Source organism: Eptatretus burgeri, chromosome 7 (assembly GCF_056783735.1).
Source record: "Eptatretus burgeri isolate ZD-2024b chromosome 7, Ebu_testis_v1, whole genome shotgun sequence".
NCBI lineage: Eukaryota > Metazoa > Chordata > Myxini > Myxiniformes > Myxinidae > Eptatretus > Eptatretus burgeri.
In genome coordinates, this window is record NC_140967.1 from 28,272,543 (window position 1) to 28,344,631 (window position 72,089).

The 72,089-nt window shown below is 45.4% G+C and overlaps 2 protein-coding genes across 6 annotated transcripts in view; both read right to left on the reverse strand.

The window, feature by feature from the left end:
* Positions 1-15,631: 15,631 nt before the first annotated feature.
* Positions 15,632-59,929, reverse strand: BPNT1 (3'(2'), 5'-bisphosphate nucleotidase 1). 5 transcript variants are annotated; one of them, XR_015059951.1, is made up of 9 exons: positions 59,536-59,835; positions 36,358-36,462; positions 35,711-35,815; positions 35,382-35,430; positions 33,063-33,154; positions 32,677-32,874; positions 27,434-27,584; positions 22,997-23,102; positions 15,632-16,392 (listed from the first exon to the last, which is right to left on the reverse strand). XR_015059951.1 is itself a non-coding variant. In XM_085887816.1 (8 exons), the coding sequence occupies exons 1-8, from the start codon at positions 59,653-59,655 to the stop codon at positions 16,301-16,303; spliced, it is 867 nt and encodes a 288-aa protein (XP_085743942.1). In that variant the 5' UTR covers positions 59,656-59,835; the 3' UTR covers positions 15,632-16,300. The 5 variants fall into 5 exon arrangements, 3 of the variants coding, with proteins under 3 accessions (XP_085743942.1, XP_085743941.1, XP_085743940.1); XR_015059950.1 differs by having other exon boundaries at positions 15,632-16,397; XM_085887816.1 differs by lacking the exon at positions 27,434-27,584.
* A 6,162-nt stretch (positions 59,930-66,091) lies between these two features.
* Positions 66,092-72,089, reverse strand: part of MRPL49 (mitochondrial ribosomal protein L49) — a 7,503-nt gene continuing 1,505 nt past the window's right edge. The window contains exons 2-4 of the mRNA XM_085887817.1: positions 70,737-70,947; positions 69,462-69,586; positions 66,092-69,147 (exon numbers count right to left, since the gene is read on the reverse strand). Coding sequence (XP_085743943.1) covers positions 69,001-69,147; positions 69,462-69,586; positions 70,737-70,947 — 483 coding nt within the window. The 3' untranslated portion in view covers positions 66,092-69,000. The remainder of the gene's footprint in view (positions 69,148-69,461; positions 69,587-70,736; positions 70,948-72,089) is intronic.

Genomic DNA, 72,089 nt, shown 5'->3' on the forward strand with positions numbered 1-72,089 from the left:
AGGTAGGTGTGCGTGTGTGTATGGGCGTCGATTGGTGGGGGACGGGGGGGACATGTCCCTCCCCCACTTTTTATCAAGGGGGGGGGACAACATATCGATTGCCCCCCCCCACTTTTTTCCTTGAACGTAAGTTACATAACACAAAACGAGCTGCTCTTGTACAACCAGGCCAAGATGCTCCTCAAATACAAGAATAAATGTTTTAATCTCTATTAAAGTTTTATTGGTCTATTATAGTTCTATTAAAGATGATAGGTTAACAATTCAACATTGAGAATCCGTGCTTCCCAAGCCATGGTCTCCCACCGGCCAAGCGTCCAGAGCGACGTCGCTTTTTGATCCTTCGATGTCGGCTCTTCCTATCATTGCAAAGCAGAATTTGCCAGGCGTTGGATTGTTCACCCACTAACAGGGAACGTGACCTGGACATTTTGAGGTATGTTGGGACGTTTTCGGACTGTGTATCGTCATTTTATGAGTGTTTCGAGAAATCGCGGCTTCATGGCCCGGAGCGCCCCGCCTCGGAAGTGTTAGGCCGCAACGGCTCGGGGCCCCTTTCGCGACCAAAATAGTTTATTTCACCTTTCTAACTTAAATCGCTGGATGCTTGATATTATTACCTGCATGATGATGTGTGTGTTTAATTTTTGTGGCTTTGCACCGTCGAGTTATAAGCCAATAAAAGATTTTGCGGCCTAGTCTGCTGATTGAGATGGTGGAGCCTGTGCAGGATGACGCGGTTCCACTCTACCGGCTCGCACGAACCAACGGAAAGATATTTTGTAATTCTGTTTTCATATTTCGCAGTCGATAACAGTGGCCTAAATCCCAACGTTGAAAACCGGGTGAAAAATCGAAGGAAAGTGGGTATTTTGGCGACTAAATTAGCTTTGAATACTTGGGGAACATAAAATAAAATGCGCTGATTCACTCGCTTTTGCGGCGGTTAATGTAAATAATTTTTTCATCGGTACTTGGACTTAGGGGAGGTATAGACCGACAAAACGAGAGGTTTCATTCGGTCATCGGACTTATGAGGATTAAATGATAGATTTTAAAAGGTAGCTGTTGAAAAAATAATCAAAATTCACCTCAGCCGTTCGGACAAACGAACGGAAAATTATTTTTAAATTCTGTTCTCGGATTATACAGTATCTATAGGGTTGTAATGAGATTACCTGGAAAATCCGATTAAAAAAGGCTTAGGCTTTGTACCTTCGCCGCGGCTTGAAATTTTTACGAGGAAAAATAATGTTCCGGAAGGAATTTCTCTTCCGCCATCATCCGAATAATTTTCCGTTTGCACGAGGACAAAGACGAAGGATAGACCGACAGAATAAGGTGTCTCATTAAACTGTGTGATTTAGAATGATTAAATTAGAGATTTTAAACGCAGCGTTGAAAATAAAATAAAGGGGATGTCAGCTTCTTCTTCACCATGTCGACCCCGCAATGGTTCTGGGCCCCTTTAGCGACCAAAATGGTTCATTTAACCTTTCTAACTTATATCGCACTATACTTAAACAAAACGTACGGGCACGCACTATACTTAAACAAAACGTAGGGGCACGCACTATACTTAAACAAAACGTACGGGCACGCACTATACTTAAACAAAACGTACGGGCACGCACTATACTTAAACAAAACGTATGGGCATGCACTATACTTAAACAAAACGTACGGGCACGCACTATACTTAAACAAAACGTACGGGCACGCACTATACTTAAGCAAAACGTACGGGCACGCACTATACTTAAAACGTACGGGCACGCACTATACTTAAACAAAACGTACGGGCACGCACTATACTTAAACAAAACGTACGGGCACGCACTATACTTAAACAAAACGTACGGGCACGCACTATACTTAAACAAAACGTACGGGCACGCACTATACTTAAACAAAATGTACGGGCACGCACTATACTTAAACAAAACGTACGGGCACGCACTATACTTAAACAAAACGTACGGGCACACACTATACTTAAACAAAACGTACGGGCACGCACTATACTTAAACAAAACGTACGGGCACGCACTATACTGAAACAAAACGTACGGGCATGCACTATACTGAAACAAAACGTACGGGCACGCACTATACTTAAACACAACGTACGGGCACGCACTATACTTCAACAAAGGCACGCGGTTTCAAAGTTGGATTTTTTTTTTTGTTGTTTTTTTTTTGCATGTATGGGCACGCACTAGTGGAAATGATGAACATATTTACAAATCAACAAACTATGTACAATAATTGGAAAGAAGAGAGTGCACATCCGGATGGCAACAGATCTTAATCCCTCGTCTCCTGGTCTTGTGGTTTGTGAGAGGTAAAGAATTACATAAATGTTCACATTACAACTGATTTTTGCTCATTCCTTTGGTGAACCCTTTTGATGGCATGCAAATCAAGAACACAATCTTTAACGACGACGCCAACTATGAACCAATAATATCATAATCATCTCACTCAACTTTCGCTCATTGGTTAATTAAATGCAGATTAAATAAAATGATGAATTTTAATCATCCCAGGTAATAAAATACCAGGGTATCTGACCCTAACCAAAAGTAATAAGTGTGTAGCCAGGAACTAAGCGAGTAATGGAATGCTAAATTGGGAGCTCGGATGCTAAATTTAGAACTGAACTCATATCGGCGCTCTTTTAGTCATACATGTGCTACACAAAGCTTATCACATGTCAACATTGTGCCTGGAGGTATAGTGACCTAGCCAAAAGTATGTTGACCTTAAAAATGCCCTGTTACACAAAAATAACCCTTATAATTCACGTCAAAATTTATTCAACTGAAATGTAATTCCCTTCTCGTTTCATAGAGGATATGGATATCAGAAAGTTTTTCGCGACAGCATCAAGTAGCACATCCCCGACCACTCTCCTGGAGCAATCAAGTTCTCAGAAAGAGGTGGACGATTCAAAGGAGAAGATAGCAGAAAAGGGTGCATGTGCGGGTACTCGGCCTAATTTCCCAGATCATCCTTTTCAACCTCATGATGTCAGTTGTATCCCAGTCCAAATACTGCCAAACCGAAAGTTGAAGTTTCAACAACAGTGGTTCAAAGATTTTCCGTGGCTTCATTTTGATCAGAGCATCGGCGGTGCACTCTGTCACACCTGTACGGACGCTTCTCATGAAAAACTTACCGAACTTGCCCGCTGTGCAGAAGACGCATTTGTCTCAAAGGGCTTTCGGAACTGGAAAAAGGCTACACAAAAATTCAGACAACATGAACGATCAAACACACATAGGCTTGCCTCTGGAAATTTGAAATGTCGCAGAAGTCAACCTAGTGTCCATGTGCAGCTGAGCAGCAAACTGCTGGAAGAGCAAAGATCTGCACGGTCAACACTTCTGAAGATTATCACCTCACTGCAATATTTAGCCCGACAAGGTTTTGCAATTCGTGGGAAGGATGCCTCTGAAGGGAATTTCAAAATGCTCTTACAGTTGCGGGCCGAGGATGATGTAAACCTCAAGACGTGGCTGTCAAGGAAGACGACGTTCACAAGTGGAGAAATTCAGAACGAAATTCTACAGTTGATGAGTCATGCCATCCTCAGAAATATCTGCAGTAACGTGAATGAAATGTCCACTCAGTTCGGACTCGTAACTGATGGAACGCAAGATATTCAGGGTAATGAGCAGAAGTCGGTGTGTGTGCGCTATGTGACGGATTCCTTTGATGTTCAAGAAGATCTCATCGGCCTCTACCAAGTATCGTCAACAACAGGAGTATCACTTTGTAAGATGCTTCAGGATGCCCTAATTCGGTGTCAACTCCCTATTGAACACCTTAGAGCACAGACTTACGATGGGGCAAGCAACATGTTCGGAAAGTACAAGGGCTGTCAAGCACAGCTCAAAAAACTCCAACCGCTGGCCAATTATGTTCACTGTGGAGCTCATGTCACCCAACTCATTACATCCAAAGCCCTACAAACTGCACCGTTCATAAGAGACGCCCTTGATTATGTCCAGGTACTCGGCAACATCTACAACAACTCTGGAAAATTCAAGCATCTGTACTTGAATATTCATGCTGACGATGCTGACACTCCTTGCCCTACACGCCTGAGGCCAATTTGCCCGACGCGTTGGTTAACTCGTTCTCCTGTCGTGAAATCGATATTGGATAACTATGAAGCGGTACTGGATGCCCTTCAACAAGCAAGTGATGACTTTGGTACGAACACGGCATCGCGAGCCAACGGTATTCGAAGCTGTCTTTCATCAGGAAAGTGTGTTCTCAGTCTGTTTGCATCATTGCCCATTCTCCAATCCCTTGAATACCTCAATAAGGCACTTTAGGGTTCACAAGTTACCGTCTCTGGTATGCTTACTGCTGCAAAGGTAACTGCACAGAATCTCCAATCTCTCCGTACTGACCAGCCGTTTAAGGAGGTTTTCGAAGCAGCACAACAGAAGCTCCAGCAGTGCTAACTAGATCCAGTGACCCTCCCTCGTAAGCGCAAGCTTCCGAAGAGACTTGATGGAGGCACGCAGGAATACACTGCCAATTCTGCAGAGGAGGTATACAGAGTTGAATTTTTCAAAGTCATCGACAGCGCATCCGAGAACTTGAACGAGTACTTCACATCAACCGACCTCATGGCGTATAGGGACTTGGGTGAAATGCTCCTGTCTGGGTCATTCAAACCACAAATAGTCCGCAAATATCCCGAACTGTCGGATTCCCTAGAGCAAGAACTTGGCTTCTTTGGTAACCAGTTCAGTGGTTCATCTGTTGAGGATTACCGTAAGATATTTGTAGACATGGTGCCGGAAGTCCGTCGAATGTTCCCACAGGTAGAACGTTTGCTTCGGCTTCTACTGGTTTCCCCAGCAAGTTCATGCGAAGCTGAACGGTCATTCAGCACACTCAGACGTATGAAGACTTGGTTACGTTCCACAATGACCCAACAACGCCTCAACCATCTCATGATCTGTCATGTTCACCGAGATCGTCTGACTGCACATGACTCCCAAGACATTGCTACAAAGTTTTTAACTGGATCGGCAGACAAGAGGGTTCATATTTTTGGCAAGTTTTAAGGTAAGTTGACCGTACTCGTGTAATATCAATTTGTATGTGAGTCTAGTTTTCAGTTTCTGTTTAGTGAATCAGTTCAAGGGTCGTGAGGAGGAGGCTTGATAAACAATTCATTATATATATATATATATATTTTCTTTGATGACACTTGAAACTTTGAAATGTGTATGATTAATGTTTAATTAATTTCGCTCCGTCTGCTTACATTTGATAAAAAGATGGTCGATAGATGGTCAGATTAATCTAAGGGATTAGTGTGATCAGAAGGTAGCATGTCAACGAGCGTATAAAATCAAAAATTTGCAAGGGTAGACTTGCTGTGTCCATGCCGGCACGAAGTGGGCTTCGTGGTCTGGACATGCAATGTCCCCCCCACTTTTCAAAAGCAATCGACGCCCATGCGTGTGTGTATAAAAACTTCAGAATTGATCACTTGCCGTTTTACATCACAACTTTACAATGTGCCCAGCAAGGCAAAGTATGGTTGTAGTATTTCCCAAAAATAATTTTCAAGTGTACAGTGTGTCCCAGTAAACATATCACTTTGTGGAAATATCACCTCTTTAAAGCAGGGTGGGAGTGCTGATGCTAGCATTTTTAATTAACACCACAGGGAAAGAGTCGAGCTAAAACCAAGAGGGACCTCTGGATGAAAAGGCAAAGAAAGAAGATGGAAAAATGTAATCCTGTAATTGGATCTATCCGAATGATTTGTGACTTGAGTTGCAAGACGATAAAAATCTGCTTGGGAGGCTGTTCCGAAGAGAGGCAGTGTGGGGGAAGAAGAAGGATGCTTTGTGATTTTTTTTTTGTATACCTTGTCGAGGTTCATATGAGAGCTAACACACAATGCACAGCAAGGGGAGCTTGAGACAAGAGAGGCTGGAGTGGGAAGGACAAAACAGTGGGAAACAGAGACTGTTTACAAGATGGACATTACAGGGACTTTCAGGAAGGAAAGCAGGGAATTTGAAGGAGGTGGGTTTGGGGTGGATTAACGGGGGTAAAAACGATCGAGGAATTGGATCGAGATAAGAGGTGGTGGTGAACAGCTGTTTTCAAGGCTTGGAGGGAAGAATGACATTGAAGAGAATGTGGAAGTTGATTCCACAGATGGGAAAAGAGAGGAACAAATGATTGGAGGTGGGCAGTGATCCTCGATTTAGGTAGTTTTACCAGGAGGGGGTTGTTGGTGGACCTTGAGCACCCTGCGGAAATATGGTGAGGACAAATCGCAGACACAGCAGTGGGGGAGGGCACAGGAGAGGAAACAGTAGAAGACAGAAAGACCACCGACCTGTCTGTGGTGAGAGAGTGAGAGGTCCAAAGACTCAGCCTCATCGCGGGAGATGCCAATGATCCGAAATGCCTTGGTTTCCACAGCGTGAAGCTGAGAAAGGTGGGAGGCAGGAGCACCAGCCCAGAGGGGAGAGCAGTACTCTATCCAGCTAAGGACGAAAGCTTTGTATGTGGTCAAGAGCTCAGGTGGGCTGAGTAAGGAGTTTACACGATGGAGGATTCCCAGTTAGAGACTGGCTTTGGAGGCCAGGTTGGAAATGTGGCTTTCCCAGGAAAGATCAGGGCAGATATTGAGACCCAGAAAATTGAAAGAAAGGACTTCTTCCAGAGTATTGTTGAGAAAGTGGATGGGGGTGGGGGTTGGGGGCGAGGGGGGGTTCCAAACGGTCCTTTCGGCGAGACAGTGAGATTGTGAGATTTGTACGGATTGAAAGACATGTTTCACGTGTTGGACCAGTTTGTGATTTTACCCAGATCTGCAGTGAGCAAAGAAGCTGCTGCGTGCCAGTCTGAGGGATGATATATGGTACAGCAGAGGGTGGAGTCATCAGCAAAGAGATAAAGAGGATTTTCCAGAGAGTTGAAGAGATCATTTATGAAAACCAGAAAAAGAACAGGGCCCAGAATGCTGCCTTGAGGAACTCCAGCCTGGACAGGAAGAAGGGATGAAAGAACTCCATTTAGAGCCACATGTTGGCTGCGACAGGAGAGGAAGTCTGTGAGCCATGAGTGGAGATGGCCTTGGATACCATAGGAAGAGAGTTTGGTGAGCAGGCAGGGTGCCACCCCGTTTCAAAAGCACATGAAATGTTGAGGGATATGGCTCTGATTTCGTGTCCGGCATTGAGGACCCCCATTGTTGGGAGAGCAGAAGCAGCATATCCAGGGTAAAGTGACCTGGTCCGAAAACAAATTGATGATCGGAAATCAAGCCATTGGAGAAGAGGAAGGATTTTATGTCTGAAGCGATGATGGATTCCATCACCTTGCTGAAGATTGGGAGAAGGCTGATTGGTTTGTCGTTGCAGGGATCTGTTTTTCACCTTTTTTTATGCAAAGCGATGATGTTTGCTGATTTCCAAGCAGATGGCAGATGACCTTGAGCAAATGAGAGGGTGAATCGAACAGAGAGAGGGCGAGCAAGAGCAAAGGAGCAGGTTTTCAGGTCACATGGGCTGATGCCGGCTGGACCGGTTGCAGAATCTGAGTTGAGGTTTGACATCAACATCTCCACTTAGTCGGAAGAAAAGGACACAGAATCCAGGGACAGCTGGGTGCGACTGGGTAAGCTGGGTACAGAAAGCGATGGGTTTTGGACACAAGATTTTGATGCAAACACCGAGTTTAGGCATTCAACCTTTTCACGTGCGGTATCAGCAGTGCGGCCATTTGAGGTACGGGAGGGGATGGAGGGTGAACATACACCAGAAACAGATTGGATTAGACGCCACCAGAATTTGGAGGAGGGTGAGAGGTTTGAGAGTTCAGACTTGAACTTTGAAAGATGTTGTTTTCTGGCCCTCCTGAGGGTAGAAACACACCTGTTTCGAGCGTTTTGGAAAATTTGGTGATGTGGAAGAAATAAAATTAATTGTATTCATGTATTCTCAATTTTGCTACGACTGTTTTTAACAGTATAGCATAAGGTGTTACTTTTGTACTGGAATCAAATTGACTGTCTGTAAAATCTCTTTTTACAGTCTTTTGATCTCCATCGTGATGCAGATGATATGCAAGCAAGATAAAAATGCTGCCTTACTAAATCTTATTTGCTTTATCTCATTGAAATATACATTCAAATTTGTATTTCCAATGTTTAAATGAAACTGCTCTGCTGCTCAAGAGAAGGACGCTTTGCTGCTGGCACCTATTGTCTGGTGATAATTAAATAACTCCCAAAAGGAAACTGCAAGAAACGCCTCGTTATCCAAGGACAATTATATGACAGCCCAAAACGGAACGTCATATTTTGAGAATCTGGTTGCTCAATGGTGAACGGAAGGTATCAAAGTAATAGGCTTGTGTCTCCATTCACTCGGCCTCTTCATATTTTGTCTTAACTTTGTTGTCACCCTCTCCTCACGGCCGGCCTCGTATTCCCAAACTGCAATCATGGCCTGAGCGTGTCTATCCCCACTTCCCTCCCAAAGTGGCCATGTCTGCAGTTTTTTTTGTATACCTTGGTCGAGGCTCGTATGAGAGCTAACGCACAACTCACAGCAAGGGGGCATGAGACAAGAGGGGCGGGAGTGGGAGGGACAAAACAGTGGGGAACAGACACATAAGGTGAACTGTGGAAGGGAGAGGGATGGGGATGGGATGGGGAACATGGCGAAGAGAAGATGGACATTACAGGGATTTTCAGGAAGGAAAGCAGGGGAATTGAAGGAAGTGGGCTTGGGTGGATTATCGGGGGTAGAAAAGATCGAGGATTTGGATGGGGGAAGATAAGAGGTGGTGGTGAACAGCTGTTTTGAAAGCCTGGAGGGAAGAATGGGAAAGAATAGAGTGAGGAAGTTTATTCCAAAGGCGGGAAAAAAGAGGAATGAAAGAGTGAAGATGAGCAGTGATTCGTGATTTTGGTAGTTTTACCAGAAGGGGGTTGTTGGCGGACCTTGAGCGCCCTGTGGAAATGTGGTGGGGACAAATCGCAGAGAGAGCAGGGGGGGGCAAGGCTGGAGAGGAGTCGGTAGAAGACAGAAAGACCACCGACCAACCTGCGGTGATTGAGTGAGAGGCCCAAAGACTCAGCTTCATTGCGGGAGATGCCGATGAACTTAAATGCCCTGGTTTCGACAGCGTGAATCCGAGAAAGGTGGGAGGCAGGAGCACCAGCCCATAGGGGAGAGCAGTACTCCATCAGGCTACGGACAAAAGCTTTGTAAGTGGTCAGGAGCTCAAAAGGGCCGAGGAAGGACTTTGCACGACGGAGGATTCCCAGTCGGCGACTGGCTTTTGAGGCGAGGTTGGAAATGTGACTTTCCCAGGAAAGGTCATGGCAGATAGTGAGACCCAGAAGCTTGAAAGAAAAGACTTCTTCCAGAGGATTGTTGAGAAAGTGGATGGGGGGGGGGTTTCTAAACGGTCCTTTCGAAGAGACATAGTGAGAGTGTGAGATTTGTCTGGATTGAAAGACATGTTCCACGTGTTGGACCAGTTTGTATTTTATCCAGATCTGCAGTGAGCGAAGAAGCTTCTGCTTGCCGGTCTGAGGGATGACAGATGGTACGGCAGATGGAGGAGTCGTCGGCAAAGAGAAATAGAGGATTTTCCAGAGTCCGAGAGATCATTGATGAAAACCAGAAAAAGAACAGGGCCCAGAACGCTACCTTGAGGAACTCCAGCCAGCACAGGAAGAGGGGATGAAAGAACTCCATTTGGGGCCACACGTTGACTGCGACAGGAGAGGAAGTCTGCGAGCCATGAGTGGAGATGGCCTTGAATACCATGGGAAGAGAGTTTGGTGAGTAGTGCAGGGTGCCACACTGTGTCAAAAGCACGTGATATGTCCAGGGATACGGCTCGGATTTCCTGTCTGGCATTGAGGACCTCCATCCATTGATGGGATAGCAGAAGCAGCATATCCAGGGTAGAGTGACCTTGTCTGAAACCAAATTGATGATTGGAAATCAAGCCATTGGAGAAGAGGAAGGATTTCATGTCTGAAGCGATGATGGATTCCATAACCTTGCTGATGATTGGGAGAAGGCTGATTGGTCTGTAGTTACAGGGATCTGTTTTTGCACCTTTTTATGCAGGGCAGTGATGTTTGCAGATTTCCAAGCAGATGGCAGATGACCTTGGGCAAATGAGAGGGTGAATAGAACAGAGAGAGGGTGAGCAAGAGCAGAAGAGCAGGCTTTGAGGACACGTGGGCTGATGCCGTCTGGACCGGTTGCAGAATCTGACTCGAGGTTTGAAAGCAAGCTCTCCACCTTGTCAGGAGAAAAGGATACAGAGTCCAGGGACAGTTGGGTGCGACTGGGTAAAGTGGGTAGAGATAGTGATGGGTTTAGGACACAAGATTTAGCTGCAAACACCGAGTTTAGACATTCAGTTTTTTCACGTGTGGAATCAGCAATGCGGCCATTTGAGGTAAGGGAGGGGATGGAGGGGGAACATACACCAGAAACAGATTTGATTAAACGCCACCAGGATTTTGAGGAGGGAGAGAGGTTTGAGAGTTCAGACTTGAGATGAGAAAGATGTTGTTTTCTGGCTCTCCTGAGGGTAGATACACACTTGTTCCGAGCTATGTGGAAGGAACTGAGATTGCCCTCAGTTGGGTTTGCTTTCCATGAGGCAAAGGCAAGTTGTTTCAGGACAACTGCCTCGCCATAAGCTTCAGTCAACCAAGGGCGGGAGGAAGGGTAGGACAACTGAACACGAGAGGGGATTAATCTGTGCATGAGGGAGAGCAAGTTTCTTTGAAAGAATTCCCAGGATGAGTTGATGTTTGAGAAAGTAGTGATAGGAGACCAGTCTGTAAGTTTGATGGCTGCTCGGAGACCCTGCCAGTCGGCTTGAGTGAAATGCCAGACTCGACGGTGGTGAGGTGGTTCTCTGATAACAGCCAGAGAGATGTCCACTTTAACAAGGACGTGGTCAGAAGAACCAATTGGAGCGAAGGAAGAGCAGCAGATATTGTCAGGGAAATTTGTCAAAATCAGATCCAGAAGAGATGGAGTACCATTGGTTGAGATCCGGGTCGGGAAGTTGACCGATTGAGTCCGTCCCAATGAGTCGCAGAAAGCTTTTGCTGAGGTGCCATGGCAGGTGAGAGAGGTACCCACACCTAGCCAACTGGCGTGATGACAATTGAAGTCGCCACATAAGAGGAAGAGAGAGTTTGGATGAGAAGATAGAAGATGGTCCATGTTTTCGGATAGTGAGGTGTAGATGGAGTCATCACTGTTCGGTGGACGGTACAGTACACATATAAACATGAGGTGGGAGTGGAGGGGAAGCCGAAGCCAGAGGTATTCCTGGGGGTGTGGGGGAGTGAGAGCAGTGCATGGAGAGTGAGGAATAGAGTCTTTGATGAAGAGAGCAACACCTCCACCAGGATGAGGCTCAGGTCTGTCATACCGTAAGAGGAAGTAACCGGGGAGAGATACTTGGGAGTCAGACACATCTTGGGAGAGGAAAGTTTCTGTTAGGCAGATAATGTCTGGTTTGTCAGTAGCAACCTGTATGGAAAGATCTGAAAGGTTTGAGCGAAGGCCCCGGATATTTGAGGTCCACACTTTTAATGAAGAGGTAGGGGAGGAGGCTTTGGGTGCAGGAGGTGGAGGGGGAGGGGGAGGGTAGGACAAGGGACGAGGGGGAGGTAAGGAGGGTTGTTGAAAGAGTGTGGGGTATTGCAGAATAGCGAGGGGAGGGGGCCGAATGAGGAGGAGAAAAGGCTCTGTGGTGCTGGGGGAGAGGGGGACAAGAGACAAGGAAGAAGGCAGTTGAGGATTTGAGGAGGTGGAGTGAAGAGATGGAGGTGAGAGGGCAGTGGAGGGAGGCAGCTTGGTGGATGAGAGGGGGGCAACTTTGAGAAGGATGAGTGAGGGGGATGAAAGGTGGGAGAAAGGTGAGGGGGGAATTTTTGAGAGAGGTGAGAGGGAGGCTTGGAGGGAGAAGAGTGGGATGGTTGCTTTGATAGTGAGAGTGAGGGGTGAGGGGGGTGAGTTGGCACTGAAGTTGGAAAAAAAGAATGGTTGATGCAAAGCGAACATCCATGGCAAACTGTGGTTTTTAAAAGTTTTAGGTCGAAGATGCGATTTAACATAATTCTTGATGGATGCAACGAAGGCGAATTCAGAGAATGGAGAGAAGAAGCGCTGTAATAGTTGGATTTTTTTTCGGCAAGGAATGAACGATAGCTCGAAATGAGAGCAGTCTGTTAAAATAGCAGAAGAGTAGTGCATTTCCAGTTCCCTTTCTCATGCTTGCCGCCCCCCACCCATTCACCCTTGCTGGATGTTTAGCTCTCCAATATCTTTTGCAGTCCAGAAGAGTATAAAGGCAATTACTCTGTGCATTTTAAGAGGAAAGAGGATCGTGTTTGTTATTGCTTGTCTTGTTATCCTTTTTCCCATGCACATGTTTGTTATTTGTAATACCAGTACGTGCCCGTATGTGCGTGGCCGTACGTCAAAAAAAAAAAACTTTCAAACCGCGTGCCAGAAACAACAACCACACAGGCCGTTCCTTTGCTCTTGCGTGTCCAAATGTGCGTGGCCGTACGTGCAAAAAAAAAACTTTCAATCAATAACACAGGCCGTTCCTTCGCTCTCCTAAATGATGATTGGATTGGGGCATTGTGTTTATCTATGAATGCGCAGAAGAAATCGAGAAATTATTACAACTAGTGCGGGCCCGTAGGTGCGTGCCCATAGGTGCGTGCCAGTATGTGCAGCTTCGTTCCTTCGCTCTCGTAAACGACGACTGGATTGGGGCATTGTTTCAATTAGATCAGACCAACCATATCATAAATGGCCATAACTTGGGAAACACCTGGGAAACATACTCAGATCCTCAAGGTCAATTGTGACGTCATATCAAACGAAGAAGAATTGTCACGCCCCCCTCTCTCTCGCCTCCCCTCTCTTGCCCACCCCTCTCTCCCCCCCTAGTCTCGCCCCTCCTCTCTCCCCCCCTAGTCTCGCCCCTCCTCTCTCCCCCTCCTCTCTCGCCCCACTTTCAACCCCCTTTCCCGTCCACCTCCTCTCTCCCCCTCTCTTGAATTGTGACGCCCCTCTCCCTCCCCCTCTCTCCCTCCCCCCTCTCTCCCTCCCCTCTCTCTCGCCCCCCTCTCTTGAATTGGCCGTAACTTGGGAACCGCTTATCCGATTAATATCAAACCTTGAAAAGGCACATCCGCGGGTCCCCAGCAATATTCCTGGCAAGTTTCAATCAGATTGAACCGTCAATCGTGCAAAAAAAAATAAAAATAATACATAAATAAATAAACATTACTGGTGACGTCATTCATGATGTCATAGCACCGTGTCTTGTCATTGGTTGACAGATAAATGGCCGTAACTTCGGAACCGCTTATCCGATTAATATCAAACCTTGAAAAGGCACACCCGCGGGTCCCCAGCAATATTCCTGGCAAGTTTCAATCATATCGGACCGTCAATCATGCAAAAATAAATAAACATTAATTGTGACGTCATTCATGATGTCATAGCACCGTGTCTTGTCATTGGTTGACAGATAAATGGCCGTAACTTGGGAACCGCTCGTCTGATTGACATCAAACCTTGAAAAGCCACATCTGCGGGGCCCCGGCAATATTCCTGGCAAGTTTCAATCAGATCGGACCGGCGGTTGTCGAGAAACGGCGGTCGCAGACAGACAGACAGACAGACAGACACACACACAGATTGCTGGAATTATAGATAGATACAGTAAGTCCGTACGTCGTCACCTGTAATGGGGAACGCGCTCTTTCCCCATCGGTCACGCCTACGCAGCAACGTGTCCTGTCATTGGTAACTAAATGGTGCTCTTTCCCCATCGGCCACGCCTACGCGGCAACGTGTCCTGTCATTGGTTTGATAAATAAATGGCCATAACTTGGGAACCACTTGTCTGATTAATATCAAACCTTGAAAAGGCACATGCTCAGGGCCCCAGCAATAGACCTGGCAAGTTTCAATTAGATTGGACCAGTGGATGGCGAGAAACAGCGGTCACACACACACACACACACACACACACACACACACACACACACACACACACACACACACACACACACACACACACACACACACACACACACACTGCTGGAATTGTAGATAGATGATGTGTGCTGTTAATTAATGGTTTCAGACTCCGAAAGAGAAGAACTGAATTTCTTCCACAGCACGGAGGGAATGTAGGGTAATGCAAAAGGGTGATGAGTTGAAGCTGGACTGGTGTTACGAAAAGAGTGAAGAGGAGAGACAGAAACAGTTTCACAGAGCAATGACTGGTGGAAGCGGTACAGGGAAGAGAATGCTCAATGGTGGGCCAAAGGTTAGAGATGGCTAGACAAAGTAGGATCATTAATCAGTCAGACAGTCTTGGGTTGGACACAATCCAGAATACTGATGACTGAGGGAGAAGCACCACCCGAAATATGGGAGCAGTATTACATCACCGGTTTGATTTGGGATTTGTAGAGGGTGAGAAGCCGATGGGAGTTGAAGTATTTGCGAGCTCTGAAGAGGAAATTAAGTTTCTTGTAGGCAGATCTGATGATAGAGGATGCGAGGCTACTCGGAGAGATTTCTGGAGATGGTGAGACAGAGAATATTAATTGAGGACTGCTGGAGTTGAGAGTTGGACATGAGAGGAGGAGTTGCTGTGCTGATATTACTGGAGATAAGGACCTTTTGAGTCTTGGACTGATTGAAGGAAACAAGATTGTTGGAGCCTCATTGGAGGATGACATAGACAGCACAACTGATGGAGGCAACAGTTGAGAGGTGATTGACAGAAAGGGACTGGGAGGAGGTGTACTGGGATTTATAACTGGTGGAGGAGTGGAGGGTGGAGTTGTCAGCAATTGAACGGACAGGGTTGTTAGTCGCTGTGAGGAGGTCATTCATAAAACGAATAAAGAGGGAAGGCGAGATGACAGAATATTGAGAAACACCAGAATCAACATGGTGGGGTCAGAGAGGGCACCATCAACGCAGGTAGAGATAGATCGCCCAGCGAAGAAGCTGGAAAACTAGGAGATGAGCTGTGTTTAAATGCCATAGATTGGGAGCTTCGTAGGAGCCTTTGTGACAGACTCTATCAAGAACTTTGCTGATGTCCAGCGCAACAACTTGACTTTCTCCGAAGTGCTTGCAAGCTGAAATTGTGGGCAGATCATGCTGCTCACAGCTTGTTTGGGGGAGGGAGAGGGTATTATGCACATTGCATAATGGGGGGGGGGGGGTAAGATAGAGGAAAACACAAATAGGGGAGAAAATGCAAGGGAGTTCGAAACAAAATGAAAAGAGGTTGTGAGGAAGTGGGAAAGGTTATGGGATAAACTAAGGTCAAAGGTTTTTACTCACCTCGATTCCCTTCATCTCTTTACTCGTCAATATAGAAATACGAGGTTACCTCCCTCTATGCATGCCATCCTGCTCCTTCCTTAAACATTACTGTGAATCAATTTATCATGTTTGTGCATGCAAAAGGAAATGCTGATGGAGGAAAAATAAACAATTTGCACAGCACGGATAGAGAGGAGATTTTCAAATGGTAATACGGTTCGTGCCTTTAGTTGATTACAATCATTTAATATCAATTTATCAAAAATATTCAATGATCTCAGATTTGAGAAATTACTTTGCATATAATTCATTAATCATAAGATCTGCCTTTCAGTACTAATGCATCAAGCGGTGGGGAAGAATGAGAGGGACAATATAATATGGATACAATGAAGTAAAACCTGACTTCTGCAAAACAAAGGAAGTTGCCCACACACGTGATTGTGTAAGATAGTGATGGTGCGATCCAGATCTTACGGTATTTGTTTTTGGGTATGGATGTGAATGAAATACCATACATGACAAGCCCCACAGCAATCACAAGTCCTCATTCTTTTGTATGGGATGATAAGTAGGGAATGTGCACTTTGGTTTTGGGGGTTCGAGTTTAAATGATTCATCCTAATGTTTTGGTAGAAAGTACAAATGATCCATCAGTACTTGTATAATTGGAATAAATGTCCCACATATTAACGCAATCCTCATTACAGCAACGGAAAGTCATTTGACAAAATACAGAGATGAACAATAGAGTATTACAGTCAAATCCATACTTTTCAACTCTATACCCGCATCCTCCATGCACTCATTCTTTATCAGTGTTCCCGTTTCATGGATGCAAAGCTGCTTTCACATTGGGAGGCACACGGTTAAGGAATAAGTCAAAATCGTTGAGAGCTGCCAACACCCCAGCAGAATTCTGATGCTTCACTGTTGGATGGTACTCCAGCTTGTTTCCGTGCATGTCTGTCAGCTGTCCTGGAAAAAGGGGCATTGCAATCATAGACACATCGCACGGTAGCCTGAAAGTATTTTCAGTTGTGCAATATATGTTTGTTGCCCTTCGTATACAAAGAAAGCCGTTGCCATCAAAACATGCGAACTACCTGGTGAGTTTGGTTATAGTGCAGAAGCTGCTGCCCAGACAGTAACCATACTCTGATGTTAAAAAAAGTATAACTTCATGTTAAGGAACCTCCAAGAAGACCAGACCACTTGCTTCCGGGTAATTCCACGTAATAATGGACATGAAGCATAAAATTTGAAAATGTGTTTTTCAAAAGGATTTTTGTTCGACGGTGTTTTGTTAGGTCTGAATTTTCATAATTTATGCGATATTTAGTCCGTGGATGATGTCACGTGATTTGGTGGCCATCTTGAAAGAACTGCCTCAACGCCTTCCAACGGTAAGTCATTCTGTCTGTTATCATTTTGTCGAAAATATGGCTATTTGATGAATGTTTTAATCCGAAGTGGTATTCGCTGATGAATATTACTGATATAGGATCAGGCTGTAACTACTCATCAACATATTTGGTCCATTTCTCTCTGTGCCTATAGATCAACATCAACGAGGCATATGCAAGCAATGAGGCTTATACAAGCTGTTAGACAATCAAATGTTCGCTGATGTATGTAAGAGATTCTATAGATATCATAAAATGCGCCCGAGCATTGACTCTCCAATATGTGATCGCATGGGTTACGTCCGTTACATTGCTGAGTTACGTCCATTACATTGCTGAGTTACGTCCGTTACAGTGAACTTTTCAAAATATTTTAACAAACAACAGACAGATCGTATCGTTGGAATATAGAAACTATGCTACTAATGCTTAGTTTGCTTACCGTGAATGAAAGGTATACTACAAATTTGTTATTTCGCAGGATTTAAGAATTGTGCTATGGCCAGTTTGAGTTGTGTCCATTTCGATGTTATGTCTGTTACGCCTCTTAAATGTTGATTTTAGTTTTAGTAGTCGACTACACAGTGGGGTTTGCACCAATATCAGAAAGCCATAGAGACTAATTACGATATGTAATATGGCCAACCTTTTCAAAATTTCAACATTAGTGATGCAATTTTTGTCTCAATGTTACGTCCGTTATGCTGGAATTACCCTTCCCGCAGTCCAGGCAGAAATTTGTTTTGGGTGTTAGCAATAACTCACTTAGTCTTTATGATGAAATTTGTTTTGGGTGTTAGCAATAACTCACTTAGTCTTTATGAAGAACACTATGAGATCTTTAATCTCCACAAACTAATGCTAGAAGACAGGATACAAAGCTTAATGTCCATCCAAGGGACTGCAAACATTGATGAATCACCCTGCCTGTGAAACACCAGGATGGCAGTTTATAGCTGGGTCAATATTCCAACCTTGGTTTGAAAGCTCAAAGGCAAATGTGTGTACTTCTCGGGCTCTCGGCTACCCTCCCCCTCCCCCCAGCTCAAAATTTATGCGATATACAATTTCTATTTAAAAAACAAAAATAGGTTCACTGACAGCTTATGAGGCTGAGCCACAACTCTTTCCAGAACATCAGTGCTGCAGAAGCAGATTCACAGCAAGGAAGACACTGGGTTGTTTGCCATCGTCTTTCCCAGCATAATTAGGGTCGGAATTTAAAATTAGCCAGGGTGCCAGCACACAATGGCCTACTCTTGCGAAAGACAAGCTGGGATCTCTAATATCCACCAGCAGTTCCTCACAAATAGGTCCCAAGCTTAACGCCCCTCCAAAGGAATGGTGCACTGATTGATGCAACACCCTGCCTGTAAAGCACCAGAGTGACAGTTTATAGTCACTTCATGAATCAAACCCAGACAGCAGCTCAAAGGTGAGTATACTGTACTCCCTCTAAGCTAACCCTGTTAGCCCCATCACAGTTTATATTCACATCTAATCATGAACCATTGCTATTTAAACCTAATTGTCACCGAACATGCAGGATGTCCAAGTTAAACTTGAGAATTTCGTTTAGCAATTTTAAATGTTAAGTGACGAAGCCCTTATTTAGAAGGTGACATTCATAGTAAAAACAGTGTGTGTAACTTCTGCATTTGCTTTCATCTATGGATTCATGGCTCCTTGTGAAACATACAAAATTACATTTGAAATAAAAAGATGAACAAAGATACCCGAAGAAAGGAATATGCACAACAGTTAGCTGTATCACTGCAGATGCAAACATGAAAAGTAAAAATTATGTTCGAAAAGAAATAATATATGAGACGAGAGAATAGATTATTGAGATGAAACTGGCACTGTGAAATTTAATTTAAGCACTAACAGAAAAGCCCGTCAAAATGACAGGTGACCCTTCTGTATTTTCACATACTATGAAGCGTTGAAAACAGGGCTAAAACCGAAATTACGCACAAAAACCATAATTGCATATTGTTGCGGTTCTCGGAACCGTGTGCATACAACAGATAGGTGTCCCGAGACAGTTATGCCATTAATATACGTGTAGATAGACCCCTTCCTTTTGTTTAGTGGGAAGACAAGGGAGTGCATTGCGATGGTCTAATAGTTAGGTTATTAAATCATTTTTCCCTTTTTATTTCATCCCCACTCTTTTTCTTTTCTGAGGCAAAATCCGCAACATGCGCTTTGGGCTGGACTAGCGCTTCTTGAGCTTCCACCGTCCATCCAAAACCAGACGTGCGGCGAGTCACGTACGCTTTAGCACCCAGGTGGGTGGGCTGGACCGGCGTCTGCCCGAAACCCAGCCCAAGCTGGCGAACCACGTGAGGGGTCGGGGCCAGTCAGAACGCCGACTCAGTCGATGACGTTGGATTCGGCATGACCCCTCCCCCGAGCTCCGGGCTCTATAGAATACGGAGAAATCCTCTGTGTAAGAATTGATTTGAGAAGTGTTGTGTTCGGTGTGGGTGTTCTTCACGCGGAGTGCTCCTGCTTCTTGACTCCGCCCACGTCTCGCCTCGACGAACAGCCTCCTGCCTGGTCCCGCCTACTGCTCAACCCTCGCCCTCGACTCTGCCCTTCTCCACTCAAGCTCCTCCTTCAGAACACGATCTCCACACATGCGGCTGTGAACAGAACAACGCGACTATTGTCGGGTACCGCACCACGGAGCATCCCTCCCCCAAAACGCCCAGGTACCGAAAGCTATAAGCTCAACTTCCCTCCCTCCCTGGCTGCAAAAGTCCCTTTTCATTGGGGTTTCTTTTTCTGTGTGTCTGAGCGTGCTGGCACCTGTCTTAAGTAAGCCTGTAGAAGATCTTTTATTGTTGTTACTGTGAATAATCTCGCGTCAGGTCTGCACTGTGTCTGCTTGAGTAAGTTGCTTGTATTATTGCCGCACCCCACACCTCTCTCTTTCCCTGCGTTACATACCCAATAAGTCTTTGTTGTGCCACATGCTTTTCCTCGCTTGCTGTTAATAAATAATTGTCATTTGGAATGTTCCCAGCTCGCCTTTGTCTTTTCCCCCATTGGTCCAGCATGGTTCTAGTCTAAGTTTATCCGGGTCTTTATTCCCAATGATCCGTTCCTTCCAGCCGGTACGTCCTTGGCAGTGTCGCTCGGCTGCATCTGATCCGGAAAGGTGATCCGGTTCGGACAAGGCGTACTGAGGGTGTGGTTCTCCGGTAATTAAACCACGTGGTTAATTAGGTACACCGATTCCATAGACGGGAGGACCCGAGGTCACGCGGTTGAGTTATTGGCATCCACGGTCGGTTAAGCGACCCGCCGCGTCACGGAATTATCCATGAGCGACGACCTACAATTCCGGGGAGTCTGGTGGGAATCGACATAGCTTCCCCCACCTAGTGGTCTTCTTACCCGACCCCGCCGGCCCGCAACAATATATAATGCATTGTGGTTATATAGCTTGGTTAATTCCAATTGCACTGGGTGATACCAGAAGCTTGAAGCCTCAGGCCAATATCTTCCGTGGCATTCACAAAATGGTGGATGTATTATTGTTTTTTTTTCAAGTTACAATCGTGGGTGGAGTCGGGCCAGCTATCCAACCAATGTGGGGAAGGCAGTGCATGGTCCATACATACACACTGTAGATGCAATTTCTCTGAAATTAGCATAATGGGTTTGAGGGTGATAAAAACAATAATAAAATGTTGATAATTGAAACTTGACATAAAAATAAATGTATTAAACCTGAAATGGAAAATGTACTCAAATATGATATGATTTTATGTGCTTGAACATGTTGTTGTTGTTCGTCTTTCGGCTGCTCCCGTTAGGGGTCGCCACAGCGGATCATCCGTATGATCCGCATACTGATTTGGCACAGGTTTTACGCCGGATGCCCTTCCTGACGCAACCCTGGTCACCTCTTACGACACAGGGATCAGGATTTGGGTTTCGCCATGATTCCGGGCTGCTCCACACCCTGCCCAGTGCAGAGCCCCCGTCCTCAAGCGATCCTCCAACCCAAGCCTCCGAGTAGCCGGATTACAGGCGCACGCCACTACGCCCGGTATGTGCTTGAACATGTATCTATTTTAATTTTAATTAACATAATCATATCTTTCCTTTGTATGGAAAGATTGACCTGACTATTAAAATTGTGATGAGCAGGCCGACTTTTCAAGTAAGTTGAGTTCAGTAAAAATAATTGCCTATCATTTAAAAGCTCTTTAAAGGAATTTTTATCAAAGGCACCAACATGTTGGAATGTGGGTCTAAGAAAATGTCCAGATGTATTCACAAAGCTCTAATTGCTTCAAGATAATATATCTTCCCAGTTGAGGAGAAGCAGACTGACTTTTAAACCTACATACTATAGAAATTTATCAAAATTCTCAAAAGAGTTTAAGTTTGACATCATTCGAGCATTCTGTGCATTTTTCTGTGCCGGGAGAGGATTAACACATTTGGATTTGAAATGTATGTTACAACCATTCAACCAGGTCAAGCTGAGGTTGCACGAAAGCTTCACCTGGGGAACTCCAAGGGCTGGCAAAGTTGGCGACTGAACGAAGGCTGCAAATAAGCTCCAACTAAGGAATGTCAAGACGTGACAAATTGTGGTGCCAGCATTTTGGATATAAAACATACTGTCTCACTGAACACTATAGAGTAGACGCTGCTTTATAAATCCACCATGGGACCACGTGGTTTGGATTTATTAACCGGCTGGATTTATTAAGCGGAGAACCTATTTTCAGCCACCGACTGGATAGATAAGACAAAAAGCGAATGTCGTTAAACACTGCTTTATGCTACAAAAACATTAATTTATCAAACGGTGACAAGGGGATTGTTCCAAAGAATCTCAAAAGAATTCAAAAGATTGTTCAAAAGTTCAGAAATAAGATTCTGGAGCTGGCCACGAGAAATTTCCAACGCGATTGTAGCCTCGCGCTGACTTGTCTTCGCCATTTCAGTGAAAAGGTCTAATAAGGCCACCTTCTCCTCCATGGATAGATCACCGGGCGTAGTGGCGTGCGCCTGTAATCCGGCTACTCGGAGGCTTGGGTTAGAGGATCGCTTGAGGACGGGAGCTCTGCACTGGGCCACGCTATGAGAAGGTGTATGGCAGCCTGGAATCATGGCGAAACCCAATCCATATCCCTGTGTCGTAAGAGGCGACCAGGGTTGCGTCAGGAAGGGCATCCGGCGTGAAACTTGTGCTAAATCAGTATGCGGATCATAACGGATGATCCGCTGTGGCGACCCCTAACGGAAGCAGCCGAAAGACGAACAACAACTCCTCCATGGATAGATCCTTCCTCTTTTTGCTCGTGGTCACCATCTTGACTCTAAATCACAACCCAACTCGTGACTCTTAAAGTACAAAAATGCTGAGAGATAGAATTCAACCAACCGGCGCAAGCTATAAACGCATACACGCTTCACCCACTATGACGACCGAAAAGTGAAAGCGTAGAGTGAGCTGGAAATCATTGCACAAGGCTGTAGTCAATGGGATTTCCACTGTGACACTGCGCGTTAGGATTTTCCAGTTCTCCTATAGTTAAACACCCACCCCCACAGCAGCGCATACTACATCAAGCTTAGGTTGAGACCGCATACGTGCCAAGCAGGTGGATTTATTAAACGGTGGGTGGATTTATTATCTGGCGGATTTCTCTATGTAAAATTCCGTTCCAACTCATTTTGGTCGCAATAAGCGGCTGGATTTTATAACCGTGGATTTATAAAGCGGCGTCTACTGTATAAGGAACTAAAATTCTCCATGTATTTCAGAGATCTGAAACGAGTCTTGTATTCCTCCTCCTCCTCCTATGCGCATATGTATGTGTTTGTATGCATTTGTTTATGTTGTTTGTTAAAAAAATGTTCAATTGTACAGAAGGTTTAGAAATTTCTTCTACAACACAAACATACATAGTGCAAAAAGGAATCGGCTTTTCGATATTATAGAGCTCCTTGTTTCTTTATTCCTTTCACTGCAGTATTTTATTTTAATTTGTTCATTGATTTAGGACTCTCATTTCAGTATGAAAAATAATTAACAAATAAGAATGGTAATATATGAATTTTGAAATGGCCAACATTACAGTAATGGGATAATATATAATCAGATCGGATAAAGAGAGAAAGAGAGAGATTGCACACCTCCAAATGCATGAAGAATGGCTTCAGGAGCACACGTGTCCCACTTCTTTGTACCCGGACTGGCAAATACATAGGCTGAAGCTTGGCCTTCAATCAGCTGCAGTACCTGCACACAATTATACTCACCTGTAATATCGTAATCTCTTAAAGATGAATACCCAACAAGACAAATGACACATTGACATGACTAGTCTCATCAAGTTGAATGTAACAAGATAAATGCAATTAAAAATATTATTTCAACCTTGTGGAGGAACATGTATGTATCTAATATATATATATATATATATATATATATATATATATATATATATATATATATATATATATATATATATATATATATATATATATATATATATATATACATACATATGAGTGAGTGATGTTCCAAATGTTCTGCGAATGTGATACTCACAATCGTACTAAAATATGTAATTTGGTGTCTGTCTGGCTGAGGAATTCAGTCATTACTTATCCAATATTCATCAAACTCGCCAATGGGGACGAAGGGACATAAGTAGGGCAATTTTTTGCAACATTTTTTTCACGGCACTCCCATGTCGCAAAACGCGAAGATATTGCTTTCTTTCTAACTGAGGATGCTGTGGGAGGGAGTAATAAGGGCAAATTTTCCTCGTTCGTGCAACTTTTCCATTATCAGCGCAACTTCCGGCGTTAATCACACTTGAGTGGCTAAATCTGCTCAATGCTCGGCCATGTGGCGTCATGCCTGCATGAAGCGGCGATAAAAACCAACATTTTGATAGAGTATCACCTGTGCATTGAATGAGCTGACTTCCTGTCATGTGTTGCTGTGGTGTTCCTGTTTGCTATCAAGATGTTACATCTTACCTCCTTTTACTTAAATATCGAGTTTAATCTCTTTTATAAGGATGTCAGCTTTACTAGTCAATTATGCCTAAGAAAGCTGCTTCTTCTATTGCAAAAGTACAAGCCTATGCAGCAGAATTTCCAACTGAGTTTGCAATAACTTCTGGGAACAGTTTGTTCTGCAAGCTATGTTCTACAGTTGTGTGCCACAAAAGACGGTCCAGTGTTCTGAAACATCACGACAGTACAAAACACACGAGAGCCAAGGATGCTGAAAATAAACCTCGACAGACATTGCTGCGAGCTGAGAAAGTGAGAAAGGGACAAGAATTTGTTGATTGGGTAGTTACAAACATTCTCTCATCAGATATACCTCCCGACAAACTCAATTATCCGGAGGTGAAGTTACTATTTCAATTCATGGGCTACAATGCACCTTCGGAGTCCTGTTGCCGATCGTGAGTGGCATCAATGGCAGAGAAAGAAACATTGCGGATCCAGAACCTGCTCAAGGGGAAGAACATATTTATCGTCATTGATGAAGCAGAGGTTGCAGGCGCAAAGTACATTGACACTCTCGTGGGCAATGTCAAATCACCAGAAAAGACTTTCCTGCTGCACTGCAAGCAGCTTCCAGCCTCAGTCATCTCACAGACAGTAATACTTTCAGTAGATGATGCCATGAAAACACTACAGTCTGATTGGCCTAATTTTGTTCTACTCTTGAGAGACGCTGTGCGCTACATGACTACTGCTGGACGCCACCTCAAACATATCTACCCGTGACTACTCCACGTCATGGGTACTGCACATCTACTTCATAACTGCACCGAAAAGGTTCGAGCCCACTTCTCCGACATCGATAATCTGATCGCCAGGGTCAAGAGTGCTGTCGTCAAGAACAAAGACTGAAGGAGTTGTTTGCCACAATAGGATACCCACCTCAACCCATCGTAACCTACTGGGCAAGGTGGTTAAATACGGCTTTCTACTATGCTGACAATTTGCCACAAATCAAGAGAACCGTTGGGGAATTTCAAGGTGATGGTTTGCTTGTTACCAGAGCGAAGGAAGCTATAGCATCAGAACACCTGATCAAGGACTTGCTCAGTATTGATCGTGTTTACAAGTACCTGATTGAGCTGGTTACTAAATGTGAAGGTTATACGTATACGATCTCTGATGCTTTCATCGATCTGAAATCGCTCAGCTTTGGCAGTGATCCATGTGGGATAGCATCTTATTTGGAGAGGCATTTTGAGTAGAACAAGGACATAAAGCAGATCATGGATCTGGCACGTGATGACATTCCACCAAGTTTGTACACAAAGTTGTGAAAGTGTCAAGTTACTTCGGTGAGCATTGAACGCTCTTTTTCAATGTAAAAAACTACTAGTGAAGGACCGTAACTTTTCACCCGAAAACATTGAGAAATTTACTTCTGTTTATTACAATCACAGCAATGAACCGTGAATTTGAGTGATTCGATTTCACGCCGACTTTAAAAACCTTGTAAAATGTCATATCATTGCTGAATTCATGAAAATGTTGCATCATTGCCGACTTGCTGGCGTTGAGAATTTAATAAATAAATGACTAACTCAAAATTGGTCATTGCAGTAGCCTCTGGGCATGGATTTGAAGTTACTTTTTAGCGCAACTTTTTAGTGTAACTTTTGGTAAAAATAAATGCAACTTTTCAAGTTTTTTTAGCAACAAAAAATTGCCCAAGTCATAAGACTAAGTTTGTAGCTACTTGGTTTGCTTTGCAGCCCACTTCCCACTCCCCGCCCCCACTCTGGGGGTTATGAAGGTGGGGCCGATACAAATTCTCGACATACATGTGTACCACATCGTGCTGCTACCTGTTGGAGTGGGAGAGGTTAATACAAGCGATGCTTAGAGACCTTGGTTGTACCACTTATTTTCACAGTTGCTTAGCCTATGTTGCTTTAGATACAATTGCAAAAAATCCAGAGGAATTCTCATATTTTATTGCCTTTTTACACCTTGGCCAAACATCATGTTAAGGTAGATAGAAAGCGGCTTGAGTGTCATTTCACATTATTGTGGCGTTTTTTTTTTTTTCCAAGGCCACTTCCAATTACAGAAGTAATAACAACATTAGTGATAATAGTATAATAATAATAAAAGCAAGACAACAATAATAATAATAGTAATAATAATTGGTAATGATAATAAAGATAATAACATGACTTCCTCCCCCCACCCCCTCCAAAGATATATTGGAGGTGGGAGGGGGGTGGGTCAAGTTATTATCACATAAAGATGTCTCTGGTATTCCAAAAGCTGACTACTTGACTTCCTATTTAGATATATTGCAGGATCGAGGTCCATTCTTTTCTGTTCTCTGCATTTCTGGGCCATTGTATTGTGCCGGATTTCATAATCGCAGTTGTAAGCAAGGGGTTTGTTCCATCGTCACCACATGGGAGACCTTTTGACATGTCCTCCCCTCGAGGACGTAGCATGTAGAACGGCTGTGCCCGAGCATGCGTCTCGCTTGTTGGGCCATTCCAAGCCACGTGGTCTGAATCTCTCCAAGTCCATCGCCAATCTCATCGTGGCATTATTGCGTTGGAACTGGGGTGACCCACGAGAATGGCGGAATCGAGTGTGGTCACGGAAGGAGGATGCTGGGTTGACGATCGAGATTGAAGAGGAAGGGCAACTGAGTGGGTGGAGCTCACGCATGCAGTGAGTTCGCCGTCCGGCCTAACGAAGTGCTCAGGGTGCTGGAGTGGGATGCACTCAGTCTGATATTGATGGGTGGGAGCGCACAATCCCTTAACCTTGATTTTGTTTGTTTCGGAGTGTTGAGAGCAGTTGAACGATGCAGTGTATGAGTTTGTCTCATGAAGCTTTGGAAGAACTTCCACCGAAAGATTGGATGATGGGAAGAACCCAGATTTGGGTGATTGGGCATTCAACACGTTTTCATGACACTACCCCCTTCCTGAGGAGATAAGATGAGCATGTTAAAGAAAGAGGATAAAAGAAAAACGCACTGAAGAGAAGGTTGGACAAGTCAAACCACAACAAGGCAAAGACTTAACGTTGCGTGATGCCTGCCTGGAAGAATGTCCCCAACCACACTCGCAAATTGCTGCTGTGCAGATACATCGTGAACTTGCCGTGGTCGCACAATGCACAACTAAGGCCCTGAAGGTCCACATGGCGAGTCATCTGCAACATGTGTTCAATGTTGTGGGTGTGGGGCTCATGCAGCCATCGTAGCTGCCTCCAACGTGCACAGCTCGCTTGGTAAATCAAACCTGTTTGCACAAACTGCTGCTACGAGGCCCCAAACTCTGCTGGGGCTGGATCTCTGGGTCGCATCTCGAGTCCTTTTCGTCTCCTTCAACGCAATGTCATCTTCAACCCAGTGTCGGGCCAAAGCTCGTACCTGCCAAGATCTACCTTCTCTGCAGCTCAAGGAGTGCCTCGACTGTGTTTCCCGTTGGGTGCTGCTCTATCTACATGCTGACCTGCTTATCTTCTGGCCTCGGGTAGCATGTCTTTTCCATTTGTGACACCTACTGATGACCAGGCCATGAATTAAATGGAAACACACTGACTAACCTGGCTGGGACATGATTGAAATGGTCGTCATCCAGCATTCTTCTCCTATGAGCGCTCGCTGCCATTGTTGATTGAACTTGTGTAACAGACATCTTTTCTCCTCTAGGAATGGGGTATGGTGATCATGTGTAATATAATGATTCAAACATTCCTGTTGTGGGGAAAAGGGGGGGGGGGATGTGGAAGAAAAATAATTATATTCATGTACTCAATTATAATTGTTGCTGGTACTTTATAAATTTAATTTTCGTGATATAGTCGCATTGGCTGTCAGTTAGGTTTCCCTTTACCCAAGAGTCTTTTGACCTACATATTGATAAAAGAAATGTCTTACTATGAAACAAGGTGACCTGGTTGATAACACTGCAACTTTTGCCACGATTGTGTCATTCTCTCTCTCACCCAGTGGACACGTATTGCAGTTTGAGTTATTTTGCCTAATGCTTATTAGCTAACCCTGTAGTTGAGTTGCCAAATGTCTCCCCTCCCATTCTTTGAAATGTCAAGTTGTGTATAAGAAGAATTGCTTTGGGCTTTTGTTTCAGTGAAGTCCATTCGAATGTTTCAGTCAAACATTCAATGTTCTTCCTCCGTATATACGAAATTAAAGATTCTCTTTTGGTATGCTGATCCAACTTGTGGAAATTGAGTTATTTTCCACCACAAGGTCAACATCTGTCTGGCCATTCACAGAGAACAGCCTGAGCACCGGCAAGGGAGTCTGGCAGTTCACTCAGGCAAACTGGCAGGGACTGCAAGCAGCGATCACACGTCAGGACTGTTCTCCTATATCGACCACCCCTGATATTAAATCTGTCCAGGAATTTTTCCACAGGAACTTGCTCTCCCTCATGCACATGGCAGATTCGTCCCATCTCGTCTTCTATTATCAGACTCATCCTCCCACCCATGGTACACTGAATCATGTGGTGAGGCAGTTGCCTTGGAACAACTTGCATTCTCCTCCTGGAAGGCAAATTCGACTCAAGGCAATATCAGACGAATCTCTCACTCTTATTCTGTCTCTCCGAAATGACCCTCTGGCAAAGCCTCCTATCAACTTTTCCTCTTGAAGAACTTCGGTCACTCAGACTGACCGAAGTCACTTCGACCGAAGTGACCAAGAACTTCGGTCACTGTTTGGACTTCACTATCAGCCATGATCTTTCTTGGGCAAACTTCAATTCTAAGTTGGCCTGCAAAGCCAGTCACTGACTGGACATCCTCCGTCATGCAAAATCCTTCCTTGGAAAAACCTGAACTCTTATACTTATCCATCGACAAGGCCTTCAACCACATTTTGATGGAGTACTGCTCTCCCCCTCTATGTTGCTCAGCTTGACACTGTGGAAACCAAGGCCTTCAAGATCATTGGAATCTCCCACTATGAAGTGGAATTTATGGGCCGATCACTTACACATCACAGACATGTCGGTGGTCTCCGTCTTCTACCGTCTCCTTTTTGGTCTTGCCCCTCTACGTTTTCTGTACTCTCCCCCACCCCCCCCCCTCAGTTTCTGCTCTGTTGCATGCAGTTCTTACGATCCATGCGGTGAAACACGAAGTGGCTGTGTGATTGCATGGTACAAATATCAATAAGAAACTATGTCAATGAGAAAATTTATGAAGTTTGCTGTTTGCCATCCAGAAGAAGCAAAATCGTGGATGTCTGTCAGCACTCGCTCACACCCATGCTCTTTCCTATTAGTACTCATGCCGTGGCCATCGGCCGAGCATGTGAGTACTGCGATGATTCCATCTGTATGCGTGGTTGTTGGCCGATTAACCTATTAAAACGAGGGCAGGTAGAATCGACAAATTTGGCACAGAGCTTCATTTTGTGAATGTCTCAAATGAGTTAAACTTTGAACTCACAAGGAAAAATATAAAATGAAAATTAGTACAGTATTATATTTACTCACACCGCGGCCACGGAACAGTATAACTTGATGCCCGCTTCTGTAGTATTACACGAAGAGAAACCATCAGCGTGAATTAGCACCTCCCTCGAGTGCACTAGAGTTATTTTTTGCATCGAGTTTTTGTAACCATTTTTATACACAAAACGAGGTAAATGGAAAACGAAGAATTGGCAGAGTTCTTGCACTTAGGACTGTTACGATGGTTGCTGTTTTAGCAAACCGAAGTGTATGGATTGTTAAAGAGCCTATATTACCAACGACATTAGTAACATAGTCATCTAGTTCCATCAATTCGTTTCCAACTTCTGGTGACATTCATGATAATATTTTTCCAAACATCCCTATTCTGCACTGCTTCCCAACAGCTTGGTTGCAGCCTTTACCCCATCCATCCAGCACATGCAAGGTCTACCTCTTCCCATTCTACCCTCAACCATACCCAGCATGGATGATTCCTCCAGACTCGTTTTCTGCACGCATTGTGTGTTCAAAGTATAACAGTTTCTGTTTTGGAATCGGTGCTTCAAATGTGCATGGTGGTCGAATTTCTTCAATCACTGATTTGTTTGTTGTTCTTGCAGTCCGTGGGATTCTGAACATTCATCTCCAACAACACATTTCAAAACTGTCAATCTTCAAAAAAGTCAATCAATATTCCCCGATAAGGTGATCACGTGTTCCGAGGTGAACGGTTGTCAGACGGAGGACCCTGGGTCACGTGGTCAAGTTATTAGGGTTCGTGGTCGATTTATCCGTGTGCGACGGCCTGCAATTCCCAGTGAGTCCGGAGAGGAACCAGACAGCCCCTCCCTCGTGGTTCCTGTGTGTGTGTGTGTGTGTGTGTGTGTGTGTGTGTGTGTGTGTGTGTGTGTGTGTGTGTGTGTGTGTGTGTGTGTGTGTGTGTGTGTAGTTGCACACCTGGCTTCGGTGTTAAATGTGGGATAGACTGGAATAGTTATTTCATGGTGAATGTTTGCAAAGTGTGATGTAATTGATGTAATGAAAGAGATGGTGTAGAGTTAAGTGTAGAAAAGCTTTTGTCTCCCCTGCCCCAGTGTTTGTGTCTAAGCCCCATCCCCCCCCCACCTCCGTTACTTTACATTTTGTAACATTCCCTGATGTGATCTATCTTTCTGTGCAAACTGCCATCCTGCAGCGCCCAAGTGCCATGTGGCCGAAGTGGGAGATGAGCATACAACCCCACTTGACTTAAGCAACAGAAGGGCGGATAAGTCCATGTGGCCCAAGCAAGAGAGCGACATGTGAGGCCACACGGCTTAATTAGGAAAAAGAGGGGAGGTCACATAGTAGATGGTGGAAGTTCCACTTTCCCCTCGCACCACGAACAATAATGACATGCCGCTTAAGTGGTCTGAGCCCCCTCCCCCCTCCCTTTCTAAAAGCCCAGGCAAATTACACAAAGCTCTCTCTCTCTCTCTCTCTCTCTTTCTCTCTCTCTCTCTCTCTCTCTCTCTCTCTCTCTCTCTCTCTCTCTCTCTCTCTCTCTCTCTCTGGTGGCTGTAAATCTCCCTCTTTGTTGGTTGCTGCTCGGTGCAGGCCCCTCCCTGGCTGTGAGGGGCTGGGGGCTGTTTATAGTGTGCTCACGTGATGCACGGTTCTACAAAGCCCAGAGGAAGGAGCTAAACAGACAGGCCATTGTCGCAGCATGCCGGTCTGATTGGCGCCAAGACCGCGCACGAGCATGGCCTACCCGCTCCACAGGTTTCTTTCAGTCTCGTCCTCTCCTCTGTCCCTCCCCCCCCAAGTGAATGAAATAAGGCCATATTCATGAAGGTTCCAAGGGCACATGAGTTATTACTTACAAAATCTAAAGATTTCGTAAGTATATTGATGACTTCTGTCATCTGTTTGTGTGTTTGTTTGTATGCACGATAACTCGAGAACGAAAGAAGCTACCAATGTCAAATTACACCACGTGATTCAGGAGGGTGATGGCTGGTGCTGATCAGATTTTGGTCAAAATCGGTCAAAGGTCAAGGTCACAGTGAGGTCAAACATTCGATTTTTGATGGTTTGGTACAGAATCATCGTAGAAACTTCTGGTTTGCGTCGCTACCTTCTCGAGAGATAGATTTTATAAGACAAGGTCAGAGGTCAAGTTGACGATTTCGTAAGTACCAGTCTATGACTGCTTGATTTTATATTAATTTGACATATACTGGTTTTACCTCATGTGCGGTCGTGTCCCTCTTCTTCCCCCGTCCCATTTTGTTAATAAACCCTGTTTGTAATAGAGAACCTGTGTGGTCATCGAGGAACAGACTCCACAGCACGCAAATAATTGGTATATAATCATAATCCTGTAGACAGGTCAATTGGGTTTGTGCAAAAGTGAATCGCCTGTAACAGTTTTCTTGGCCACTTCTGGCAGGCTGATTCACTGTGGTCGTGTGGTTTGAAACACCGATTCGCCCCCAAATTAATGGACGGATGCGAAGACCTCTCATCCCCTCCCCACCCGTCAGTGCATCGGTTGTTGAAGACCCGCGGCTATTACAAGACATAAAGACCCGCGACCCTTGCATATAGAATATGATGGCCTGTACTTCTTTGGAATGTGTTTGGTTGCAATGGATTTTTATAATAAGCATTCAATTGGCCAGTCTATAACCATTTGTGGATGCGAAAGATCCAATGGTAGTATATATTGAAATACAAAGGCCTTCACATCAGTACCTTTGATTAATAATATACTGAGCCGTGCTCAAGAGGCTATAGAGCGTGGGAGCTGCCAAAGCAGCTATGGCTACAATTCTGGATGGGTTGTCACTCTGACACAGGAAGCCAGGGAAGGAATTTGTAATTTGGTCAGGGTGCCGGCAATAGGTCGCCTCCTCTTCACGAAGGACACTGTGGGATCTTTAATGCCCATCAGCTAATGCCAGCAGATGGGATGTCCAATTTAACATCCATCTGAGGGACGGCATAGACATGGATGAATCACCCTGCCTGTGAAACACCAGGATGACAGTTTATAGCTGCGTCAGGATACAAACCCAGGCTGGACAGCATAGAGATAAGTTTATGCACCTTTCGGCCATCATTCCAGCCAATTGTTAAATCAAGAGCATAAAAGAAGACCATCCCCATGGAATGTCTGTCTGTCCATGAGTCATTCTTCCACTTGGGGGATGCTAACATTAAAACATGCAACACGAAGCGATTTCATAAAATCTTGTATCGACTTGAGGTTATTTTCTTCCCCCTTAAAAAAGAAAAATGTGCGTGAAGCAATTAAAACTGGTACGAAGTTTCAAGCACATCAAGTAAGCAATAAATTATCAACTTGTGTGTCATTACCTTGTTTCCTGCCCCACCAACTCGCACCACCTTATCAGGCATCATTGCGTCCACACAGTCATTTACCAACTTGTTACTATGGGAACGTGTGGTCACAACAATACATTTCCCTCCAGGTATAGCCGCTGGGTGAAATCCAAATCCTCCAATGCCCAGTACACCCCACACAGTCCGACCCAACTGTGCACCTTTCCCAGCCTGCGCAGCACAGGACGACACAAGGCACATTATTGTTATGACAAATGCTTCTTTTCACAAATACATACTCTACTACCATCTAGCCGATGATTACATCTAACAACCTCACGATGAGATCAGTCCGAGAGCTTCAATCACCATGTAATGTACAGTGCATATCTTCTACAACAAATAGTCATCACACTCACTTTGTAGTTGTAGAAGGGCTGGTTAATGACACCAGCTACAGCTTTTCCTTGGTATGCTAAACCGATCAGCACAGTCACATGATCAAGGAGACCTATAAGAATAAATAAAAAAACAGCCTTTTTACAGCCATTTTTCCCTGCTGAGCAGGGGTTACCTTTTTGCGGGTTCCATGCAATCATGGTTCCCTTCTTGAGGCAATGTTTTATGGCCGGATGCCCGACCTGACGCCAACCCTGGTCACCTCTTACGACACACAGGGATATGCTACACCTATTCTCACCGGGGCATACACCGGGACCAGTACACTGGGGCGTACACTACACTGGTACTCATTTTGCTGACCTCGGAAGGATGACAGGCTGAGTCAACCCCCTGGTGTTAATTCAGTGGCCAACGGGGCTCGAACTCAGGACCCTCGGATCCCAAGCCAGCCACCCGAACTGCTAAGCGAACACCAGGCTCAAAACCTTTTAAGAATATTTGGAGAAATTATAAAAGCCTGTAGGTTCTGCTTTTAGGATGATAAGCTGTCATCTAATCAGATGAGTAGTCGAAGTAAACTCATTTTCCAATTTAAAAATAAGCAACCAACAAATAAGAAAATACTCACAAAAAACTGATTGTAGTTGGGAAGATTCATCTTCAAAACTAAAAGGTACCATCAAGGCACCAACTATTAGAGCTGTTCTTTCGGCCAAAGTGGTCGAAAAACCACACCTGAGCCTTGTCTATTGAGCAGCTATACTAGATGGTGGTGCCTTGAGTTTTGAATAACAAACTACGGTATTTACATGTCTAATACGAGAAGGGCACTCGGTAAAGCGCATACCTCCGCCACGTAATGCCTTATCCATGAGAACATATCGGGTCCAATACATTTTGAAATATCATGCGAGACAGTACTGTTTTTGGACCTCTCTCAATGGTGAAGAATCACTTCGAAAATTAAATAATTCTCGTATCCAGATCCGGATCCGGATCCGGATCTTCACCAAAATTGAAGCAATTTGTTCTTGCGACACACTCAACCTGTCCACCAAGTTTCGTCCGAATCCGTCCACAACTTTTTGAGATATCCTGCTTGAGAGAAAATGTTGCTGTTTGGGCGTGTTTTATCACCCTTCCCTTCCCCTCACACCGCCTTCCCTTCCCTTCCCCTTAGCCTCTCTCCCTCCCCTCCTTCCTCTATCCACACTCCCCTTTCCTCTCTTTCTCTCTCCCCCCAATCCCTCTTTCTCTGCCCTCTCCCTCTCTCGCCCTCTTCCTCTCTCCAGTTACTCCCTCACTCCTCCTCCTCTATTAAGGGGATTGTTGAGGACTGACGGTTTAGTTTAAGGTGGATAGCGTGGGGTTTAAATGCTCCCACCCAGTTGTATATCGAACCTGGCAGTTAAAAAGAAAATGTTGCTGTTTGGGGTCATTTTATCGCCATTCCCTTCCCATCCTCCCACGCTGCCTTACCTTCCCTTCCCCTCACATCGGGTTACCTTCCCTTCCCCTCATGCCACCTTCCTTTCCCTTCCCCTCATGCTACCTTCCTTTCCCTTCCCCTCATGCTGGCTTACCCTCCCTTCCCATCATGCTTACCAACTCCCAAACCCCTTCCCCCTTCCCACTTCCCCACTCCTCTCTCTAACCCATCCTCCTCGCTCCCACCCCTCCTTCCCGGAGTGTACAGCAGCGTTTGGTGAGGCGTCGTTCTTACCTCCAGCTCCCCCACACTCCACCCCTCTTCTCTCTCTCTCTCCACCCTCCTCTCCCTCTCTCTCCATCTCTCCCCCACCACTCTTTTTTCCCCACCTCTTAATGTTCCCATTAGCGAAGCAACGGGTTGTGTATGCTAGTCTCTCAATAGTGGAAGAATCACTTAAAAAATTAAAATAAGTTCTCGTATCCAGGTCTGGATCCGGATCTTCACCAAAATCGAATCAATTAGTCCTTGTCACACACCCCACCTGTCCCTCAAGTTTTGTGAGATATCCACAACTTTTTGAGATATCCTGCTCACAGACAAACAAATCGGGGTGAAATCATAACCTTCGTCCATCTTCGGTGGTGGAGGTAATGACATAAACGTTTCTGTAACTATTTAACAACATAATACTCTGATCTGAATACTGATTGTTAAATGATGGCACTTGATAATAGTACTGGTTCAGTCAACATCAACTTTTAACTTTAGCTGAGTCAACTCCATGACCATCCATTCATCCAAATGTCCCTTGTTCTACCATTCACTATGCATTGTCCCATTTGCTACAATACAAGATGTATCTCAGCTTAATGTGGCACAAGTCTCCACAATACCTGTATCGTACCTTCGGTGTACTCCTTCGTTCCATCCAGGGGGTCAAGCCAGACTATAAGCTGAAGCAGAAAGAGAACCCATCATGACCATCAAGCAAAATAATCTTATTCAAGCATTTGAGTTATTAGTGAGTTAAAACACACACACACACACACACACACACACACACACACACACACACACACACACACACACACACACACACACACACACACACACACACACACACACACACACACAATTGAGTTTTTTTTTGCCCGAAGGGCTCAGATCCTCAAGCTCCCAGTATAATTCTTCATTACCCGTCATACTTTTTCTCCTATAAGCTAAAATCCAAACCTCATTTTCTTGAGCCTTGGACAGCTCTTCAGGGCAGGTCTGTTGCAGGATCTCATCAGACAGACTTCCTTCCAAAAGCTCTGGACTTCCTCCTGCTTCTACTTCCTGGTACACATTAAAACATAAGTTATCTCATTGACCAATGATTTCTGCATCCAGAGGGATAGAATCTGGCTTTAAAGGAAGAAGTGGCATTTACAGCAATATGAATTGTATTAATATTTTGAATTGCAAACAAAACTGAAGACATAATGATGAGATAGAAACATAGACAGATAGATATTGGTGTAAATGATAAGACAACCGGCTTGATGTGAATACTTGTCACAGTTATCTACATTCTAAAATCTTCTTCTTCTTCTTCTTCTTTCGGCTGCTCCCGTTAGGGGTTGCCACAGCGGATCATCCGTATGATCCGCATAGTGATTTGGCACATGTTTTACGCCGGATGCCCTTCCTGACGCAACCCTGGTCGCCTATCTACATTCTAAAACATGGGTTATTAATAATATTGAGTAAACAAACTGATTGGATTTGATTAATAGGGGGTGGGGTGGGGGGAGAGGGGTGCAGATAAAGCACAGAAATGAAGGACCAAATGTCTTCCTCCCATGTTCAAGTTCCTTGTATATCCTTGCAACACTTACTTCCTCCCCGATGACTTTAAGAGCAGGAAAATGACGAGCTAGATATCCCACAATGCTTTGTTGTACCAACCGATCAGCTTTTGTCTGCAAGTCCAAGGCTCCGTTCTGTTGAAACACACACACACACAGTGGTGGTTAAAGGGTGGATTTCATGGTAAAGTAAGTCATCATTATGAAGTAGAAGGTAGTCCTGGGGTGTTCTGCGAGCAAACAGCTTGCTGTCACTTGCCAACCCAGCCGTTCCGTATCAACCGCTTTGCAAGTCACTTGCCAAGCCATTTGGCAAGAGGAGCAAGTGATCGAGGGAGGTGCTTCGTTATGTTAGCAATAATGGTCACCATTGTCGGATTCAAAATTATATTATAACCAATGAAATATTCAGAAGCATACCCCTGTTATGTATACTCGTATTATTGAAACGTGTATTTCATACATTAATCTTTACTTATACTTTTCATCCTAATTCTTCAAGATCTACAAACGTGCAAGTTATGCTTTATTAATGAGGCGAACTGCATTATTTGGTTACCAGCAGGGGCCCGTGGAATTTCCATGTAATGTAATATGTCATTTCAAGTCCTCAACTCTTCCACCCCTCCACCTTACAACCCCTCTCACCCCACCCTACCTCACAACCCCCTCTCCCCCCCAACTCATAATCCTCCCTCCGGCCCTCCCCCCACCTCACAACCCTCTCTCCCCCACCTCACAACCCTTTCTCCCCCAATCTCACAACTCCCCTCCCCCCACCTCAAAACCAACTCACCCCTACCTCACAACCCCCTCCCCCCACCTCACAACTCCCCCTGCCCCTCACCTCACAACCCACCTCACAACCCCCTCCCCTCACTCCTGCCCCTGAGGCCTCAACCTCTGCCTCCCAACCCAAAGGACTCAAACCCCTCCCACACTCCAAGCCTTCAACCCCCCAACAACTCCTCAACCCACCTCCCAACTTGGTCCCATCTTTACTCTTCCCCCCCCCCCTCTCACCCCTCCCCACATCACGCCTGACCAGATATATTCACAACAGCTGTTGAAATGCAATTTTCCTTTTAAAACATCAATTTTCATCCGATTTTCTCCCCATTTGCTACCGAGTGTGAAACCATCTTGCGACTGTGAAAAAAATGAAATCCGATGTCGAGTTAGAGTTGAGATGAAGCTGTAGTTCGGGAATTTTAGCAAATTGTATTGACCATCTGTGAAAAAATTGCTTACCAAAAATTTATTCACTAACATATTCATCTCGGTGTCTACTAACACCTATAAATTAGTGCAAACCCAAATCCTTGTGGAAAATTCTGGGGAGGCAATCAAAGTTCGGGGGCTCAGAGGGCCTGCGCGAAAAAAATCGGAAAATTAACTTTAGCCAATATTGACTTGTGGGATGTCTAACTCGGGGTTTTTTGGGGTGCTGAATTGATTCCAACCATTATTTTTGAGAAAAAAACACTCCTTGATCATATAAAATGTATTTTATTGACATTTTTAACAGAACTGTGCTCAATGGAAATGTTGCTTCATCAGCTTTTACAACCTTATTCATCAAACTCCCCAGCATCTTCCTCACTCCTCTTGTCATCCAGCTGGTTTATGTTCAGGCAAGAGTTACCATGACAGATGCCGCAAGCAGAAATACACTTGACTCCTTGCTTTTTACAGCAGCACCTGAGTGAGCTGCAGTCCCCCGCACAGTTGCAGCTGGCAAACGTCAGGAGGTAGTCTGGTGCAATGGGGTCTGTAGAAGGGACTGGTGCATATCCTTGCTCAGTGAGTTGCCATCCATAGTCCCGGGCATCCAACGATGGACTTTGCAGCATCAGCCAGTCTAGTCTGGAGGTAAGCTCGGAGAGAGTGCTGTGCTGCAGCTCCTGTTGTCGGGGGGGGGGGGGGGGGTTCTCAGGTTTTATGCTCCCAGTAGCAGTTCGCTTGCTGAAGATATCAAATCTCAAGTCTTCCAAGTCTTTGGAGGATTTCCCATGGAACATGAGCTTGAAAAGATCACAGCCTGCTTTAATGATATCAAATTTCTGAGCTCGGATGTTCATAAACACGTCCATTGCCCTCTCTGCTTCATCAGTCTTGCAGAGCTTGCTTAGCAAAGTTGGTTTGCTAAACCCAAAAATTGCAGACACTGTCTCGCAGCCAGAGAAGCTGGGCAAGAAGATGAGATACCACCGGTATATCTCTGGGAGGGCCTCCCGGATCTTTCCGACATCGTAAGATGTTTCTTTGGCTGTCATGAGGAAGATCGGATGGTCTGCAACATGATGAATCAGCATAGCCAGGACGTCTGTGTCCTCAGCCCTCACCTCGACAGGGGACTCTCTTGCCTCATCTCGAGCTGTGCGGACGATGGAGGTGTCGGCATCATCGGAGCATTGCTGTACACAGATTCCATTCCTACTAAATGTCTCAGCAAGGAGCAGAACGAGCTGGGCTTTGTTGTTCTTGTTATCGAGGAACTTTTCTCTTGCAATGATGATTTTGAGATCCAGACGAATCTGAATGTCACAGCATGCATTCTTTGTTCGTCTCAAGTGGTCATGGTCCTTGGTGGAGCTGCCATATCCGTCAAAGACCACTGTTATCTGGAGGCAATGGCTCCCCATGGACTTCACAAACCGGAGGTAGCTCTCGGCAACATCCTTCCAAGTAAAGTTAGCCTGCCACGTGACATTGTGCAGGAGCCACCCACCATCAACCACAAGGCTTGTGCAGGGGGGGTTGTTCGACAGGTGCCACACATGCCTTCAGAGACCTTGCTTAGGCAGCCTTGTCTGGATTTTGCAACTTTTGATTTTTGTCAAACAGAGACCGGTTTTGGCATCAACTCAAAGCGCAGAGCTTCTTTGGTCTTGACTTCACGCTCACTGATGACAATGAGGCGGTTGAATAGCTTCAGTGAGTCAATGACCAGCTTCTCGCCATTGACTTTGGGTCCAGATCTGAGGCTTGCAAGTGATTTGACCTTGTGTTTGGTTATCGTTGCATCCACAACAGTTTTCCCATCCATCTTAGCATGTATGGCTCTGCCAACTTCTTCTGCTTGATCAGTGTTGACTTGGTCTTCGGGAGTGCTGATATACTTCTCACACGACTGTACAACTCTGTTTTACAATCCACATGGTATCTCAACTTGCTGTCTTCTCCGTTGTTCCAGTCCTCATTTAGTCTCCCGATCAACTCCGCATCGCCCACAAGCTCAGAATGTGATTAGATCCGTGGGTGGCCTTTATTGGAGACTTTTGAGAGCGTATGCTTTTCAATCCCAGAACCACCACAGATGAAACACCTCAAGCCAGGTTCAGTCACATCCTTGTCCATACTGTCCTAAAAAATAAGACGTTTTTTTGTAAACAACAGACAGGACATGAAATTTTGACACAAAACAGACAGAACACACATACAGTGATGTGTTTTAACATTAATAGGTCCACTCTACGTTGAATATATTCAACTTCTATTGAGTCCGGTACACAATAATTTTATAGCTAAAAGCTCTTAGCTAACATCAGCTAACACAGAGAATTCTACTGAGCATGAGCACAAGTATAACCAACAATATAGCAGTGGTTTCAAAAATGTTGTATACTGGTTTCAGCACAAGTTGAACAATCTGAATCAATTGAGCTAAATTACTGCAAAACAGTCTGAGATATCTAAAAATGTATCATATCAATATTTTATGGCCAGGGATTCATTTTTCCTCAAATTTAATGGTTGGAACCAATCCAGCACCCCAAAAAACCCCTAGTTAGACATGCCACAAGTCAATATTGGCAAAAGTTAATTTTCCGATTTTTTTTTTTTTCTTTCGCGCAGGCCCTCTGAGCACCCGAACTTTGATTGGCTCCCCAGAATTTTCCACAAGGATTTGGGTTTGTACTAATTGATCGGTGTTAGTAGACACCGAGATGAATACGTGAGTGAAGAAATTTTTTGGGAAGCAATTTTTTCACAGATGGTCAATACAATTTGCTAAAATTCCCTAACTACTGGGAGGGAGTCTGAATTGAGTTTACATGACAACCCTGGGATTGAAAACGGGCCTTTTTTCATCTTAAATACATTTTTGTCGAAAAACGCCAATATTCTTGCGATTTTCTCCCTGTTTGCTGCACATTACATTAAAAATTAAGTCTTAAACCATCTTGCGACTGCGAAAAAATGAAATCAGAAGTCGAATTCGAGTTAAGATAAAGCCATGAGAGAGGCAGAAAGCACGAGCCTTACAAAAGAGGCCCATGAAGCCTGAGACCGATACAGAGTGAACAAAATGACGATTTGACGGGTTTTTTTCTTAACAGCAAAGAAAAAAATATTGTTACGGCTGTGGAAATTCACAGAACTCCATATAGGTCCTTAGTTAGTTCTGCCGATAAGTCCGTGTTCAGTTGGATTTCCCCACCGTTGTTTAATGGGATTTATCCGTGTGGACAAGGCTGTGATCTTTGAGTTAGCCGTTTTTCTTTGCTGTCGTTATTTTGGAGCAACCGCTTCACACAACCACCCTGCAAGGGACAAAGAGAACTACTGCGATGGCGCGCGCCCCTAATTTGGTGGAAAACGCTTCCTTCGAGAAGTTTCCCGCATGTTCTGGAAGGAGGGCGGGGCGAGAGCGGAGGGGCGGAGCGTGGGTAATAGAAAGGGCGCACGGAGCGTTCGCTCTCTCTCTCTCTCTGGAGATGCTGTTGTTGCTGCTGCTCCTGCTGAGGAGAATCGTGAGGGGGAGCTGCTGCTGCTGCTTGTGCTGGTGGAAAGAACTCTCTCTGGAGTTGCTGTTGTTGTTGCTGCTGCTCGTGCTGAGGAGAATCACGAGGGGGAGTTGCTGCTGCTGCTTGTGCTGGTGGAAAGAACTCTCTCTGGAGTTGCTGTTGTTGCTGCTGCTCGTGCTGAGGAGAATCGCGAGGGGGAGCTGCTGCTGCTGCTTGTGCTGGTGGAAAGAACTCTCTCTGGAGTTGCTGCTGGGGTTGCTGTCATTGCTGGTGTTGCTGCTGCCGCTGGACGCCGCGGAAGGAGCTGTGCTGCTTCTGCTGGAGCTGCGTGAAGATCTGGGCTCGTGTCGGAGTCAGGAGCTTGGAGCGGTCGGTCGGTGGAGGTCCGGGCGTCGCAAAGGAGATGCGGGCTGGAGGCGCAGCGCTGCTGTGTCACGCGAACCTGCATGTGCGTGTGGGGAGAGCCGGAGAGAGCTCGCCTGCCGCTTGGCAAGGCCCGAGCTCAACCGCGGCTACGCCAGCTGCCGTGGGGACGGGACGTCGCGACTCGCCCCATAAAGGCACCACGAGGGTGCAGGTAACCTGCAACGGTCTCGTGGGGCCCTTTCGGTCACCAAAGCCCCACGTTATAAAAGCCCACGGGCCCAGTCTGACTCCCTTGTCTGTGAGGGGGTCTTTTCTTTGCTTTTCTTTTGAGTGAATGTTGTGGCGCCGAGTCCCATTAGTAAAACCTGCTTAAGTACATGTACATGGTAAAACAATAGTCGGTTGTAGTGTTTTCGCCTTGCTCGTGTCTTTGTCCCATCCCGCAGTCTCGGCAAATCAACCACATGCGTGTTTTGAATTCCTTGCTTGTGTGTACGTGCTTGTATAATACCTGCATTGTTTGTATACGTGTAAAATAAATGTGCTTGTTTAAATGTACCCCGTCCGTCGTGTCATTTTCCCCCATTGAAGTGCCATATTGTTTTTCGGAATACTAGTTGGTTTTTGAATACCGATAATAGAATCAGGTCCGGTGAGGTCTGGCGATAATACCCGCTCCGTTATCTCAGAACGGAACGAACCGCTCAAGCGGTTCGTGTCCAAACAGGCCTTCGCCGAGGTACGGTCCCTCGGTAGGTTACCCCGCGAATACTTAGGTATATCGATATTCGGCGATTGACCCTGTCGCGCGTGGGTAGAATATGGACTGGGCCGTGGTGTGCGTTGAAGGCACACCTGTGACTGGTTCTCGGCGTTGTTCCAGGAAGTCACGACTGAATTGCTCGTCCGGTGGGCGTGCGGCTGCCATTGGCTAAAGCGGTCGTTCGCACGCCGGGTGGGCGTTGATTGTAACAATATATTTGCAGGAGTGTTTGAGGCACCAGTCTGTTGCCGGTGCACCGCCTGGTTCAGGTTTTTGGCGACTAAAATTATTATTTTCCCGGAGGTTTGGATTGATTTGAAGCAACTTTTGCTCAAGAACGAATGAAGAGTTTGTTCTATAGATAACATGTATACGTAAGACAAAGAACCAAAATCAATCTCTCAACCGCATCGTGTCAGCTACATCATCACAGTGGAGGCTGCCATGTTTGCTCATATTGCATGCAGGTCTATTTGCCAAAATAAAACGAAAATAATTTATTTTCATTTTCTGATATATTTTGTAGACTACAAACAAAATAAAGACAACGAGGATAACAAACCAGAGATAAAAATTAGTTTGCATTTAACACACGCTGGAGGCGATACCGGAAACTAACGAGATTTACGACAGGCGTGATATTCTGCTTCTTTAAAAACCTCATAACGCTGTACTGTTGCGCCAAATTCAATTGAACGACAGTGTAAATCAAGCGGTGGTATTTGAGGTTTGTTCAAGTACGATATATATATATATATATATATATATATATATATATATATATATATATATATATATATATATTGTTACGTCTGGGGGGGGGGTATGCATTCAAAGGGTAATTAGGATGTTTAATTAGGTATGCCATGCTGTTCGAGTTGTACCAGGATCTCGATGTAATAAGTAGCAATTCAGTGGTGATAAGTTGTCTAGTAAATGTCCATTTCTTCAAGGGGGAAATGATAATTGTCACGTAATTAGATAGGGAGACGGGTTAGGGTAAGTGTGTATGCGTATTCCCTTTTAGTATTCCCTGTAGGCTTGCCGTGACGTAACAGGACAGTGCTGCGGATGGCTCCGCCCCTTGATCACGATTGGCGGAAGGCGACGGCGGAGGGCCAATAAAAAGGGCTCGATTGGAAGTGACGAGAACTCGAGTATAAAAAGGTTCTGTTTGGGAAAAGAGGAGGAAGAGTCATAAAAAGAAAGCGTCTTGTCGAGGCTGTGGGTCTCCGAGCGTGCTCTCTTGTTGCGCTGGTTCGTTCCTCGATTCGTCGTGTCTCGTGGCCTTGCTGTGCCTCGTGCCTCACCTCGGTTGGCTTCTGCTGGCTCGGAGTACGGGACCGAACGGCGGCCGGACCTGCCTCCCTCTCCTGCTCGCTTCTTGGCGCCAGAACTGGCTCCCTGGCGGCTGTGAGCGGTCTTGGGCCTACACCAGGAGGTCAACACCACCAGGAACAGCACCACGGTGTCTCCTGCCCCTGACGAGCGCAACGCCAGCTCGTCCGGCGCCAATCCAGTGACTGTTGCATCGACAGCACGGGCAAGCCAGACTACGAGCTCCGTTTTGTGTGTTTGTGTGTGTGTGTGTGTACCTGGCGCCTTAGAGGGTTTGAGATTTGTATATCCATTGGAATTGTTTGTGTTTTCCCCACGCCCGAACCCACACCACCATCCCGTCGAAACGCCCCGGATCCCTCCTCTTGCCGAGTCTTATTATTATTTCTGGTTAGAGAAATAAACATTATTAACTCGGTGAAAAGCGACTCGTGCCACCTTCCTCGTCCCGTTTGCTGTAGAGCGATTAAAACCGCCATCTTTGGGTTATAAAAAAATAAACCGCCTCCATCGTTTCAGCTCATTCTACGTTGGCGGGACTGTTCAAGTCCCGTGGACATCACAATATATATATATATATATATATATATATAATATATACAAACGTATAATAATAAATGTATTGTTGTGGGCCGGCAGGGTCGGGTGAGAACACCACTAGTTGGGGGAAGCTACGTCGACTCCCACCAGACTCCTCGGAATTGTAGGCCGTCGCTCATGGATAATTTTGTGATGCGTCGGGTCGCTTAACCGACCGTGGATGCCAATAACTCAAACGCGTGACCTAGGGTCCTCCCTTCTGTGGAATCGGGTTACCTAATAAACCACGTGGTTTAATTACCGGAGAACCACGCCCTCGGTATGCCTTGTCCGAACCGGATCACTCTACCGGATCGGATCACCTTTCCGGATCGGATGCAGCTGAGCGACACTGCCAAGGACGTACCGGCTAGAAGGAACGAATCGTTGGGAATAAAGACCCGGCTAAACTTAGATTCGAACCATGCTGGACCAAAGGGGGAAAAGACAAAGGCGAGCTGGGAACATTCCGAATGTCAATTATTTATTAACAGCAAGCGAGGAAAAGCATGTGGCACAACAAAGATTTATTGGGTATGTAACACAGGGAAAGAGGAGAGAGGTGTGGGGTGCGACAATAACACAAGCAACTTACGAAAGAGACCAAGTGCAGACTTGACGCGAGATTATTAACAGTAACAACAATAAGGATTTTCTACAGGCTTACTTAACAGACAGGCGCGAGCACACTCAGACACACACACAGAAAAAGAAACCCCAATGAAAAGTGACTTTTGCAGCCAGGGAGGGAGGTGAGTTGAGATTATAGCTTTCGGTACCGGGACGTTTCGGGGGAGGGATGCTCTGTGGTACGGTATCCGACAATAGTCGCGTTGTTTTGGCCACAGCCGCACGTGTGGAGATCAAGTTCTGAAGGAGGAGCTTGAGTGGAGAAGGGCGGAGTCCAGAGGGTGAGGGTGGAGCAGTAGGCGGGACCAGGAGGAGGCGGTTCGTCGAGGCGAGACGTGGGCGAAGTGAAGTAGCAGGAGGCGAGGTCGACGTCGTGTGGGTGGTGATGAGGAACAGGAGGCGATTCGTTAACGTTGTGTGGGTGGAGACGAGGAACAGGAGGCGAGACATGGGCGGAGTTGAAAAGCAGGAACACTCTGCGTGAAAACACCCACATACAACACAACACTTCTACACTACACGGAGGATTTCTCCGTCCTTTATAGAGCCCGAGGCTCGGGGGAGGGCCATGCCGAATACGACATCATTGCCCGAGTCGGCGTTCTGACTGGCCCCGACCCCTCATGTGCTCCGCCAGTCTGGGCCGGGTTTCGGGCAGACGCCGTACAATCCACCCACCTGGGTGCTAAAGCGTACATGGCTCGCTGCACATGTCTGGTTTCGGGTAGACGGTGGAAGCTCAAAGCACTAGTCCAGCCCAAAGCGCACATCACGGATTTTGCCTCAGAAAAGAAAAAGAGTGGGGATGAAATACAAAGGGAAAAATGATTTAATAACCTAACTATTAGGCCATCGCAACGTACTCCCTTGTCTTCCCACTAAACAAAAGGAAGGGGTCTATCTACACGTATATTAATGGCAGAACTGTCTCAGGACACCTATCTGTTGTATACATGCGGTTCTAAGAACCGCAACAATATGCAATAATAATAAATAAATATTATATAAATGCATATATATATATATATATATGTATATATATATATATGTATATATATATATATATATATATATATATATATATATATATATACAAACATACATACATATAATAATATATATAATTATATATAATATTGTTACGGTTGTGGAAATTCACAGAACACCATAAAGGTTTCCCCGAGATCAGTTATGTCGATAAGTCTGTGTTGAGATTAGATTTTCCCACCGATGTCTAAAGGGGTTATTCGTGTACCCGGGCTGTGATCTTTGAGGTAGTGTTTTTCTTTTGCTATCGTTATTTTGGACCAACCGCATTTAACCACCACAACCGCCTTCACAACAGCCACCTTCTCCACAACCGCCTACATCCCCACAGACAACGAACAACCACCTTCTCCACAACGCCAACCACAGCCACCTTCTCCACAACCGCCTTCACAGCAGCCACCTTCTCCACAACCGCCTTCACAACCACCTTAACCATAACCGCCCAACCACACTACCCTCATGACCACCACCAAAACACCAGCCACGCCACCATTACGACAACCACCATAACCACAACCACCACAGCGTTTCCAGCTCGGCACACGGTTGCGAGATGCCTGGCATTCGTCCGGGGAGAACGGACGACGGCCTCACCCCCCCACCCCCCAACGACAAACCCTGCGAGAGGAACAAAAGGCTAAAGAAAGGCCCCGATCCAGGAGAAAAAACACCCTTCTGGAAGTTTCCCGCACGTGCTGGAAGAAGGGGCGGGAGGCGAGGGCGGGCGGAGTTCGAGATATAAGGTGAGGCGCGCAGTGGAATGGGGGTGTGGTGGAGAGGGAAGAGTTGTGTCAGAGTTGTGGGCAGTTGTGTGGAGCCACGCTGGGAGCTGGATCAGCCTGGGGTCTGGAGTCTGCAGTCGGTGAGAAGCTGGAGAGATCGGAGCGCAGCAGAGCCAAGGAGTCTGGAGTCTACAGTCGGTGAGGAGCTGGAGAGATCGGAGCGGAGCCAAGGAGTCTGGAGTCTGCAGTCGGTGAGGAGCTGGAGAGATCGGAGCGGAGCCAAGGAGTCTGGAGTCTGCAGTCGGTGAGGAGCTGGAGAGATCGGAGCGCAGCGGAGCCAAGGCGCGCGACCTTCCGTACCGTGCCTAAACGTGGGTCGCTGGAGAGAGGCCGGAGAGGAGGCGCCAGCCAGCGAGCCACCATGAGGATGAAGGTAACCAGCCTGGCCTCTCGGAACCTTTGCGGTCTTCACAGCTCCGTAAACATAAAGACCCAAGAGGTCCAGTCTACCCCTTTTTTTCCTGGGGTTTTTCCTTTGTTTCGTTGCATGAACGTTGTGGCGCCATGTCCTTAAGTAGAACTGATAAGTAATTGTACATAATAAATAGACGGTTGTAGCTCTTGTCTTGCTTGTGGTTTGTCCCATTCGTGCATGGGTTGCATACATGACTGCATGACTGCATATGTGCCGTTCTATAAATAAATGTCCTTGTGTGAATGTAAACCTGTTCGTTGCGTCATTTTCCCTAAATGAAGTGCCATATTGCATTCGGAATAATAGCTGGCTTTTTAATAGCCGATAATAGAATCGGGTCCAACGGGGCTTTCGCAATAATTCCCCGTTTGGTTATCCCAAAACGGAGCGAGCTGCTTCAGCGGCTCGTTTCCAAGCGGGCCCCGTTGAGGTACAATCTCTCAGTAGTCTGCCCGCGCGATTAGTTAGGTAAATCGACTATTCGGTGATCGGACCCTGTAGCGCGGGTAGAGTACGGACAATGTTGTGGTGTGCTTAAAAACACACCTGTTGCGGGATTTCGGCATTGTTCCGAAAGCTGTGACTAGATTGCACGTTTGGTGGGCGAGAGCGGCCGCCCTTAGTTAAACGCGGCTGCCCGCACGCCGGCGGGCGGAAATCTGTAACACTGTTGTCAAGGAGTGGGATTAAAATCCATCCCGCCTCCGAACCAAATTAACGGAACCGGACCAAGGGTGTGTGAAGCAACCCTCCGTGTTCCCCAAAATTGCGAGCTTTTAAATTAATTCTGATGCGCAAAAAGGCAGTTCAAGGCGTACAGGGGCAGGAGGGATTAGGTATGGATTTAGAGATGATAGAATCCATGGCTCATGACGAAATGACCGTGCAGGACATTCCCAATATGCAGGTTGAACTTCCCCCACAAACAAACAAAGAGCTCGTAATGGGCGCGGGGACAGCGGCGCGCGAACACCCTCAACAACAAATGCTCCTCCCGGTCGCCGGCGGGTCCGCGTCCGATCGTGATGGATTGGCTTTGCAAAAGCCATCGGGCATGAGCCGTACACGACAATTAAGCAGTTAGCGGACCTCATGGGGCTTGCGATGAAGTGCGAGGATTGGAGTTTTGGAACAGTGGGGAAAGATTTTAAAATGTTCCAAGAGTTTGTAGACGGGACCAGGACTCTACATGAAGGGAATACTGAGTTGAGAGGGAGTGTGGCGGCTGCTCGGACCACGATGACGGGTGAGGAAGAAGTGACGGAGAAAATCATGACGATTGGACGAGAAGTGTATGAACTCGGACAGAGGATGACGAGCGTCGCCGCCACGACAATTGTCGGGGAAACTAAAAAACTCCGACACAAGGGGACGACGGAAGAGTTAAAGGAGGTGACGCGGACACAGATAACAAGGTGAGAAACTAATGAATGCGAGGTGACGACGTCCGAAAAATTAAAAGAAACGAAAAGTGAGGAAGAAACGGAGGTAATGAACGAGGTGACAGAATTAACAGAGACAAAGGGAGACGCCGAAGGAAATAAAAGTATTACCAGAGACGCGGGAGATAGACCGAGTCGAGAAGGAATTAAATAAACCTAAGGAGGAAACAGAGACGAAGATCCAGGAAGAAACTAATGAACGCGAGAGGACGACGGAAAGAATAGAAGATACGGGAACGCAGGAGGTCGAGGAAATTATAATAGAGACGACGGCAGAAATAATAATGGAGACGAAGGAAACAGAAGAGGTGACAAACGCAAATAGTCATGGAAGCAGAGACACGGGAGATAGAGGAAACAGAGGGTGAATTAAAAGAAACGAAGGACGAACACACACACATGGAGTTAGTGAGGGACAATGAGGTGGGCTCGGGGAATGTATCATGACCCGGTGCAAGCAGCCGGATAGCCTCCTTATGGAACGAGGGGAAGGAATATTCCCCCTTGAGGCGGATCGCGATGAGGTGAGTCCGGTCGTGCCGAGCGAGTTAGGAGGGGCGAGTGCTACGAACGGGTACACGCAGAGTTTGGGGATATGGAGGCCCTGGTACCCCTTGTGGTAGCGCGAATCCCCAGTGCGAATGTTCCGGTGTGTGTGGTTACGAGTGTGGTGTTGAAATGTGTGTTTACGAGTGTGGAAAAATGCGTGCTGCAACCTGCGCATAGCGTGGGTGAAAGGCTGTGTGTGAAAGAGACCGCGTGTGTGAAGGAAACACCGTGTATGAGGGAAAAGGTGTGTGTGGATGAAACACCATGTGTGAGAAAAACCGCGTGTGTGAGAGAGCGGTATGAGAGAGAAATGGCGGTTGGTATGCATGAGAAGGAAACCGCAACCGCCTGTCCGAGTGTCATGATGAGGTGTGTGAGCATCATGGCATGCAGGAATGCGTTTGTGAAATTGCGACGGAGACGGCACCAGACAAAGAGGGACAAGGGCCGAGTAGCGGCCGTAACTGTTTTGGGGACCGTGCAGGGTGTGTACAGCAGCGAGCGCGAGGTTCGTGCCGTGCTTCGCATGAGGCCATCGCGTGCGCGCCTGCGGGAGTGAAATCCGGTCCTGAAACACCCGCGGTGGATGAGCCGATCCCGCAGACGGACAGAAGCTAGGCTGGGATAATGAATTTGGAACGAATGGGTTCTCCAGGCGAGCATGTGTGTGAAGCTCCATGTGGCCTGTGCCGTGTGCTCTGTTCGCGGAGCGTGCGAAGCAGCTTTCCCGATGCGTTACGCGGGCCCTGGCTTGCGCGAGAGATCGCACGGGTTCGGGGTACGAGTGGACATCATCGAGGATTCCGCGGCGCAGGTTACAGAGGGGCAGAACACGTGCTCGCGTGGGGAACCCCTCGAAACGTGAGGCTTGCTTTGGATGCGCAGGGTGACATCATGGCTGCACATATGGTTGGAATCCGGCAGGAGGGAAATCCCTGCCGGATGGTACCGTCCAGAAGGGACGAGGTGCGCAAAGCGCGAACAGCTGCCATGACGTCACGGGGAAAGAGCGCAGGTTGTGAGTTGCCGCGCTGGTGCACGTAGAAAAAAAAAGAAAAGCAAGCCTCGCCACTTCGGGTGAACAGGATTCCTGGGCAAGGGGTGGAAGACCCCCTTGCTAGGGCACAGGACACAACTAGTTAGGGGGATGGGTTAGTGTTAGTTAGACCGGCTTCATGGGGCAGGGATAAGTCCTCATGGAGCCCGTGGAATGGATTAGTTCGAGGGATTTTAGTTTCGATTCAGGATGGAAAGTTGATTTTTGAATATTTCGGAGAAAAGGACAGATTTTGGATGTGTAGAGGGGACGTAGCTTAGCTACATAGAGTAAAAGGATGTGCTATGAGTTTAAGGGATGACGAGGGAGCACGAGTTAGCTGTGGGATTTAGTGAAGAAGAATGGCAGTGTTCAGCGATGTGAGCGATGGAAGGAAACATGATGAGTGAGTGAGGGCCAGCAGGCCTGAGTGTATGGAGTGAATGTGGTATGCATGGTGCGATGAGTGATTGGGGGGAGGAGTGATTCCCACCCAAGGGACCCCGGGATCAGTGTAAGGTGAGTTAGTGGGTTAGTCAAATTAACAAAATGGAGGTTGTTTTGCTGTTGGTGCGAATGTAGGCTCGAACCCCATTTGGAGGAGTGCAGGAGCCCTGTTGACGGGTTGGGAGCGTGGCTACAAACGGTGAGTATCGCAGAGTGGGTACCCCGGGCACCAGGCTAGTCGGCCGCGGTAGGCCAAGGGCCCATAGGGGGGGGCGGAATAGCGTAGTAGGCACGGGTAGGCCCGCATGATGCGGGGCCCGGGGCGCCATTGGCCCGTGGGCAGTGTCGTGGGCACGGGCACCCGGGGGAGGGGCCCGTGGCGCCAGCCTGCCACGTGAGCATCGAGGGGAGTCGCCAGGGACGGCACTCCCCAGGTTTTAGGGAGCTGGTAGGCTCGGAGACAGTTGCAATGCCCGGGGGTGCCATCGTCGGAGAATCGGCAGAGGGTAGTTTCTGCCAAGGGAGCCACGCGTCCCAGTCATGACACTGTGCGAGGGCACGGGAGAAAAATTTGAGGGCATGGCCCAATTTTGTGAGGGTACCAACACAGGTGACGGGAATCTTGATTGGTAGAACCAGTAGGTTAAGTGACAGGCGCTTTTGGAAAGCCCCGGGGTAGTTTAAGTTGATAAATGTTCGGGTAGATAGAGAAGTGTACCCCTCCACACTATCCATCCCTTCACTCTCGTTGTGAGCCGCTGGACCCACTTTGGGTTAGATCGCTGAGATCTGAGGAGCCATTCTGAGGCTTAGATTGGGCCTCGACACAGGACGCTAGCTCTCCCTTATTCCCTTCCAGGAAGGGAACATAGGGGTTGGGAGTAGGCTAGGGGACGATAGGTTAGCCGAACAAGGACGATAAAGGGGGTTAGGGGACGAATTATAGTGGGAGGTATAAAAAGAAAATAAAACAAAAAATAAAATAAAACCAATGTCACCCGCAGGGTGACCCGTATCTTGCCAAAAGGTGACCACGTGTGACTTCTTTAAGGTCACACTGAGGTGAACAGAGCTACTATCCACCAGGAGCGACTCCTTGAGGAATATCTGCCTACGAGAGATTCCGATGAGAATCGTTCGACAGAGTAATCATGAAAAATATGTGTTTGCCTCATAACATCACCAAGTGACGTCATAATGTCTCAAGCTTGACATATCCAGAAAGCACTCATCGAGGTGTTCAATTTGAGGTACTACACGATATGGTTCCTAAAACTTGAAAATTTGACCTTGGGGTCAAATATGTTTGACCTCAGGCGCTAACCATGAAGGTCAAGGCCAATCGCCACCAAAAACTAATCACCTGAGCGCCAGAACATATACTACATTCCCATAAAGTTTGGAGACGATTCGATTAAAATTACTCAAAAAATAAGGGTTTCGTCGACTCCCCTGATTTGCGACAAAGTGACCTTGACCTTTTACCTTGACCTTCAAAATTTTATGCGCTGAAAGGGACCTCTATAGGCCTCTGACATGCGAAGTTACAAAAATTTCCAATGATAACTGTGCTCTGCAGAGTGATTTATACGTGATTACAGACAAAAAAACAACAAAAAAAACATATGAAGGTCAAGGCCAATCGCCACCAAAAATTAATCAGCTGAGCGTCAGACCATGAACTATATTCCCATGAAGTTTGAAGACGATCCGATCAAAATTACTCAAAAAATAAGGGTTTCGTTGACTCCCCTGATTTGCGACAAAGTGACCTTGACCTTTGACCTTGACCTTCAAAATTTTGTCCACTGAAAGGGACCTCTATAGGCCTCTGATATGCGAAGTTATAAAAATTTCCAATGATAACTGTGCTCTGCAGAATTTTTTATACGTGATTACAGACAAAAAAAAACATATAAGCTGACTAACATATCTTGCAAAAACTTCGTTTTGGCAAGATAATAAGTTGGGGCTAAATTATTTGTGTTTTGCAAAGTAAGAGAGTGGGTATGGACAGAGACAGGCAAAGGCGATAGGTTGGGAGGGAGACAGTGGGGTCGGTCCGAGCCCGCCTTCCGAGTGGCGAGCACCGCCGCACTCCCTCTATCAACCTCCAGAACGAGACAAGAGGCCGGCCAGCTTCACCTGCCGGCCTACTTTTGCTACAGCGGCCTGTGCCGGCCTTGCCATGCCTTGTCTGCCTGTCTCTGCCTTGACCCCATGCCTGCTGCCCTTGTGTTCGCATTGCCCCTGTTCCACCATCACCATGTGCGCCAGGATCATCGTGCAAGTTGCGGGGACTGCCCTGCAGGCAGCGCCGCCCACCATTGTGTTTGCTTGCGTCCGTGGCCATTCACTGTTCTGCAGGGACTGCCCTGCAGGCAGCTACACCACGGGACTGCATTAAGCAGCCTGTGCACCTTTGTTTGCATCCATCCATCCATCCATCCATCTACACCACAGGACTGCATTGAGCAGCCCGTGCACCGTTCCTTTTTGTGTTTGCTTGCGTCGGTACCATCCACTGTTCTGCATGGACTGCCCTGCAGGCAGCCGCACACGGGGGCTACGTTGGTGCAGCCCGTGTGCGGCTTGTGTTCACACCTGCATTTGATTCATGAGCCAGAGACTACATTCAGGCAGCCTGGCTCCCTGCTTCTTTTCCCGCAGAGTCCATCAGTCCTGAGCCATGGTTTAGTGTAAATTTATAAAGTTAAGGTTAAGTTAAAGTTAAAATTGTACATGGTTTTGCTCCCCCTGCATGTTTGTCGTAGCACCGGCAATTTATTTAAGTCTTCTGCATGAGTGAGTTTGTTTCGGTAGTTACTCAGCCCGTATGTTATTTACTTTTGGGACACGGATACACAAAATGTCGCACTTAGGGATCCGAAGGTAAATCGTACAAGGGGAGAACTTACACATGATGGCACACGAAAATTTGACGACTCGGGACGAGTCTGTGAAAATGGGAGGGGGTAGTGTTATGGTTGTGGAAATTCACAGAACACCATAAAGGTTTCCCCGAGATCAGTTATGTCGATAAGTCTGTGTTGAGATTAGATTTCCCCACCGATGTCGAAAGGGATTTATTCGAGTACCCGGGCTGTGATCTTTGAGGTAGTGTTTTTCTTTTGCTATCGTTATTTTGGACCAATCGCATTTCAACCACCACAACCACCTTCTCGACAACCGCCTTCACAACAGCCACCTTCTCCACAACCGCCAACATCCCCACAGACAACGAACAACCACCTCCACAACCGCCTTTACACAACCACCTTCTCCACAACGCCAACCACAGCCACATTCTCCACAACCGCCTTTACAAGAGCCACCTTCTCCACAACTGCCTTCACAACAACCACCTTAACCAGAACCGCCCAACCACACCACCCTCACGACCACCACAAAACGTCAGCCACATCACCATCACGACCACCACAAAACGCCAGCCACGCCACCATTACGACAACCACCGTAACCACAACCACCACCGCGTTTCCACCTCGGCACACGGTTGCGAGAAGCCTGGCATTCGTCGGGGGAGAACGGACGACAGCCTCACCCCCCCCCCCCCCCCCCCGACGACAAACCCTGCGAGAGGAACAAAAAGCAACGAAAGCTATGCAAAAGGCAAAAGAAAGGCCCCGATCCAGGAGAAAAAACGCCCTTCTGGAAGTTTCCCGCGCGTGCTGGAAGAAGGGGCAGGAGGCGAGGGTGGGCGGAGCTCGAGATATAAGGCGAGGCACACAGTGGGATGGGGGTGTGCAGGAGAGGGAAGAGAGTTGTGTCAGAGTTGTGGGCAGTTGTGTGGAGCTGCACTGGGAGCTGGATCGGCCTCGAGTCTGGAGTCTGCAGTCGCTGAGGAGCTGGAGAGATCGGAGCGCAGCGGAGCCAAGGCACGCGGCCTGACGTACCGTGCCTAACCGTGGGTCGCTGGAGAGAGGCTGGAGAGGAGGCGCCAGCCAGTGAGCCACCACGAGGGTGAAGGTAACCAGCCCGGCCTCTCGGAGCCTTTGCGGTCTTCACAGCTCCGTGAACATAAAGACCCAAGAGGTCCAGTCTACCCCTTGTCTTTCCTGGGGTTTTTACTTTGTTTCTTTGCATGAACGTTGTGGAGCCATGTCTTTGAGTAGAACTGATAAGTAATTGTAAATAATAAATAGACGGTTGTAGCTCTTGTCTTGCTCGTGGTTTGTCCCATACGTGCACTGGTTGCATATATGACTGCATGATTGCATACGTGCATGGGTTGCATACGTGACTGCATGACTGCATATGTGCCGTTCTATAAATAAATGTCCTTGTGTGAATGTAAACCTGTTCGTTGCGTCATTTTCCCTTATTGAACTGCAGTATTGTATTCGGAATAATAGCTGGCTTTTTAATAGCCGATAATAGAATCGGGTCCAACGGGGCTTTCGCGATAATACCCCGCTCGGTTATCCCAAAACGGAGCGAGCTGCTTAAGCGGCTCGTTTCCAAGCGGGCCCCGTTGAGGTACAATCTCTCGGTAGTCTGCCCGCGCAATTAGTTAGGTAAATCGACTATTCGGCGATCGGACCCTGTAGCGCAGGATAGTACGGAGAAGGTTGTGGTGTGCTTAAAAACACACCCGTTGCGGGATTTCGGCGTTGTTCCGAAAGCTGCGACTAGATTGCATGTTCGGTGGGCGAGAGCGGCCGCCATTAGTTAAACGCGGCTGCCCACACGCCAGTGGGCGGAAATCTGAAACAATATATTCTACTGGTCAAAAATTTAAGAACACCCCCATTTTTCCAGTTTTTACTGAAATTTAAGCAGTTCAAATCCAGTGAATAACCTGAAATGGCACAAAGCTAAGCGGTAAACTGCCAGAGTTAAAAAAAAAGTTTAGGTTACCAAAAACTGAAAAATATTGTAAATTACAGAGTTGTTAAAAGGCCCTTTTCAGGGAACAAGTAATGGGTTAGCAACTGCAGCTTTTCTGCAACAATGAAAGTAAATTAAGCCTTGAAAGTTGATGCAAACAATTCCTACAGGTGTCCCAACTTTTGTTGATTAGTTACAAACCCTCTGTCTGTATAAAAGCAGTGTTGGAACAGACTGTGTTGCTACACCCTCTGAAGCATTATTTGGACAATATTGCACTGCAGGAAGTAGTATATTGCTTTCATTATGGTGAGAAAAAGACAAATAACAAAGGAAGACAGACAGACCATTATAACCCTTAAAAGTGTAGGTCTTTCCTTTAGAGAAATTGCAAAGAAGCCAAGGTGTCTGTGAGTACAGTTTCCGACACCATCAAAAGGCACTTGGAAACTGGACGAAACTCTGACAGGAAGAGGTCTGGCAGACCCAAAGCCACAACACAATCAGAAGACAAGTTTCTGAGAGTCAACAGCTTGCGTGATAGGCGGCTCACAGGACGGCAGCTTCAAGCACAGCTTATCACTGGTCGAAGTAAGGAAGTCTCAGTTTCAACTGTGAAGAGAAGACCTCGAGCTGCAGGTTTTTCAGGCTGAGTGGTGGTAAGAAAGCCATTGCTAAGATGGCAAAATAAGATAAAGAGGCTTGCCTGGGCCATGAAGCACCACCAGTGGACTACTGAAAACTGGAAGAAGGTCTTATGGACCGATGAATCAAAATTTGAAATCTTCGGTTCATCACGCAAGGTTTTTGTACTCTGTCGAGTCGGCGAAAGGATGGTTCCTCAGTGCGTGACACCAACTGTCAAACATGGAGGAGGAAGCGTGATGATCTGGGGCTCTTTTGCTGGATCCAGAGTCGTTGACTTGCACAGAGTGACTGGCACCCTGAACCAAAAGGGCTACCACAGCGTTTTGCAGCGCCATGCAATACCCTCTGGTCTCGCCTAGTTGGTCAGGGGTTCATCCTACAGCAAGATAACGACCTAAAACATACCTCGAGGCTATGTCAGAATTACCTTTGAAGAAAAGAACAAGACAGTAGGCTTCAAATCATGGAATGGCCAGCACAGTCTCCAGACTTAAACCCCATCGAGCTGGTTTGGGATGAACTGGACAGAAGGGTGAAAGCAAAGCAATCTACAAGTGCAACACATTTGTGGGAACTGCTGCAGCAGTGCTGATACTTCTGCAACAGGGGCCGCACTGCTGATACCGCACGTGAAAAAGCTGAATGCCTAAACTCGGTGTTTGCAGCTAAATCTTGTGTCCAAAACCCATCACTTTCTCTACCCACCTTACCCAGTCGCACCCAACTGTCCCTGGACTCTGTGTCCTTTTCTCCTGACAAGGTGGAGAGCTTGCTGTCACACCTCGACTAAGATTCTGCAACCGGTCCAGACGCCATCTGCTTGGAAATCAGCAAACATCACTGCCCTGCACAAAAAAGGTGCAAAAACAGATCCCTGCAACTGCAGACCAATCAGCCTTCTCCCAGTCATCAGCAAGGTTATGGAATACATCATCGCTTCAGACATCAAATCCTTCCTCTTCTCCAATGGCTTGATTTCTGATCATAAACTTGGTTTCAGACCAGGTCACTCTACCCTGGATATGCTGCTTCTGCTCTCCCAACAATGGATGGAGGTCCTCAATGCCAGACAGGAAATCCGAGCCGTATCTCTGGACATATCACGTGCTTTTGACACAGTCTGGCACCCTGTCCTGTTCACCAAACTCTCTTCCTATGGTATCCAAGGCCATCTACACTTATGGCTCGCAGACTTCCTCTCCTGTCGCAGTCACCGTGTGGCCCTAAATGGAGTTCTTTCATCCCCCCTTCCTGTCCAGGCTGGAGTTCCTCAAGGTAGCGTTCTGGGCCCTGTTCTTTTTCTGGTTTTCATCAATGATCCCTCCGACTCTCTGGAAAATCCTCTATATCTCTTTGCTGATGACTCCACCCTCTGCCGTACCATCGGTCATCCCTCAGACCGGCAAGCAGCAGCTTCTTCGCTCACTGCAGATCTGGATAAAATCACAAACTGGTCCAACACGTGGAACATGTCTTTCAATCCGGACAAATCTCACACTCTCACTATGTCTCTTCGAAAGGACCGTTTAGAACCCCCCCCCCCCATCCACTTTCTCAACAATCCTCTGGAAGAAGTCTTTTCTTTCAAGCTCCTGGGTCTCACTATCTGCCATGACCTTTCCTGGGAAAGCCACATTTCAAACCTCGCCTCCAAAGCCAGTCGCCGACTGAGAATCCTCCGTCGTGCAAAGTCCTTCCTCGGCCCACCTGAGCTCCTGACCACTTACAAAGCTTTTGTCTGTAGCCTGATGGAGTACTGCTCTCCCCTCTGGGCCGGTGCTCCTGCCTCCCACATTTCTCGGCTTCACACTGTGGAAACCAGGGCATTTCAGATCATTGGCATCTCCCGCAATGAGGCTGAGTCTTTGAGCCTCTCACTCAATCACCGCAGGTTGGTCGGTGGTCTTTCTGTCTTCTACCGTCTCCTCTCCAGCCTCGCCCCCCTGCTCTCTCTGCGATTTGTCCCCACCACATTTCCGCAGGGCGTTCAATGTCCGCCAACAACCCCCTTCTGGTAAAACTACCAAAACCAAGAATCACTGCTCACCTTCACTCTTTCATTCCTCTTTTTCCCGCCTTTGGAATAAACTCCCTCACTCTATTCATTCCCATTCTTCCCTCCAGGCCTTCAAAACAGCTGTTCACCACCACCTTTTATCATCCCCCATCCAAATCCTCGATCTTTTCTACCCCCGATAATCCACCCCTAACCCAGCTCCTTCAAATTCCCTCCTTTCCTTCCTGAAAGTCCCTGTAATGTCCATCTTCTATTCCCCATGTTCCCCGTCCCATCCCTCCTCTCCCTTCAACAGATCTCCTAATGTCTCCGTTCCCCACTGTTTTGTCCTTCCCACTCCCTCCCCTCTTGTCTCATGCCCCCTTGATGTGCGTTGTGTGTTTGCTCTCACACGAGCCTCAACATTGTATGCAAAAAAAAAGTGTTGGGAAGAACTTTCCAAACAATATTTAATTTCAATTGAAGAAAGAATGCCACGACTATGTTCGGCTGTTATATCTACAAAAGGTGGCTACTTTGATGAGTAAAAAATTTAGATTAAATTTTGTTCAACAAAATGATTCCATGATTTCTTTTTTATCTGCAATTGTTTATTTGTTCTATGCTTTAATTGCTGAGTACATTGAAACATTTAAACTGCTTAAATTGCAGTAAAAACTGGAAAAATGGGGGTGTTCTAAAACTTTACACCGGAAGAGTAAAAGTATATATGTATATATGTATGTATGTATGTATGTATATATACATTTTTTGTATGCGAGCGAGCCATACATACATTTTTTTCTCGTATTTAATTATTTTGTATTTTATTTGAAAAATTTTTTTTTTCTTTCATGAATTATTTTCGCTTCCTTCGTTCCTGTACAAACATTACGGTCGTACGGGGCAGTGTATGAGCTGTTGTTTTGTGTGACCACGCTGGTCTATCAAGTTGGTAAAAAATTGTACATTTTCCCAATTTTTTTTCGCACGTGTTTTGTTTTGCAGTTTGTACTAAAAAATATATATATATTCTGCTCTATGACGAATTATTTTCGCTTCCTTCGTTCCAGTAGAAACATTACGGTCGTACGGGGCAGTGTATGAGCTGTGTTTTTGTGTGATGACGCTGGTCTCATCGCTTGTAAATTTGGAAAACTCACGAAGATAACAGATCGAAGAACCAAAGTAAACGATGTTGCGATAAATTTTAACGGTCGATGTTTTCCAAATTAAATTTAGCCAGGAGTAACATTGCGACGTTCGGATAATTTGTTAATATTTTACAACAACAATTCAAAATGGAGGCACCAACACTCTTCGTGTGTGAAATGACGATTGCCATAAAGAGATGCTGTGTCGTCCAAACAACCGATAAGGATACGAAACGCGTCATAAATATGCGATTTGTATATTTTAATTCGTCATAAGTTTATATTCATACGTCACAGTTCAATGTTTGTCGGTCCGCACGGCTGGTGCTCGCGCTCAGGTCACGTGCCGGACCCCGCCAGCGATCGGTCTATTTCACAGCTTATCGACACCGTACCGGACTAGCCGTGTACCTTCTCCACGATGCCAAGATCTCCTTCACTCATGATCCGGCGGATGATTTCCCCGGCTCGCTCTGCGGCTCCATAAGCTGCTGAGAGAACGCGCAACAGGACTGGGGCGGACGCGGCCATGGCGGAGGAACCGTGTGCTGCTTAAGAGTTAAAACCGGGACACTGCAGCACTACCGGCTTGAACGGAACTACCGTTCACGATCGGTCGGCGCAGGGTTCGTTTGTTCTGTGAGATTGGGGAGGAGTGATGGGTCCAGAGGGCACGGGTGGCATGATGGGCGGGGAAGGAAGGGACGCTGGAAATCTCAGTCCAAGTAAAACAATTTAATTACAACCCATTGGATCAGTAATAATGAGCACCTTGGTAAATGAGTGGTGAAACCCATCCATTGCCTGGTCCGTGCACCGGTGCAAAGACTTCAAGCTACCCCCACCACCCCCCCCCCTTTCAAGGTACCTCCCGGTAATCTGAAATCGATTTCATCCTACCCCCTACGATTTCCGATTACCCCCCTGAAAACATTTATTTATGTATCTTTATTTACAAAAAATAGTAATTTAATTGAGGGAAAAACCATTGACCACATTACATCATTTAAAGAGTTTGCAATGCATTTTGATTTTATTATGAATGATTTTATTTTAATAAATTGTTATTAATTGAAATCAGTATTTCTCATACAGTTATAGTTTTTGCCATATTTTTTTTATGAAATCCTTCTTCGATATAATTGATACAAATAGACATACTGGTATATCTTATTCACCAACTCAGACTACATTTACAATTATGGTAACAACGCAATAAAATCAATGTATAAGAAAGGCAATGAAAACAGCTTATTTTTAATTCACAATTTCGTTGTGGTGGTGGTGGTCGTATGGCTGCTTAGCTGCCGGGGTAGCTCTCATTTTCTTGAAGCGCTACTGTGTCGCTGATGCAGTGCCCCTCTTCCAGTACACACACTGGAACTGGTACTCATTTCGCCGACCTCGGAGGAATGATAGGCTAAGTCAACCCCCTGATGTTGGCTCAGTGGTTAGGGTGGTGGCTTGGGATCCTCTGGTCCTGAGTTCAAGCCCCGTCGGCCGCTGAATTAATACACCAGGGGGTTGACTCAGCCTGTCATCCTTCCGAGGTCGGCGAAATGAGTACCAGTTCCAGTGTGTGTACTGGTAGAGGGGCACTGCATCAGCGACACAGTAGCGCTTCAACAAATGAGCTACTCCGGCAACTAAGCTGCCATACGACCACCACCACCAATACAATCAACATTTTTGTTACATTTTTTTATGTTTCCAGACATTGAGACGAGCTTTCAATCTTGTATGTTTTACGTGTTCTATTCGATAAACGTATCATGAGTTGTGGGCATAAGAGTTTATCATTTCGGCTAAATCAGGGAGGGGGGTAATGTCAAAGTGCAGGGGTAATATGAAATCGGGTTCAGGCTACCCCCAGGGGTAACTTGAAATCGATTTCAGATTACCGGGAGGTAACTTGAAAGGGGGGTAGCTTGAAGTCTTTACACCGGTGCAGGGGTTCTAGTTCTGCAAAACTGCTCAGAGGAAATTCCCTCCTCAGGTCCACTCTGTGATCGAGTGGTGACCTGTTCATTTATATCCTTGAAGCTTTTACAACTTCATGTGAACGTCCCAACGTTTTACCAAGATAATGTGATCAACCTTCAATACCTTGCACCGTCCCATTGCAGACAACGGCGATCAGTTGGTAGAAAGTTGTGACTGCACAAAGTTTACAATCACAAGGACAGGAACTGCTGCCTGTTTTTGGTATTTTCTGGATTTATAACTGTGGAATAATTTATATAAAAACAAGCCTGAAGACGACGATGGTTCACGAGCGGTATTTGACGATGTACATTGTTTCAGAAGTCAAGGATGAGACAATGTGATAATGTTTGACCAAGTTATAAAAATGATCAACATGATGTGGTACAGGTGACAGGTTATGAGCTGCAAAATGTCGAAAACCCGGTTTAGTTCAACAACTTTGAAAAATTGACCTTTGCATAACCTTTAAAGGTCACAAAACAATGTTGTGGACATTAAAATAAGGAAACAGGATATGTGCTACAGCTTATTGGAGTTAGTTCGTCGAAGAAGGTCGAAAACCCGGTTAGATTCCCACAACTTTGAAAATTTGACCTTTGTGAACTTTAAAGGTCAAGGATTATGACCTTTGGTGCAAAACTTCCTCTGGAAACATTCCAGGAACAATATAACGTCATATAGGCTATATGGCATTTCGCACTCCTCGGATTATCCATACTTGGATGAAATCAGCATTAAAACAAACTTGAAGGGGGTGCCACGGGCAAGGTGTTCGAGATAGAGCAAAATAGTTTCAAGACTTTCGGTGGAGGATGACCTCAAGAATATGCATAAAAAATATTGTCACCCGAGCTATCAAAGTTTGGGCGGTCGTATGATTTTTGTCAAAATTCACAAATGTCTAATTTTTTGACCTTGTGACCTTGACCTTGGAATGAAAATGAAAAATCAGACAACGACAAGTTTTAGATAATTCATTTTGCTATCAATTCTCACACAAAACTAGGACATACCATGAACCTACCATACCAGTTTCATGTATGCCTGACTCATAGTCTCTGAGATATAACGAACTTCGTTTTTTTTATTGTTTTCGACCAGGGTTCATTCAAAGTCTATCTTCTCCAACAGTTTTCATGGGAGAGGGCTGAATTTTTTTGTCAAGGAGGCTGAATGTGTTGCCCACAAACGATCATAGTTTGATTTTTGAATTTCGATATTTTTATTTTTTTGAAAATTTCAAAGGCCCGTTGCTAGGCAACCGAGGGGTCCATACCAACGGTTCTCAAACGCACACAACTAGGTCATGGTATGAACCTACCACCAGTTTCATCAAAATAGACCTACAATTAACGGAGTACTGGCCTGGACAGACAGACAGACAGACAGACAGACAAAACGACGGAAAACCTGACAATAAGCGTAGATCGATAGACGACCCAACATAACGACGGAAAACCTGACAATAAGGGTAGATAGATCGACTACCCAACAGACAGACACACAGACATAACGAATATAGTGGTCACTCTGGCTGGCGCTCGTGAACCAACAATTGCTGCTCGTATTCTGTACTTGAATAAATGATTGCTTTGATGTTCTCAAGGTGAGTTCAGGTCGAGGCAGTCTTGCATGATGAAATGACTTGCGATTTGAATGGTATGCACCACCAATGGCACCACAGTGACCAGCACATAGAAAACTAGAAGGGCACTTGGTCGAGCGCGTACCTCTGCCATGTAATGCCTGATCCACGAGAACATATCGGGCCCAATACATTTTTGAAATATCATGCTATATAATCATTTTTGGCCCTCTCTCTCAATGGGGAAGAATCACTTAAAAAATTATCGTAAGTAGATCCAGATCTTCACCAAAATCGAATCATTTCTTCCATATCACACACCCAACCTGTCCACCAATTTTTGTCCGAATCCGTCCCATAACCTTTTGTGATATTCTATTCACAGACAAACAGACAGACAGGAGTGAAAACATAACCTTTGCCGACCTTCGGTGACAGAAGTAACTGGAGAGTTCATAGAACATTTTACCCCACACAGTCTTAAGAAAAGAAGACACCGTTCCCCCATCCTCTTTTTCAGCCAAGATGTGGAGCTTCTGCTCGCCTGTTTGGCAGCCCCCAAAAGACTGAAATCTCATGTATGATAAACAATGAAAATAGTTCAAGCAACCAGGACGCATGGGAACTTTACCATGTGTATCTTTTCTGTGCTCATAAGTTGAATTGCTGGGCATTTTGTTTGAATATCGATGTTCCTCCACCTTCAGAGCAGCAAATTAGATTGGCCAAGACGGTGTACAATTTTGCCAAAGTATTGCTCAACAAAGGTTTTTGAAAATGCAAATAATCTGATTTGTGTCCCGCAGTGTTAAAAAGGTATAATCAACATATTAAAGTATCTGGATTTATCCGTCCTTCCCTGTCTGTCATTCTCTTTTCACTGGGACATCATTACGGTGTTACATCTAATGCTAGGCTCGGCCTCAATGGAAGTGCAGGTCATCCCGGCGTCCAGCACACAACCCATTCTGGTGCTTCCCAGTTGAACCCCATCGACCTATATAAAAAACAGTGTATTTCTTTGTCCCCCTTCATAAAGCCGATTTGAGTAGGGTTTAAAGGCCAATCTTTTAACGTGACTGGATGTTCACCAAAGTATTTTTTTATGATAAAAAACATCAAAAAACATTTTTCATAAAAGAGTAATTACATCTCTTCTTTTGGAAATGTTGATGGTGACATGCAAACCGAGCCTCAAGGGTGGTGCACAGAAACGTTAAAAAAATAAAATAAATACAAGGTACAAGGAGGTGCTCCGGTGCATGATTATCACACGGCTGCTCATGCTCGGGTGCTCCGGCTCATGCTCCCATACCTGACCTGACAGGGAGGTGAAATTCGCTGCACATGATGTGTAATGGGCGCAGAGTCAGAGTGTTCATTTACATCTGTAAGATACCGAATAAATAAAGAAGATAAAATAAATAAATAATAAATAAAGAAGATAAACCTGACACTAGGCCAAGGCTTCAGACTTTGGCATGCTCACGAGGCTGTACCGTCAAAATGAAATGTCTCAGAAGATAAAAGGAAAATAGGGTAACGTTTATACATGTAGTGTTTTAAAATAACACTTTTTCTTGCTAAGAAACCATATCTTCCAGTGTTCTTGAATATTTTGAATGAAATAATTCCAACCCATCATTTTTGATGGGCTTTTATACGAGTAACTCATTTATCTGACCATCTGATGTCCTTAGGTGATGGGCTGAATGCTTAAGGTGAGGCGCCCAAGATGACTGATTTAGTAAGATGGCGGTATAGTAGGATGGTGTAAGGTCTAGAACGTCATTACGGCGTTACATCTGTTTCTGGAATAAAATTTTTTTTGCAAATATTGACTGTCAAACTGTATTATTATAAATGTAACATGTATATATATATATATATATATATATATATATATATATATATATATATATATATACTGCATATTAGTTATGTTGTTGAACTCCACTCGGCGAAGCTAGTTCAATTGAAATGGAAGAAAAGTTTTAAAGGCTGTAGAAAAAAAATATATTGTATCAGAAGTTTACCGCCGTTGATGCCTTTAGTATGCACCGTCTTTTACATGTTAAATTAGCTATTTGTGCCTGTTGTTTGTGTCCTTGACGTCCCTAAAACAGTTTCCTGTTTGGAATTATTTTCAATTTTTTTTTGCACTGCGAGACAGATGGACAGACTGAAGCCATTGCTTGACCCTGCAGTGCGCATGCATGCTTGGGGTGAGACGCTGTACAATTTTGCAAAATTCAGAGCCAAAGTACTGCTAAACTGCTGATTTGTGTTCTAGTGTTAAAAATATTGTTGTGGAAATGACTTATCAGGGGTAACATTGCTTAGCATAGTTTAGTTATCTCCCGTAGTAAATGTCTGAGAATAAGTGTGAGGTAATTTAATCGTGATATTAGATGTGTCGCTTTATGCATAGATAGACGTCATCCACCCTCCTCAATGTGTGTCTAAAAACCACGATCCCTTTAAAATGCTGTTTAATGTTCTACCCTCCGTAATCTGTCTATGATGTTCTTTTGAAGCATCTGGGTAGGCCTCGAAGTGTCAGCATATGCAGGAGAGCTGCTTGTCAGCCATCCCAAGGAAAGGGGAAGACCATCCCCCAGGTGACAAGTAGCAGGGGGTGGTCCTTCCACTCAAATGGACCCTTGAACCCTTGGGGCCGGACTCGGAGGAATTAGCAGATGCTCAACCTGGGGAGAAGTCACATCTCGAGTCTGCAAAGCGACTGTGCTGCGCCATACCCCTACCAAGCCACGCCTCTCCTCCTCAATCATACCATGCTGTGTGCAGAGCACCGACCTGCAAAGGACATTCTTGTCTTCGCTACTCTATATTGGTTCTGGCTATGTCCCACTGGCACAGCAAGGATATTTCTGTCTTGTCTGCCTCTATGTTTATCTCCTGTGGTGCAAGTCAGAAGGCCTTCAAGATTACATAATTAAGGTTCTCGGTTGTCCGTTGGTTTCTCGGGCATGGACGTTGTTGTGGGTAAGGGGTTATTGTTGTATCACCATTAATATTTTTCCTGTCCACCACACAGCAGAAGTTGGGGTTTTGCAATCACTTCTGTCTGTGTCTGTGGGTGTGCCTATCCAGACTGTAACCTTTTTACCATTTGAGCTTTTGTCATCAAATTTTAAACACAGCTTTATAATGAGAATCTGGAGAAGACAAATGAATAATTTTGTTAAAATAATTTTCATTAATATTATTATTTTATTCTTCGACACTTTTTGGAATAAAGAATTATAAGGATTATGTCATCGGTAAAGTGGTAGACCAGCCATAAATGTTTTAATCAAAATCCTTATTACCAATGGGATTCAGTGTGTACGTCCAGGCCGTAACATTTTTACCAATTGAGCTTTTGCCATCAAATCTTCAACAAACTTTTATTATGACATTGTAGAGAAGACGAATTAATAAAATATACCCGTGCGGGAGTGACGGTCATCTCTGCGAGAAATGAAAGACAAGGTCAGCTGCTATGCAATGACACCATTCACTAACTTTTACCATGCCCAGTAGAGAATATATAGCCTCCTGAAGGTAGGGCAGTTTTTGCAAACTTTGAAGTCACGTGACGCGAAAACGAAAGCGAAATTCGAAAATCCGTTCCGACCAAATTTAGATATTGTCCCATACATTCATATGCCACAATCAAATTCAAGATCGCTTGAGAAATGTAGGAGGAGATAGATTTTGAAAATCGTCATTTTTGCATTTTTTGCCAACTTTGAAGTCACGTGACACGAAAGCGAATATCGAAAATCCGGCCTGACCAAATTTAGATATTGTCCCATAGATTCATATGCTACAATCAAATTCAAGATCGCTTGAGAAATGGCGGAGATAGAATTTGAAAATCGCCATTTTCGCAACTTCAAAGGCCTCGTGACCTTGACCTTGACCTTCGATGACCTTAAAAGTCATACCATCGTGTACGTCTCATCTACCTCTATCAGGATCACTAATGACCAGATCTCCCACTTCAACTTCATTGTTAACGGACGGATCGAAGGACATCGACACCCATATTATTAGGTCATACTCGAAGAGATGACCTAAAAAGGTACAATTTTTTTTAACTGTCATTTTCGTTAAGTTTAGTTTGCGTACCAAGCAGACATGGACAGGTTTTGCATTTTGAGATGCTTTCCAGTTGTTCTCGCTTCTTGTATTTCCATCCCCCGTGTACTGATCATTATTAAATTTACTTGGTCTTGGGGTGAATTGTGGTGGTTGCAATTTGGCATGTCTGTTAAAGGACTAATTGGGTACGGGTGACCAGCGCCTCACTGGCTCCACTCGGCACCGAATTAGCACAATGCATCGGCTGGCGTTCGCATGGTATGGTGGTCACGGTAGTCACGTTCGCATGGTATTGTGGCAATAGGCCATTGAATCAGTCCAATGTCGACGCAGCCAGCCAGGATTCATACCAAGACACTGAGACCACCTGTGGCTGTAACAATATAAAATTCAACTGAAATTAAGTAGTTCCTTGATCACAGACAGACAGACAGAACTAATCCCCCCCCCCCCTCTTTGCATTATGTGCATGAAGTAATTTGTATGTCAACCACCGCTTTCAATCACAACCATGAATATGTTCACTTGTCATGTAGGCTTACATTTTAAATATTTCCCAAGATTTTCCATGAGAATAACTCCACAAAAAGCCAAAATGAAGGTCTTGTCTTCTTCCTCACACAGCTAAAAGTTTTCTGCAATGGTGAGTAGTGGGGGTTGGGGGGGATACTAACCTAAAATTATGATGGGGATAAGCCACAGAGAGTCCAAAAAGAGAAGGGGATGCAGGCACTCAGATCGATCACACAGCTCAAACTAGAGGGGGAGCACTCGGTAGATTGCAAAACCTCCGCCGCCAATACTGCTTGGTCACTCAAGTGAACCTGATATCTTATTCATTCAATTTGACGTCAACAGTGCTCACAGAGTTATAGTTTGCAACTTTCCCTTTTACTTTTAACTTTTACATACTAAATTCATTCGTCATAACTAGATTCCTTGAGACAGAAATTGATTTTACGTGGGTATATCCACCTGAAGTTCCAAAATCAGCCGCAATTATAATTTTGGCATGTTTTTTGTTGGAAATCACTGAAAACATGTAGAAATGCAAAAAAAAAAAAAATTCAAATATTTTTCAAATTGGCCACCATAGTGGCCATATTGGATTTTGGACCAAGTCCAAAATCTAATGGCATGATCCTTGGACCAGACCTAACCCCCCCACCAAGTTTCGTCAAAATCCGTTGAGGAGTTTTTCCGTAATACTGTTCACAAACAAACAAACAAACAAAGGGGTGAAAACAGTAACCTCCATCCATCTTCGATGGCAGAGGTTAAAAATTTGATCACATGGAGCAAAGGGTAAAAGCAGGGGGTTTCTACAGGCTAAAAAAAAAAAAAAAAATCTGTTGTTGTCTCTGAAAATTTAGCTTAACATATATCACACCATCAAATCAAAATGAAGCCAAAGAGCAATGGGAAGGAAACATTAATATCATGTCACTTGGTCACACCACAACTGGTTTCTAAAATTTTAAATGCAACAAATGAATCCTCATAAAATTAGCTTGCTACCAAAACGGGGCTCATTGAGAGCAGTCACCATTCAAAATGAAATTCGAGTCATTCCCGCAACACACCCAATTTTATAATGTGCAACCTGCAAGGTTGGGTGTGGAAACTTTATGTATGGGTGTGGAAACTTCTCTATACGAATGAAAAGACCCTTTCATTCATACTGAGTTTACCTTAATGATATCACCTTAAAATCCTTGTTGTTTTGAAGTTACTGAACTTTTACATGGGATGTGTATGTAGACTGCCCTTTCCTCAATCCTGTATTCTGCTACTTTTGAATATGTTTATAAATTACAAGTGGACAATTCCACCACTTCCTCCACCATTTTCCCAAAATGATGTATCTATCACTACTGCTGCTTTATTGTTCATTCCATTAAACATCTTTGGGAAGTTATTAAACATAAACAGTCACCATAAAGATGTTGTAGCAACTTAAGTAAATAGCACCATCATTTGAATAATGACATCACTTCCCAAACTGTGATGGGTCAAATGGCAACGCTGGTGTTCAACCTGTCTCGAAGGTTCAGAAATAGATCTTAATCAGCAATCTTAATCTTCTTTCCAAGCTCATCAGGCACTGCAGAAAACCAACGCTGGCTTGACAGCACTGAATGAATCAAAATCAAAATGAAAAAAAACTCCCTCCTTAAAAGCCTAGTTAACTTTCCCTAGAAGCCCTTGTCCAAAAGCCATTGCTTGAGGTCTTCACCGAAATGTCCCTTGATGGCGATGACCATGGTCACTTCATTGACCTGAATGGCTGGGTTTACACCTTTCTCTTGTTCCAGAAATGTCTTTATATCTTTCTCCAGTTCCTGGAAAGATCAGAAATCAGAGTAGAGAAATAAAGTAACTGAAAGCTGTAACCAATTCAATATTCTAGTGGTAGTTTATAAATCCTCTGAAAGGCATGTAGGATCTTCACAAACTCCAAAAGTCATATTCACTTTTTTCTTTCTTAAAGCTATCCAAACAATATATTATTACAACAAAGGCTAAGTAACCTCTTGCCTGATGCTTTTAAGAATTCTGATTTGAGAGAATATGATTGGCTCAGGACATAAACTATATCTAAGAAAAACGTCTTGCTACTTGACAATGCAAAAAGAAAAACTTCACACAAACTTACCCAAATGTCACCTTCAATCTTTCGGATGGTGGTTAGCTTTTGGTTGGAATACCTCAGCCGCTCATATACAGGGGGGTTATGCATTCGTGAGCGGCGAACAGTATAGGGCAAACTGGGTGGAGGATCTGGAAGACATACAACAAGAAAGAGTACATTAAGGTTACTTAACTACCTCCGTTGCTGAGCAGTTGCAAAAGATACTGATTGTAACTAAATTATTATTTCTCTTAAGTTTTTCCCTGGTCAATATGAGAGATCTCAAGAGATGTATGCCACATAATTAATGAGACCTTCCCAGTTTGTCAATGGGCTGGCAGGACCACACTCACCTATACGCACACTCACCTCCAAGCTGCCTTGCCTGGGTTTGAATCTCGGCCCAATATAAACTGGGCCTGTTTATCGCTATCTTGTATATCGCTACAGCAATCAATTTATGGTGAAATTGGATGTAAACATATGGTTACATAAGACAACTTTGTCGAACTATACTTTTGGCTGCTAAGTAGGTCTGCGTTTGGGCATCCGGTCTCACTGACACTCGCACACAAAACAATACCCTCCCTGCCTATTCCGCAACAGGTGAGGCAAATAACTGAGGTTAAAGTTACATTCAAAAGTAAAATATACATTTATAATTTGTGCGAGGGATCAAATTGTCTAACTGATTTATGGTTTCAGAAAAAAAAATTTCATTGTCATTTTAAACCTGAGCAACATGTACAAGTTGTTATCGTTGTTGCTAATCCTGAACAGATTTCAGGCTCTACCATGCAGGGGCCCAAAGTCCCAACACATGTTTTATTCTTTGGAGAGCTAGTCAGAGAAGGAATTTGACAAGATGATGGAGTGATAGCACAGTAAGCTTCGAGCTGTGTCATCTGGGTCTGACTCTATACTGTTGCATCCTCGGATGGACGTTAAGTCAAGGACCCACCTGCTGTCATTAGTTGAGGAACGTTAAGATCCCATGGTGTCCATTCATGTTGAGTAACCGAGTTATTACTGCCACCCTGACCAATACCCAAATGGCTTCCGAACCTAGTGGCACAGTCACACGCTACCCTCCCCACCCTCAAACAATGACGCAAACAGCAGCCACATGTTGCACACAAATGAATGAACCTACATGAATAATTGAATTTACACCATTTTCTATACTTATTAATATCTACGAAACCAAAACTTATGAAAATGCAATAAAAAACATCACTGAACAGTATATTGAAATGAAACGATGGTACAAAGAAAAGTTTGTACGACCGTAATCCTCACCACAAGGAGGCTGCCAGCCACAAGGAGTTGGGTACTGTGCATGTTTTGGGGGCTGTGGAACGATTGATGGTGGGATTAGCCGTTCAACATGCACAAAGTCTTCAGGTGAACGTGTGAAACCTGAAAAACGACCCGTTCCAAATCCATCTGAATATCGCCGGCACAATAGCTGAAGGGCTTGCTGTCCGTGGCAGAGAATACGGTCGTGGGTCTGTCCATCAGAAGAGGAGAATTAACATCAGCAGATTGATGGGTCTGACCCTTTAACAGGTGTGCACATGCATGACTTGCAGAACACCCTCGAACATAACAAACAGTAGATAGGAATGTTTTGGTCATCAGGACAAGGTGTTCCTTCATCAATCACCAAGATGTCCAGCCATGCATGCCCCACCGCAACCACACTCAATATTGTCCTGCGGGAAATCCAAGATGCCTACCGACAAGGACCTTAATAATACAGCAATATTTGGAGTGGTGACCATCTGGACTAGTAAATTCAAGTAGTGACAGAACTTTATACTAACTGTAAGCATGATCTTGAAGTCCTAATACAGTATACGCACATCCCACATAGAATCATTTAGACACAAGGAATCTCACAGAAGGAACCTAAACACAAGAGGGGGGCATTAGGCCCATCAAGGCGACACAATACTGCCAACACCCTTCTGCACTCTTATCATATCCCCTCACAATCGGCATCAACATGTGAACTCTTATCAAAGTCCTTCCTTGGCACATCTGAACTCTTATCCACCAACAAGGCTTTCACCCGCAGCTTAATTAAATCCTGCTCTCCCCTGTGGGCTGGCTCCCCTGACTCACACCTTGCTCAGCTTGTCGCTGTGGAAACCAAGGCCTTCAAGATCATTGGACTCTCCCATGATGAAGGTGAATCTATGGGCCAATCACGATCCCATCACCGAGAAGTCAGTGGTTTTTCTGTCTTCTACCGCCTCCTTTCTGGTCGTGCACCCTCTGCCATCTCCATGCTTTGTCCCCACCCCCCTCCACCCCGAGATATCTGTGGGATGCATGTTGTTCACCAGCAACCCCTCCAAGTGAAACTCTCAAATTCAGGATCACTGCTCACCTCCACTCATTTGTTCCTCTTTTTCCCACCTGTGGAACAAACTTCCACTCTCTCTTCAATCTCATTCTTCCCTTAAGGTCTTCAAAACAGCCGTTCACCACCATCTCAGATCATCCCCCTTCCAAAACCATGATCTTTTCCACACACGTTAAACCACCTCCCACCTCCCCTCCCCAAATTTGGCTTCGGTATCAATCTTATAAACCCCCTGCATTCTTCCCAACTCTCAACCTTTATTCAAGCATCCCTTGTTTGTC

What these genes read in the sequence shown, in the direction of transcription:
- BPNT1 (XM_085887814.1), bottom strand. Translation starts at nt 38,972, where the DNA reads ATGGGGAGCCATTGCCTCCAGATAACAGTGGTCTTTGACGGATATGGC.